This window comes from Salarias fasciatus, chromosome 13, assembly GCF_902148845.1.
Source record: "Salarias fasciatus chromosome 13, fSalaFa1.1, whole genome shotgun sequence".
Lineage (NCBI taxonomy): Eukaryota > Metazoa > Chordata > Actinopteri > Blenniiformes > Blenniidae > Salarias > Salarias fasciatus.
In genome coordinates, this window is record NC_043757.1 from 24119607 (window position 1) to 24190976 (window position 71370).

General features: G+C 47.0%; 3 protein-coding genes across 4 annotated transcripts in view; all 3 read right to left on the minus strand.

Annotated features, from left to right (window-relative positions):
- The window catches only part of sgpl1 (sphingosine-1-phosphate lyase 1), a 10046-nt gene extending 6537 nt beyond the window's left edge, over nt 1–3509 (minus strand). Inside the window, exons 1-4 of one of the 2 annotated variants that reach the window (XM_030107035.1) lie at nt 3498–3509; nt 884–1049; nt 393–460; nt 1–126 (exon numbers count right to left, since the gene is read on the minus strand). The exon at nt 1–126 is cut by the window's left edge and continues 22 nt beyond it. In XM_030107035.1, coding sequence (XP_029962895.1) covers nt 1–126; nt 393–460; nt 884–1049; nt 3498–3509 — 372 coding nt within the window. Of the gene's footprint in view, nt 127–392; nt 461–883; nt 1050–1521; nt 1682–3497 lie in introns of those variants that run through there. The other variant, XM_030107036.1, reaches the window with a different exon arrangement.
- Nucleotides 3510–9342: 5833 nt separating this feature from the next.
- On the minus strand, nt 9343–14493 carry pdlim1 (PDZ and LIM domain 1 (elfin)). The gene is made up of 7 exons (XM_030107355.1): nt 14282–14493; nt 13374–13525; nt 12910–12994; nt 11700–11878; nt 10546–10697; nt 10322–10439; nt 9343–9923 (listed from the first exon to the last, which is right to left on the minus strand). The coding sequence occupies exons 1-7, from the start codon at nt 14372–14374 to the stop codon at nt 9737–9739; spliced, it is 966 nt and encodes a 321-aa protein (XP_029963215.1). The 5' UTR covers nt 14375–14493; the 3' UTR covers nt 9343–9736.
- A 2248-nt stretch (nt 14494–16741) lies between these two features.
- sorbs1 (sorbin and SH3 domain containing 1) lies at nt 16742–47672 on the minus strand. The gene is made up of 27 exons (XM_030105968.1): nt 47633–47672; nt 47346–47423; nt 46602–46718; nt 45757–45866; nt 45474–45615; nt 45273–45302; nt 44013–44155; nt 43788–43848; nt 43560–43634; nt 41570–41605; nt 41350–41452; nt 38990–39104; nt 35899–35982; nt 31803–31852; nt 29917–30095; nt 26556–27983; nt 24931–24995; nt 24583–24753; nt 24351–24397; nt 23780–23894; nt 23515–23640; nt 23216–23410; nt 22522–23043; nt 21751–21846; nt 20264–20451; nt 20035–20141; nt 16742–19709 (listed from the first exon to the last, which is right to left on the minus strand). Exons 2-27 carry the CDS (start codon nt 47377–47379, stop codon nt 19642–19644), a joined length of 4407 nt encoding a protein of 1468 aa, XP_029961828.1. The 5' UTR covers nt 47380–47423; nt 47633–47672; the 3' UTR covers nt 16742–19641.
- Nucleotides 47673–71370: the final 23698 nt, after the last annotated feature.

The window sequence follows — 71370 nt, forward strand, 5'->3', positions numbered from 1 at the left end:
TTTTTCCATGACTTGGCTCTGGGAGAGACCTTTAGAGGGCAGCTCTCTGGTGTAGCTCATCCCCTCCTTCAAAGTGCACAGACTGACAGACATGTCGTCCAAAGCCTTGTTCAGCTGGCTCTGGATCTGACAGAGAGGACAGCGTTACCACACAGTTCACACTGAGAAAATAAGAAGATAAAGCACGTCTGGGCCTAAAATAAACAGAGGTGAAGTAACACCGCGACCGGCTGAACGGAAGTAACCGCGTTATCACGACTGCGTGATCTTAAGCATGCCAAAGGTCTAACACCATCTCAGTCATCTACGAGTGACTCATAAGAGCCTCAGACACGAGAGTCAGAACACACTCACTGGTAAAAAGAGGGAACAGATTCACCACCAACACTTACTGCTACGCCAATGAAGGGAATCTTCCTGATGAGTCGAAAGCACTTCTTCTTGATCCGAGACACGAGGCCTATCAGCCACAAAGAAAGAGCAGACACAGCAGCAGCCGCGGTGAGACGCCGATACACTCTCAGCTGCAAATATTAGGCAGCTGACGGTGAGCTGTAGTCACATGGCGAGACGAGAAGTGCTCAATGAATATTGGAACTCTGTGTTCAGCAGGCATTAAATTCTGCCCGTTGGAAGGAGCGGAGCGCCTGTTTCCTCTGTGCTTTCCCTCTCTGACAGCTAAATCTAGATAAGTGGCGACCCGGTTGCGGAGGAATTTGGTGAGTGGTTTACTGATGAGTTGTGCCGATTTTATGGATTCCTTGAGGTGTGTGTCATACATAAGCACATGAACTATGAAAAAGCTGCAGCCAAATTTGGTTAAACTGCACTGTTCAGCTATTAGGCACTGACTTAACACCCTGCATCGCGTGTGAAAGATTACTTTCTTGCTGGAAGAGGAAGCCTTTGATCCAAACGGCTCCCAGCGTGGTGAGGACCGATGCTCCGATGATCTGCCACGGCTCCAGGTCCGCGCAGTGAGAGTTGACCTGCCGCCGGCCCTCCTCCAGGTACAGCAGCAGCATCTCCTTATACACCTCCAAGGCACTCTGCACACGGACACGCACAATCAAACAAGCTGCATTCGGATGAAAACAGGTGCAGAAAGTCCTTTATTTTGACTCCAAGCACTAGAGATTTAACACAGAATCACATGCAGTTGCAGACACACCCATCTTTATAACTCACGAGATGTTATTAGAAACATGTGGTGGAGAAAAGGCTTTTTTTTTCTGAGTCTGAACATGAAGCAGTGACCACAGGATGTCACATGTGGATCGTTGTTTGACATGATCACGACTCAACTGCTTCACTTCTTTTTTTTTTTTTTGAAAATACGCACAGGATTAATGCCAACATGCACACTTTCACAGGAAATACTACACAGTGAATCATAAATCCTGGCATGCAGCACCTCATCTCTGTATACTGAAGATATACTGTGGACTCAAAAGCTCTTAGAGTTGGTGAATAGTCAGGTAAATTCAAACGAAGCCCGGCATCACAAACAGAAGTACTTACATCAGAAGACATGGTGCAAACTTTTCCCCGCTCACACTAAAACAAAAACTGTCGGCTCTTCGTTCACCAGCTGAGAGTGAGAAAAGGCTCCCGGCTAACTGGAAGACTACCACTGAGACTCCTCCCACCACCCAAACTGGCAACAACACATCCAGCCAGCTGAGCAGCAGGATGTTTTGCAATCAGCCACGATCGGACAAGATGGGGAACTCTGTCTGTCAACAGTTCCAGATATTGATGACACTCATACGCCTACTTTCAAGATTAAGTCTTCAGATGAAATATTCTGTGTCACATCAGACACAATCACACCAGTGCTGCAGTGAAGTCTTTGTGAATGTGATTACACAAGTGCAGCCAAATTATCTTTCCACTATCTCCTCTCGTGGTGTTTTTACGACACAATGGCAGGCAGTTCGATAGAGAGGACTCTCCACCTCAGCCACAATCAGCTGGAGAAAGCTTAAGGTTCAAAAGACAATATCGTAAGCGCACCATAATTGGACAGCGAGACAAGCCCCCATCACTCCCTTTGTGCAACAGTAACTGTTGATAATACAAGGCACCACCCATACTAATAAAGGCTTACTTTTTTGGGGGGGGTTTTAAGTGACACCACCTGGGCTCACACAGCTGCTGTCGTACCTGCCTGTTCAGGTAGCATGTTCACATACAGGTTTGTCAAGATCAGCCACAAAAAGCCGGCCGGGAAGCAACGGAAAACGTGTGTGTGGGGCGAGATCGTTGACTCGACTTTCCCTGACAGGTACAGAGTGTGAGCGCAGACTCGAAGCATGGCCCTGATCACTGCCACACATCTGCGATAAGGACAAGATTGCACGCTCCTATCTGATACGAACGCAAAAGTTGCCCATCGCTTCAAGATACAGCGCCCACTTTCTGTTATCCAAAACTTTTGCACAATGTGTGTCACCTTCAGATCCTAGCCAGTCTTTTCCAAACCATTATTTGCCCCAGGAAAACTTCCACCGAGTCCTCACAAAGGACCCTCGGACAAGCATTGTCCTCCACATTGTTGAGCAGAGGATGCCGGCTCCTCGGCTTCCACTCACGCCCAAAACACTGTTTGACTATTCTGTTATGAGAGCTTTTGTTGTCTCCGAGGGGAGGTCACGTTCTCATGGAAATATACTGGGCGTGAGGTGGCTGCTCCGGGATACATCAAGAGAAAACAAACCACTTGTACAACATCACTGCAGCTTTGAGTCAGAGAGATCAGAGGAGCGATAATTACAGAAGAGCCTGTGTCTGGAAAGCTTCTTGTAAAAGTGACTAATAAGCCTCAGAGGCATCATATCAGACAGAAGAGCCTCTTCTCCAGGTGACCCGCAGGTGTCCAGACACTGACAGAGACAGCTGGAGGGGGGTTTATTCACAGGCAGCACATCTGTCTCAGAACAGCTGCCCTCCAGTGCTGAGTCTATTGTGTCCCACCAGAAAAGTTTAATGTGCTATTTAAGGAGAAATAACTCAAATCTTAACAACTCTCTGGTGGCTCTGCTCAGTCCACATCTTTGTTGAAGCTTCCTGTAAGTTTAAGTTGAGCAGGATCTCTAATTTTAACCCAACAATAAACAATAGAAAGCCTTTAACAGAGGAAGTACTTCAACTAAACATAAAAACAGACTCTGATCTGAAGTCTCAGGGTGAGGAGAGCTGTACTATATGTATGTACATATTATTTAACTACATGTAACTGTGTCAGACTGAGGTGCTGAGTCTGAAGACAAAAGTATCGGGGGGTAGGGGATTACTTTAGCTGAAAACATGTGTACGGAGAGCCTGTCACAACATAACAGAGGTCAGAGCATCACTGAGAAGTAAACAGGTCGCTTCATTAGCTCACTTCACTCCACATAAACAAGTCTTCGCCCTGGAGCCGCACTGTCATCGTCCTCAGCCTCGCCGAGTCTAACTCCAGGGGTAAAAAGGAGTAAAGTGAGCCCACAACCTACCCAGTAATCCATGTTGTCGAGGCAAACTTTCACCGAGCCACCGCTTTTTTGTGTCCGCCTCACGGAAAGTTGCTTCCAGCAGGCTGCTCCGAGGCTTCGCCTCTCATCTACATGCTACTACCAAACACCGCAGAATGCTAGCCCCGATTCAGGAAGTGACCGACATTCGCGGACTGCGCATGTGTAGATCTACACAACACTACGTCGGTCTGAGTCTCTGCTGAACACTGCACCGCATTGTATATAGATCTGTGATCTCGTAACAGAAACGCCGCAACTTTTCACATATGGTTACCTCAGAGAAATATTGCGTTCAAACGTCGTGGTAAATATCGTCTCTGCAATCAAGGGTAGAGCTTGTCGAAGATGTATATTTTTACTTTTCAATTTGATCATTGTTAACCAATAATTACACTTAATCGTCAAAATTGTATTTTAATTTTTGACCCACAAATACTTAAATAGAATTCAGTGTTTTCATCATAATGTGCCATAATGATTCTCACATGCAGAAACTTGAGCAAACAAGAATAACTTTTTCTATATACTTCGATTTGTCATATTTCTAACCTCACTTAAAAGATTTATATCCAGAAGCTATTAACCAAACCACAGACCTACCAGTGGTGCAATATTGTTAATAATTATAACAGTGATGTGTCTTTCACCTTTCTTCTAGTTTCAGGTTCCACATTTTCGACGTCAGTGAACGCAACATCCCGTGATGCTTAGTAACGGGGTGAAAAGTTGCTGTTGTTGTGAGTCTAAACCACTCCCCCGTGCGGCCAAGCCCTGCAACTGCACCGTCAACAACCGCAAGGACATACGTAAACGAAATCGTGGAAAACATAAATCGTTTTATTTTTCCAGTCCAAGCTTCTGATATATAGACTTAAAACTTTTAAACATAATCAGAAAGTTTATTTTACTAATCAAAATCCTAATTTGGAAATACATATGATCTAATAATTAAATATCCTATGTGTTGAGGCGCAGTATTCTTTTTTCCATGCATGATAAATAATGAAGGTGAAAAGTCTTGAACTTCGTAAAAACATGTCTATCACATCCAAAAAATGAATTAAAGTCCCCCCTTTTTAAGTTAAATTAGACAACGTGGAGATGCCAGCTATTCATCACAGGGAAAACAGGCACTAATACCATACAGACTATTTAGAAACGATTAATGTAACACCCATTTGCTTGAATGTGACATGGTGCAGCTGTTTTTTTATGCTGTTGTTTTTTTGTTATTTGTTTTTTTTTTTTCTTGCATATGCACTTTTGTTGACGTTTGTTCTATTGATTGATCTTGGTTGAACGACCCCGGAATGTTTGAGCACTCTGATTTCATCACAAACACATCGTTGTGTATGCATACCTGTGCATAAATTATCACGTGTGTCCCTAAAATGTCCCTTTTATGTATTTAAACTTTCTTCCTTCAACCGTTTGACAAATTAAAACTGCCTGAAATGTTTTACTCAGTTTGACTTGTTTGCCTCAAACAATGAATGAACTAAGTTTAATCTGTGAATCTGCTGATCAGTGTGATTATTGTGTATCAAGATCATGACCAAAATGGAGGTGGGTTAATTGCAGTTAAAATTATTCTGTCACGGGATCAGAATAAATTTATAATGGAATGACTGAATAGTAAAATTAAGAAATAAAAACATTAGCATTTAAGAAAAGTTATTTATTTCATGGATAAAGCTCCTTTTTGGGTTAAAAAAAAACAAAAAGATGTGTACAAAGCTGCTATAAATTCAAGTGATTCACATAAGTCTTCACAAATACTATAGCTTAACAAGAACAAAGTCCTTGTACGCGACTTTATTCACGTTTTAAAGGTCTTGAACTTGAACATCTATTCTTTAAATGGATATGGTCTTTAGATGGTCATGATTAAAGATTTTTCAAAACTTCACATATGTTCCTTGAAAAGGTGCCCGCTAATGAGCACAATGTTTAACATGGTTAATCCGCAATCAGAAACAAAAGGGAGAAATTCAGCTGTAGTTTAGCGGGTGAAAGGGGGCGACTTGCAGCTTCAGCCCTATTTGTGCTTAAAATCTCCAACCCTTACAAAAAGACAAACTGTCTCCAAAGGACAGCTATTCCACTGTAATTGGTGTACACTGTCTTCAAAAGGTGGGGTGAGAGATACAATGCATTGCCTGTGAAAGGAAACTCCAAAGCACATTAAAAGTGAATTACTTCTTGTGTAAAGTGTGTTCGGGGTCATGCTGGTCACGACGCGCGCACCTCTCCAAAAGCGCACACGTCTCCAAAGGCGCACTCTATACTTTCTAAAAGGCAGTCACATTGTTGAGGGGTTTCACAAGAGGTGTACATATGGCATCCGGGTTGCAATTAAATGTTTTTAAGATGTTTTTCCTTTCTTGAGGAAGTTTCCTTTTTCCTTTTTTCTCTCCCAGCAGCTCTTTGCCAGAAAGCACAAGAGGAGGGGGGGCACATTGAATGGCTCCGCTGCTAGTTTGGGATGACAACAATCTGGTCAGCGAGTTGTTGGACTTTGATTGTCCCCCTCAAAACGTCCTTCAAACAAAAAGCTGAAGACGAAAATAAAGCCCCACCTGGTACCTCTGTTTGCTAAAATAATAATAAATAGATTTCGTTTAATAAATAAGCAAAAGAGACTGTAAAGTGAAGTAGTAGAGGAAGTATTAATCAGGAGCATCAGGCAGGTATCACCTGCTCTGGAGCTTGCTCAGTTTATTGTTAAATATTGTTAAATCACATTTCGTACCAAGTCTGCTCCCGATATCTGTTATTTCTACAGCAACTGGCCGCTTATGTTTGCCTACACTTTGCATAACAAGCAGGACACTACAGCGCACTGATAAAAAAATCAAGCAAAGACTCTGACAACTTCAAATCCACACCTGTTCACCATATTTCAATATGGATTTGGCATCAATGATTATTTGTAAAGTGGTAATATTGAGTTTACTTTAGACTTTTCGTGCCTTTTATAACAGCACGGCACCGTCTCCTATCTCATAGTGTATTTGTCTAGTTTATTGAAAGCATATGGTTATCAGATTGCTTCCCAAAACACATATTTAGACAGAAAGTTAAGGAGAGCTTTTTGTCATCGTGTGTTGATAATGGTAAATCATTTTTAAGTGCTCCCCCTCTCCCCCTCACTGAAGTTCAGACGTGTCCGCACAGTCCCGACACAATTTATCTTATCTTTTAATTCATAAAGTTAAAGTTATTTTCGAAAATGGCAACGCGTCACGGAGATTTGGCAACATTGGATAGATTTTGGAGATGTCATAGCGCACAGATATATACTCACATTACTGAAGAAATCAAGCTTTCATTGTTGTGACACACAAGAGGACCCTTTGTACTTTCAATCTGCACATCGGGTTTTATCCTTTCATTTACGCTTTGTTCGCTGGCCTCGTGCGTAATTGTATTCATCCAAATGCCGGAGCCTTGCGCTTTACGCAAAAAAGCAAATGTTTATAAAAACTTGTATGATGATAAAACTGATCTTTACTGAGTATTGGTTCCACTTTTTGGCGAAGAAAGAGGCAACGCATCCTCTCAAATAATCTGCTACAACAATGTTGAGGTAAAAATCAAACTGCAGCTTCTCAAAGTTTATCAGTGTCAGCGTTGCCAGATCAGGTACGATGCGTAAAAACAAAAATTACGCAAGCGTGTATCCAATTACAAGCAAACTGATTAAAATAGTAACGGTCATTTTCTGCATCCATTTTCAGCACCCTGGTGTACCTGGAGTTAATTTTAAAGCTCAGCAGCGAGTTATCAACACCATCACCTAGGCATGTCGCAATAGATTTGTGTGCGTAAAATGAGAATTACAAGCATTCTTAGGAGACAGAGATTTTCTTACATTTAAAAAAAATATAAATTGCGACATAAAAATCGTTCTGGAAGATTAAAGCAGTCTAAGATGTTTTAACATCTGAAGCGTTTACAAAATCCAGTCTCTTCGAAACAGTGATTGTAACATTTTATTTCCAAAGATAAACCATCACTGATGAGAGTAATGATTAGTTTTAGTGAGAACAATAAGAGTTCATACACACCTGAAAAGGTTGTTACGCAGGTCAAAGAATAATGTGCTTGTATGAGTTAGTCTATATCTTTTTATTTTATGCCAGAGACACTCAAGTAGATGGCGAATGACAGAAATATATCTGAAATCTAAGAACACCAGGGCATCCAGCAGCTGGTCTGTCAGACATGACAGGAACAATAACATCCTGATAACAGCCTCAGAGTTAGAGCAGAATTTTTTACTGTGCTCCCAAATCCTCCATCATACCAAATATTGCATTCTCAAGAAGTTTTCTTTCGTGAATGATGCGTAATTTTCATTTTTTTTTTAATTATATTTTTGTCAAGAAAAAGGGGATTTTATTGACCCTATAAATAATAAGATCTGTTATTCCTCAGTACACCTGTGGCACCACACACACGCGCGTGTCGCACGCTGTTTCAAAGAATACACAAAAGAAGTACAGAATTGTCAGGAATGAAGCAGAAAGGGAGAGAGGCTGAAGGACGCGCTCCCTGGAAGCTGATTGGCCACTTGACAGGCGCTGTTGATTCAGGCGTCCGTGGAGCAGGAAGATAAGATAAAGGCCATATAAAATGACAGAGATGCGCATCCATCCCTCACTGTCACCTGCACCGTCCGCCGCCTCCAGCCTCCACAGAGGACGACTGGCTGTCTCTTTATCCGAGCTTCACCTGCCATCATACTGAGGTAAGAGCAAATATATCCATCCAGCTCACGTGTTTTGTTTACGTTTAGAACAGTGACCAGAAACGTATATTTGATGTTTCCATTGAGATTTTAGTGCAGTTCCATTTCCATTTTAAAGTTATTCAAAGTCATCACGCAGTTTGGGAAATAACAAAAACTTTAAATCACTTTGTAAGCCATCACCATCTGGCATCCAGTAAATCTACGCGCTCCCCGCGTGTGTCCAGCGCAGCTTTGACCTTGCTCTCCATTTTTTCTCAGAGGATGTCTCCCAAAGCAAGATGCGCCTCCAGCGAGCTGCAGGACGCAGTGAGGCTGGGAAGGTTTTCGGCGCGTAACGCAGCATCAGAAGCGGAGGATGCTTCTGGGAACTGTGGACAACCTGCGGGCAGACACCACGTGACCGCCGTCGGAGGAGGAGAGGCACCCCGGGGCGATCAGCGCGCGGACCCGCGGGGCAGGCGCAGGATGAAGGCCAACGACCGAGAGCGCCACCGGATGCACAACCTGAACTCCGCGCTGGACGCGCTGCGCAGCATCCTGCCCGCGCTGCCCGAGGACGCCAAGCTGACCAAGATCGAGACCCTGCGCTTTGCGCGCAACTACATCTGGGCTCTGACGGAGACGCTGCGCATGCACGACCCGCTCGGGCACGCGGCGGCGGACCCGTCTCATCTGAGCAGTCCAGCCAGCGTCTCTTCCGGGGAGTGGGACTCGGTGTCGCCGTACGGATCATCCGCTGACTGCGGCCACACGAACTCCTGTAATGAAGCCAGCTGGAAAACGCTGAGAGGAGAGGACTCGGAGGCCTTCTGCTTCAGGTCCATCTGCAGCGGAAATGCTAGAAACTCCTGGTATTTATGACTGCCTATGAAGGCACAGACTTCCATCCTTTCCTTAGAAGTACTCGATGACAATCTGCTTTGTTTCTAGAGGATTTCACAGAAACAGACCAGCTTCTTTGTTCCGGTGAGCACTTAATGCACTATGACCTTCTGAAGGCTTACCATCAATCACACTGAAGCAAAAAGCACAATTACTGTCAACAAAAACACACCACACAAGACAAGATGTAAGCTAAAATATTTATTTGGCAATTACACAACTTTTTTTTTTCTCCATTTTGCTTTTTGAAACTGTTTTATATTTAATAAAAACTGTAGAAAATGTGAAGTTTATTTGAGTTGATGACAGTTTGGGCTTTCCTTTGAACATGAACACAGACAAACAAGAGCACAACAAAGTGACTTATATTCAGACATTTCTTTTCCCTCATAGAGAAGAAATTGTTTCATCTCAACCAATTTTCTTTCCTCGTATTGTGCAAATCGACATTTTTCAGGCAGGGTTCCTTTTCCTGCCCCGCCTGCACTGAAGTGGAATGCCAGAGACCATCTCATGGTCTCGGGGGTCGAGGGTGAGGTTTCGGGTCGACGTGGCGGCGTGCAGCCTCTCGGTCCCGGCTCTACTTGGGGAAGACGGTGACCACGTCGTAGCCCTCGGGTGGCGTCACCCGCTCGCGCGCGTGCTTCTCACAGTAAATCTGCTCCTCCACAAAGAAATGTCCCTTCTGTTTGAGGTTGACGTCGCAGTCCGTGCAGGTGTAGCACTCGGGGTGGCGGAACTTGTCCCTCAGCTTCACCACCATCCCCCTGAGGAGGAGACACGAGGAGACGCCACGGTCATGTGAACAGACAAGACATGATGACAGTTTGGTGTTTTCGCTTGGAACTGTTGCAGCTGAAACAGACGATGAGTGGTTGAATGATTTTACAAGCAAGTGTTGACTTTTCGCACGTTTTAGTGAATCTCAGAAGTTGTGCAAATAAAAGCAGAAGAATGGAGCTCATTCTGAATATTCAAGAGCAAAACCAGCAGTTGGAGCCACCTCGGTGGTTTTTACTTGATTCAGCCACAAGGGGGAGACAAACTCCAGACAAGTGCGTCTTTCTCAGCATTCCAAGTTTATGAATGAGCCGAGAGTCTCAGTCTCTCTGGTTTGGACTCACATGCAGACATAAAAGAGGCTGAAGAAGAGAGCCAGACTTACACGATCCCAGATCCACATTTATCACAGAGGGGCAGCCTGTCGGCGTTTCCCACCGACGAGCCGATCTTTGTTGTTGGTGGTTTCACACTCCTGAAGCCCGAAGGTTTATCAGAGTCGCCTACAAACAAACAAACACACACACGACATTGAGAGGTTTCCATGTCTCTGTGCCATCACCACGCAGACAGAAAGTCCGCCTGTCGGGGTGTTCAGCGGCGTCTCACCCGTCTCCAGAATCTCCTGCAGCACCTTGAAGGAGGCCGACTGCCGAGGCGGCTCGTCCGACTCCTGGTTCTCCTGCAGCATCTTGTAGACCTCCGAATCCGCTGCCACGGCCGGCGGCCGCTTCACGACCTTAGACGGGTCGGACGGGACTCTGCAGAGGGTTGAAGCACGTCAGCAGGACTCAGTGGAGGGTTAATCTAAGCTACGGACATCCTGCTTCTTTCAGTTTGGGCTCAGTAACTAGAAATAACTAGAAAGGTTTGAGTTCTCCTCGTACCGAGGAGGAATAAACACAGCCGAGGTAATCTGCGTCATGCAGCACAACGTTCATATTTTCCACAACAATTTGGTCATTGGATGATGGAAATGTTTCCACCAACATCTTTCAGGAGACGCAGCGGCCGGCGGTGAGGATCTGGCTGTGGGAGCGGCGGCGAGGTGTGCCGACAGACAGCGGGCTCTGGATGTGCTCCTCGCCCCGTGCAGCGGTTTCCATTACATCACGTCTGCTTTTTATGGAGTCCAGAAGAATGTGACCCTCCAGTGTTGTTTTAAGGACTTATCGCTGCTCTGCAGGCATTTTCCCAAGTTCTTCGAATAGTTTAGAGATAAATGCGGACTGCAGATGAAGGGAAAGAACTTGAGGTTAACTGCTGCACTGTCTGTAAAGGAACACCTCTTCAGATTCACTTTTGAATTCCAGGTTGATGACTTATACTGTGAATGTCTGTGAGTTTGCATGTTCTTCCTGGTTGCACTGACTGATTCATGACTCTGCACGAGCCCATTGGTCTGCTGTGTTCATGTTATCTCCCATCCTCCCCCCTGGAGTCAGATCCAGCCTCTGAGCAGGACGGATGAACAGACGCAGTAAAAACATGCAGGATGGATTCATTTGCATCAACGCCACCAGAGAAAAACGCTCCCAACAAGCAGACAGCTGCCGTGACGCCTGTCATGTGCTGCGTTTGCTCTATTTAAAGCTCTCTGCTCATACTTCAGTTGACATGTTTGAAAAAGAAAGTCTCTCAACCTACTTTTCAGGCAACCTCGCTGTGACTTTCTGATCCAGAAATCCTCACTTTAATCCCCCGACTCCCTTCAGCTGCTGAATTCACCGAGGTTATTTTGCACCGTGCCGCGCTGCTCTTACTTGCTGCTGGGGTCGCTGGCTATGGTTTTCACTTCATCCACGGCGGAGTTGAAGCTCTGGATGTTCTCGGAGGAGTACAGGCCGGACGGGTTGTTGTACGTGTTGGTGACGACCCTGGAGCCGAAGCCGGTGAAAGGCAAGGCGCTCCGGTTGTGGCTGGAGCCGATGTGCTTCACCTCCTGGGGAACAGTCAAAAAAATTGAACAATTAATACGGCGGCAGTCAGCTGATGACACTACAGCTCACTCTCTCTCTCTCTCATGCAGCAGTCACTGAGTAAACTTTATGCAACTCTCACACCTCAGATAATCTCTCCTTTAATGCCGTCGTGAACACACACGTGTACCTGCATGCAGTGTGTTTTATTAGTGTTACTCAACATCTGCAGTTTGCAGCGATGACAGTCAAAAAAACCAGACTTGCACAACTTGTAAACGACAGAAGACTCTTTTTTTTTTCTCTTAAGTGCTGCCATCAGTTTGATACATGAACCCACACACACACACACACACACACACACACACACACGGCATAATCGGATAATGTGCAACTGTGGATTCTGCCTTAATTATACCTAACAGATCTCAGAGGCGATCACGTCACGGCGCCGGCATGCCAGCGGAGCGGGCACATAAATACCACGGGATCTCGCTCATGCTTCACAGTGGGAACACACGGAAACTGCCTCCAGATTTAGCTCATGCTTCAAGCGTCTGACATCTAAATTGCTGAGAGTTCCTGAAAGCAAGTAAATCCTTCAAAAAAAAAAAAGAGACCTCACCATTCTAAAGAGGACTGATTACAAAACACAGAAGTTGAACAAAAGAAACAGCAAAGACGCTCCGGTGTGGCAATTATTCAGCGCAAGTGCTCGAGACGTGTGTGTGTGAGGAAACACGCACGACCCGTGGAACACACACACACACCGGCTACGGGACTCTGGCTTCCTGCATGAATTCATACTTTGGCCTCAGCGTTCCAGGCAGCAGGCAGGAACTGAGGCTTGCGTCACGGCTTGGCCGATAAACTACTGTCTCCTAGGCAACCGCCTGTTGGGAAGTAAACAATGACCTCATGGTTGGCAGAGAGCAAAGAGAGAAAAGAAAAGAAAAAAAAAAAATCCCAGAGAGACATTTACAGGCTTCCAGAAATCAATACCCTGCTGTCAACGGGACTTTATCAACACTGATGGAGTAAATTAAAAACACACCTGTGGCTCTGATGCGAGGTTCATCTTGTAGGGGTGGACCCTCCCCTCCTCGGAGGACAGCGGCGACCACATTTTGGACTCTGATCTGAGGAAGCAAAACAAACGATTTAATGACATTATAAATAAAAAGCGGTGGACACGCCTCGTGTGTCCTCCATGAACGCCACACGGCGCTCCTGAACGCCGCCACGCCCTCTCAGGTGTGTTTCTCCTGCCTGTCACGCCTCGCTCTCAGCACACCGGGCTGCAGTTTGTCTGCAGAATCAATTACGCCGCCCACGCCGCCTTCCGATCGCCGGCTACAGGAAAGTTTATGAGGTAATGTGGCGACGCGGCGCTGAGGTGCAGCCGACTGCAGTGAAAGCACAACCAACGTCACTCCCTGCACACCTGGACCGCGTCTCACGTTACTCAGGGTTCTGTCAGGCCCGTGGCACGCGCCGCCGCCGCAGCAGCCCTCCTACCTGTCTATGGAGAGCACCATTTCCTCCACGCAGCCCTTTATCTTGTTCTGCGCCTGCAAGTGAGTCATGGCTTCTGTCGACTCCCCGTCGATGGCCAGGATAATGTCTCCCATGCACAGGTTGGCTTGGGCTGCTTTGCTCCCAGGGTTGACCTACACACACACACACACACACACACACACACACACACACAGGAGACACACTTCATTTAAGAACAACAAGCCACTTTTATTCAAGAATGCCTCGTATAGACACAACTTCCAGCCTTCAAGTGTTCAACATTTTCAACCCCGACCTTCAAGAACATGTCTCTGTTTACACAGACACACACACACACACACAGGTCAGCGGCTCAGACCGGAGGCCAGATGCTTTCTCCAAGATAAAGGCTGAAAAGCAGAGAGAGAGAGAGAGAGAGACGGGAGGGAGAGAGAGGCACGGTCCAGGAATTCCTGATCACTTTTCCATGGGTGGAGCGGACTGACCGCAGCAACAACATCCACAATGAGGGCAGACAAAGCTCCCAGCAGAGGGTCACACACTCTGTCAGGGAGGAACACACACTCATGTTTGGCTTCACTTTCAACAGAGACATGATCACGGAATAAAGGGGCAGTTTCTGCCTTCTGATCCGAACATGATGGTGAAAAGAGAGAGGAATGAGAGGAAATGTTACTTTGAAGCAAGTCAGGACTTGTCTGGAAGCTTCAATAGAAACAGAATTTAGACTAGAAACATTGTATTAAATGAGAATAGAAAGTGATAGTTTCTCTTTCTGGTTGTAAAAGAGCCACTGAACTCTCCCTCTCGTGAGAAGCAGCCCTGAAGGGAGAACGGAGAGAGTTTCCCGTTAGCGGAGGAAGGGCTCAGGTGTGGCTGTTCGGGCTCCGCGACCCGCTGAAACTCACCCGGGAAATGGCCAGCGGCTGGTCGAAGTCCTTCCCCCCCACCAGCCTGAAGCCCCAGGGCCCGGGGCCCTGCATGACCACCCGGACCGGCATGCTGGACGTCTGCTGTTCCACAGGAGCGCGCGCGAGATAGAAAAGCCACTTAGTTCTGCTCCACTTCCTACCGCATCTGATCTGACATGTGCCGGGATCGACGGTGCGAGCCGAGCGGCCCGCAGCTGCGCAGAGGGCCGGGGGGAGGAGCGGGGGAGGACCGGGGGGAGGACCCTGCTCTCGGACCGGGACGAATCCGAACGCGAGAGACGGAGGATCGTCTATCGAGAGGATGGATCACTCTGTCAGGAGCGCCGCGGGCCAGGGGGCGGAGCCACAGAACTTCTAAAAAGTGTTATCATAAAAAAAAAAAAAAAAAAAAATGTATAAAAAGAAAGTGAATCAGTAAAGACAAAGCAAGAAACAAGAAACTAGCAAGTCAAAATGTGGTGAATTGAGTACAAGTGGTGAAAATGTTTAAGTTTTCACAAAAATTTAACAGTTACTTCTAAAAATGACCACATTATCAACATAAATCCAGTTTTATTGAACCCTTCTGATGGAAAATGCCATAAAATTTGAACAAAAAAAAAAAAAACCTTCTCCAATACAGGTTTTATGATGAATGCTTTTCCAGACTCGTCCTGGCTTCGAGCAGTGAGGTATCTGGCTTTCATGTGGATGTCTCCACTCCGGTCTCAGTGTTGTGTCCACTACTCTGAAGAATGTAGTTTAGAAATGTTTTCATTTTGTTTGGTGGCTTGGTGGGCCTTTTGGAGCCTTTTGCAGGCCGGCTTTAGCCAGCAGGCCTTATGTTGGACTCCTCTGTTAAAAAATGACAGTCACTTGACTGGATCTTTTCAGAGAGAATCCAGGGCTGATAAAAAAAAAAAAAATAAAATAAAAAGTGCTTTGGGAAGAGGTTCAAAAATGGAAGATTTGGGGGGGGGTTTCATATACAAAGGGATTTTGGGAGCTTACACTGGTAGACGTTCCTTCATCTTGCTTTTGTTTATCCAATATAGCTTCAATGATAGATACAATTCATGACGAGACTTAAAATGCTTAACATTTAGTGAATTGCTTAATTCTGAGTTGCGAGAAAGATTTTAGAGGGGACTGTTTGGAGTTGAATTCAGTGTTCGGAGTCTGAACAAGACTGTGACAAACCAAACCGCAGAGCTGTGAGGTCCTGGAGCTTATTGAGAGTTTTTGTTGGTGAGCCAGAAGAGACAGTGATGTCTTCATTTTGAAGAATAGTGTCGACATATCCCTGGTGTTACGTTATTCTCTTCAACGTCTGCATCAACAGGATCACAGAAACTGGAACAAACAAAAATCCACAGCTTTCATCATTTCCTCAGAAAACAAAGGTTTATGAATGATTTTTTAATTCACCTGTAACATTTGTTTGATTTAATAGCCACACTCTCACTTTCAACACAGTTACATTTTCAATCCACACAAAACATGACCATCTATGGAAATCATTGAGAGGGTATTTAAGAGAATTCAGTGCTGTGCTTTAAAATGCAGATTTAATCTGAAAGAAATGGTGACTGGATTTCACTTAAATTGCCTGTTCCACCAGTGTTTCACAGTCATCGAACAGTTTGTATTGACACGCCTCACACCAGAGCCAGCTGGGACTGGATGTGGCCCCTGAAATAAAATGTGTAAAAAGACTTTGAGATCCCGACAGAGTGGCCCCTCTCCTGTTCCCTCTCCTCTCAGATGAGCCCTGCTGCTGGTTCTAGGGACTCCGGCCTCAGCCTCAGCCTCAGCCCGGGCCTCGGTGACGTCTCCCTGTGATGTGCAGCCTTACCATTTATGGTAGAGCTAAATCCCAGGATGTGGAATGTGCCGCTCCCAAAAGCTGAACCCCTGCCAGCAGACCTCTGCTCAAAGTGGAGAGAAAAGGGCCGGCTGAGCCAGACGGACTCAACCAGGCCGCGCTTCTCTTCTTGTGAGGCCCCGTGCATCCGTAAAACCTCTTCAAGATGTGCCAGAGAGCCGGGTGTGTTTGTTTAAATGTGACACTGTCTGAGGTCCATTCAAGAGCAAAGTGAGTAATGTTACTGCTGACTGTGAAAACACCTCAACAGGGTCCAGGGCAGCTGAATGAAAGGAATGTTTCACTGAATAACTCAGAAGTTGTAAAATATATGCAAGTTTTGAATGTCATACAGTGATATAAACATCTGCAGAGGCAGGAAAGACAGGATCCATCCATCACACACAGTCATATTCACACCTGCGAACAATTCAAGGGTCACAAATTGGCCGAAATTCCCACATTTCAGATGAGTGTTGAAATGCCTGTGTCTGTGAGTTAAAACCTAAATAAAACACTGAACTGTCACTTTTTAACAAACACGAGGATCTCATCAAATGGAGAGATGACACACATAAAAATAAAGACACCACAAGTTTTAAATTGTTTATTAAATATTGCATAATACCGAAGTCACAGCAGTGTATATAGTATCTTTATTTTATTATTGTCAATGTAACAGCACTGCAAATTGAAGCAAACAAACCAAACCTGTTGCAGGTTGTGCGTCTCATCAAACTAGTCCATTCTCAGGATTATTGTGTCACACTTTTAGGTACTTGTACGGAAACAGACACGTCCTTAGTAGAAGTTCTCCCGTTGGCGGAGGCTAGGACTAACGGGAAAACCGTGGTTACATTAAACATGTCATGAATACATTTTGGTGATACTCCCAAAACAACAAAAACAAACAAAACAACAACAACAAAAAAAAAGACTGAAAATGAGGCACGGTTTTGCATCTAACATGAGGCATTATGACGGTCACAAATGGCAGCGTAAATGTTCGTATGCGTCAAACTGTGTGTGTGTGTGCTCAGTAACGCTCTGCTCTGTGCTTTTCCAAAAACCACCTGCAGGCAAACCAGAGACGGAGGGCGCCGTGCGACGCTCCCGCTGCTCGCGGTCTGTTTTCTTAATTTACATATTTACAGTCCTTCTTGTGCCGCTCGTGTTGATAGGAGGCGAAATTCCTGACGGTTTGCTGTGCACGCTGTCTGCACCACATTCAGATTTTCATACATTCATACATCCGGTGATGTTTCGCGGAGCACACGATGGCTGTTTTCCCCTCCGACATGGAGCAGAGCCCTCTCTCTCTCTCTCTCCATGGAAGAAAGAAAAACTATTTTAACAAGGCTAAAGGTCAACAGAGTCCCAACCAATCTACACATTCAAGAGAAGCTGTTTGTTACACAGGAACAGCAGCCGGGGGGAAAGAACATGCTTCTGCGGTGAAACCAGATACGACAACAGTATTATCAGTGCTGTACAGGCAAACCCACAATGCAGTGTATTGTGTTACGTGTTTTATCTTGTCGAGAGCATATTGTTTTGCTGACGTTGGCAAAATGGTCAGGGGCGATCCGCACGGCGAGGAAAACCTGAATTAATGCTCTTCATCAGTGATCACACTCCATGTAGGAGGTGTGTGACGGCCAGGCTGACATCCACGTTTGGGTCTGTATCCGCTTCGCTTTGCGTTTCCGATTGTGGGTCGTAAAGAGCTACACTCACAGGTAGGTCAAATGATAGTCTGGCACCTTTGGATTAGAACTGTATCAACAGGGAAATAATCAACTAAGTCTTTAAAAGACTCCTTGAGCCTACAGACTACAGACTACACGCTACTTGCTGATCTGAGCAGGTCATAACAAGCATTACTCGACAGCTGTGCAAAGGATTGATTGAGGACGGCGCGGAGAATGACGACAGCAGGGAATCTGAGGAGAAACGCGAGCGAAGGAAGGCAGCGGCGATCGTCGCAGAGGATCTGCGTGGACGAGGGAGCTTTGTGCAGGAAGACGGCCGCGATGCTTTGATAGCGCGGTTCAAAGGAAACCTTCCGTCGGGGAGCGATTAGAACTCGCAGAGCAGCATTAACCCCGTCAGCGCCCGCGTGTCCTTCAAGCTGAGGCTGATGGTGCATCATGCTCCGAGCCTACGCCGCATGCTGACACTACACCGGGAAGGCGGGGTGAAGTCGTCTGGAGGCATTCACATGTACATATACAATCGTATCAGAGTGGGGAAGGGTTAAAATCTCAGTACGCTCTGTAAAAATCACATGGTAAGACACCTCGTTGGCTTTTCATTTTAAATATTGAACAGCTTGTGGTCGTCACGGACTTGTCGTCTGTCGCGGTGTTAGGTGGGATCGTCCTTCAGCGGGGAGTTAAGTGCTACCACGTCTGTCCGGCGGTCGCTCAGAGAGCCAGGCGTCAGCCACCAGCTACCTTAAAGGCATCACTTTGTTTCCATTCAAAGAGGTATGAAAAAAAAAAACCAAATACATATCTGTTGAAAATATATATAATTTTCTATATACACACACCAGGGAAGCAACACAGCGTTCTGTATTTGCTGTGGTAAGAGAGAGAAAATGAGAAGCTTACAACACATGTTGCAGCTTGATTTTTAGTGTTTTCACACACACGCACACACACAAGCACACACACACGTGACTGTGGTCTTAATATCTGTGAGGCAACCTTTGGATGGGGAATGAAGGCAATACTGATCTGGCGTCTTTAAGGAAACTGTTTCAGAGGCACCCAATACTGGCTGAGTTATATGGAAGCTGAATGAATAAAAAGGTCTTTTTTTTTTTTTAAACTCAGGCTTAAAAAGATTTCGACTTTAGAGAGTTTATGCACCTTTCTTAACTCTTAACTGGTGAATTTTAAAAAAAACAAAATGAATCTTTTTCAAACTCAATTGTTTTGTTTTGCATGATGAAACTTTCCGGACCTTGTTAAACATGTCTGGTCCTGAAAGGTAGCTGACACACACACACACACACACACACACACACACACAAACAAAAAAACAAACGTTGTGACTCCTCCAAGATCCAGTTCAGGTACTAAAGGTCCACTCTGTGATCCGTCCGCGGCTCGGCTGCCAGGCCTCCGGGTCGAGGTGCTACGGAAACACTCGCGTACTGCAGAACCACGCGGACGCTAACGGGAGCCGCCGTTTGATCGACGGCGGCGGGGTGTGCGGGGAGGGTTGGCGGAGGACTTCCACGTGAGGAGAAGAAGCGCTTGAAAACGAGATGGAGGTGCAGATCGCCGTGGGGAGGCGCGGGCAGCGGGCCGTCCTCCTCCTCGCCTCGCCGCAGTTCCACGTGCCTCAGGCCCAGCTTTTTCACTTTCCCAGACCAGACGCCCGCCCGGCTCTAAACCGCTACTCTAACCGACAGCCACGCGCGATAGTAAGGACTTCCCAAGCAGGACAGACAACCGTGTGTTTCAGCCAGATCAGACGTCTTCTACAGTTTCACCTCCTTCACGTAATTCCCGGGGAAAGTCCCAAACTGTTTCGTCCTCTTTGATGTCCCTGCACAGAAACAGAAAGACAAACAATGATCGGTTAAAGGGAAACATCGGGGTTCGTTCCGACGACGAAGCCCGGGCGCAGATATATCCCCTTTGAGCTTTATTTAAAATTCAGAGCAAGGCCACGGCTGTCAATCTGCAGGAGCCCTACATGGAGCGATGTGACACAGTGGAGATGACTCTACTTCTGCAGGAGCCCTGAGCATGCACATTGCACGCGTGCAATCCCCGGCTGTCAGTCTGCAGAAACCCTATATGGATGGATGTGACACGGCGGGTGTGACTGCAGGTCTGAGGAATCCGTCCCGAGGCGCTGCGGCACATACCGACGAACCAGCCGTCGTCGCACTTCTCCATGACGTTGACGAGGTCCCCCTCCTGCAGCTCCAGCTCGTCGTCATTCTGCGGCACATAACTGTACAAAGCCTGGAAACTGGAGGAGAAGACGCCGCGCTCAGGAAAACCGTCCAGAACCGGGGGGGGAAGGGGGTTCATTCGACCCGGAAATACGTAAAACGACAAAGTGAAAGCGGGAGCGAAGCGGACGGGACTCACATTCCGCAGCTGAGACGGCTCGGCTCCGGGCTGCTGCTGTGGGACTGGGGTTGCTGGGAAATGATGAGAGATTGTTTACTGGGGTGGGGGTGCAGTCTATGGAGAGAGTCATTATGGAGGTGGGACAGCGTGCTGCAGTACCTCACCGAGGTCTCAGCTATATTCAAGATCTCATTGCACACTGCTTCCTAGTAGCAGGCCGTCAGAGAAAAACAGACCGGCGGGGTGAGGTTCACCCGCAGGAGGTGAGGTGTTAGGACGGGGCGGAGGAGGTGAATGGAGGAGGAGGGGGTCGGGGGTGGGGGGGGCGGGGGCGGGGCGAGACAGGAAGGTAGGTCCAGTAAGTAGCAAGGCAGAAAAAGGAAGTGGTCCATTAAAATGCCAGGAGGAAAAGCAGAAGGAGGTGTTGGTGGGACCCAGGAGAGGAGTCAAACACAGGCGGGACGCCAGAGTGGGAGCATGGAGACAGGAAACATGAGATATTAGTTCATTTTCACAGGGCATGAGCATGCAGTATTAACGTCTGACATCTCACATAATTATCTCATTTAGTTTCCTGCTGAGAGTTAGATGAGAAAATGAATATTACATTCCCTTCTGTGCACTGAGAGTCTGTTGGCTGAGTTCATCAGGAAGACCACAGAGGAGCCGTGAAGCGAGGAGCAGATTCAGATCACCCTGACACGGCGGCGAAGGCTGTTTGAGTCACTTAGCAAGCTTCTGCTTTTCTAGACTTTCTCTCACCGGCTGCCCCACAGTGGAGGAGTGGGTCGCACTTTCACCTCACAGCGAGAAAACCGCCGGTTTCTCCACTTCTGTGTGGAGTTTGCATGTTATCACTGTGGGTGTGTGGGCTTTCTTATTTAATTCCCTTTGGGGACAAAGCTTGGAGCTGAGATTGGTGCGAGCGCTTAGTTTAGATTTTTATTTCACAAAATGACATCAGCTGGCGACAAATATCTACACAGCAAGAATCTACAAGACAATAAAGTTGACGTCAAATTAGAAATGCTCCGTCCTGCATGGCAGGTGTTAATTTTGAAGCGGTGAGATGAAGAAATGTTGCTTTCATAGCAACTCAAAACATTTAGCACGAGGCTGCTTTTAGTTCCCAAAAGTCTTTTCAATATCTATGGTGTGCCATAAGGAATAATGGTGTAACATAGTTTCTATAATTGATATATTCCCTCCATGTGGGGATTAATTCTCGGTATTTGACCCATTTTATGAAGGATCAATAGAATAGGGACTGAAAAAGTAATTCAACAGTTGAACAGTGTTAGATTCCAGTCTTTAAAGAGATTTTATGTTTCCCAAAATGTCAGACTAATGAAATAATAGTTTCTTTTAACTTGTTAAACACTCAGAAGGTATGTTACAGAGGATGGGAGATTTAGAGGATGATAGCTTTAAAATGTCAGGCTAATGATGAAGCAACCAAACATAAATCTCTGGAGGAGCTCCGGGAAGACCGGCCGTGACCTTACCGCGAACGAGTTCACGTTGTTGTTATCCTGGATGTCGAAGAGCATCACAGGGCTCCTGGAGCTCCGTCCATGGTGGTCGGCGTCATTTTTCATGTTCTGAAACACAAAAACGGGGGCGTGTCAGCGCGCACACATTTCAAAATTACAGCTTTTCTCCGGAGACGCGTCACGCATCGACCTGCTGTAAATGTTTTCGCACTTCAGAGGCGGTCAGGCTGCGTTACCCTATAGGTGGACATTTCAACCCCGCAGCAGCTTTTGAAACACAAGCCAACACGTGAAACCCTATAAATACTCGCCAATAAATATGTCAGTGTCCTAAATAAACTTTCAACCTCCAGTGGCATCCGAGGTGTCACACCTCAACGTGGAACAACAACAACGTGCAACCGTACGCTGAATTTTATGAAGCCGGTAACTTTAGCTCTCCGATCAATCCTGGAAACACAGGAGAGAGAAAAAAACCTTCTGCTGCAGCTCGGAAACCTGAAACTCACCGCATAAACACACAAACACTGCAAAACACTTGCATGTTAGTAGCGCACACACACAACGCAGCATGCACCTTTAAAGCAACGTGACTGGCTGGATTATTCCTCTCTCTAGACTAGCAGGTGCAAACGTTCACCTTCGGCTCAGACCGACAGGTTAGTTCCACTCGTCGGAGTCGGGGGGGGGGGGGGGGGGGGGGGGGGGGTCTGCTTTAGGGGGTTCAAACTGTGGTTCCAGCGCGAGGCTGAGATGCAACACTGCACACCATGCAGAAGATACCTCTGCAGGGCTATTCTGCCTGCTGCCCGGGGCCGAGCGGCCCCTGTCCCCCTCCGCGCCTTCCCCCTCTGTCAGGTCCTTCTCCCCCCGCAGCCAGCCCTCCAGCACAGGCCCGCCGCAGGGGCTCACGCTGCGCGACAGCCGCGGCGAGGGCGGGGACAGCAGGAAGTCCTCCCCCTGCGGCGGGGTGAACGTGACGAAGGGCGTGGCGGAGCCGGGCCTGGGCGGGTAGGGCGGCGGCAGCGGGGAGGCGGCCGGCGAGGCCATGGGGGAGATGTAATAGGGGCTCCCGGTGATGGGGGGCACGGGGCTGGCGGAGTACGGCGGGGGCAGGTACTCGCCGCATCGGTAGGACACGGTGGGCAGCGGCGGCAGGGGAGGGGTGGGGGCGGCGGGGGGGCTCCCGCCTCCCACCGTCAGGGAGATCCACTCGGAGGAGATGGCGTGGACCTCCGGGGACACGGAGCGGCGGGGGGAGCGGGGGAGCGGCAGGGGCGAGGTGGTCAGACGGTTACGGTACAGCTTTTCAGAACAACAGGGCGGAGGAAGAACAGAAGGAGGGGATGAGGAAAAGGAAGAGGAAATGAAAGATGAGACAAATGCACTAAAAAAAAAAAAAATCTGAATAGATGGGTGTGTAAATAAATCAGTTCTGTGTTTAACATGACCTCCCACTGCCGGGCTGAGGTCTTACCAGGGGAGACGCGTTGCTGCTGCGCTGCGGCGACTGGCTGACCGGCGGGTCGGGGTACTCCACCCCGTTCTTCACCCGCGGCCTTTTGTTGACCTCTACGTAGGTGACGGGGAAGATGCCCTGGCGATTGGTGCCTGAGATTTTGCCTTCATACCAGTTCTCGTCCACTCTGCGGATCAGCGTGATTCTCTCTCCCTGCAGGGGCAAATACGCTTTATAAAAGCTTGTTTTATTATCACCATTTCAGAATGAATTGTCTCCTAATTGTTGTTGCAGATAAGAGCAGTTCCACTGCACACCTTTCTGAAGGACATTTCCACCACCGTGTCCCCGTTGAAGTTGAAGCGGGCGACGGCCTCTCCGTACTCCAGGACCTGCACCGGGGCGCTTTTCTTCGGCTGAGCCTTCTCTGTCGGGGGAAGAAGCTGCACAAATAAAACACAATCTCCATTAGCATCGAGAACACGGCTCACAATCTCACCTGCAGAATCACACTACCCTCTGTGCACTACTCCCTTGAATGTGTTTACATGTTTACTGTGAAAAGAGGCGGAGCCGACGTACCTCCACGTAGCTTCGGGGGAAAATACCAACGCGTCCATGATGTTCACCTTCATACCAGTTTTGATCCACTTGTCGAATGATATATACAATATCTCCCTTTTGAAATGGTAATTCCCTTCAAAAAAAACAACACAGCCACATTAGAAGCTCATTTTACAAAATAAAAATAAACATTTGTTCCTACAAAGTTTAAATACGCTTCACAGCAGTGTGTATTATATTACAGTCCCATTTCACATTTTCCACACACATCATTCCTCGTCTGCTCTTCTAAACAGTAATTTCCTGTAATTGTCTGAGTTTTTGGCACCACTTCATTACAAGCTGGTAACCCCGCCTTGCAGATGATTAAATGGGACAAAATGAATTTGCACACATCTTTCGGCAAAGTTCTTCCCGTCCTCAAATTCAACCCCTTTAAGAGTCAACTTTTATCTTCATGCAATCTGTGTCTGAAATGGCTGAACCTGGACGACATTGATTCTTTCATTTAAAAAATAATAAAGTATTAATCAGTTAAATCTTGAGGTGTATAAAGTATCAGTGACATATTGTGGTCATTTTCACTTACTTTAGAGTTTCTGCTCTGAAGTCAAAGCGAGCCATGGCAGGAGTTCTCTGTGTTCAGTGAGAAAACAGGTCAATCAGAAATCTGTTTCGTTTAGAATATATTTTAATATTCATCCATCCATCGTATCCTGGTCACGGCCGGATTCACCCCCCCCTCCAGACTCACTCACTCACACAGACAAAGAGCTGCAGTCAGTCTTCCTGCTGACAGACGGATAGAGCTGGTACGGTACCTCCACGCCTGACTTCCTCTTCTCCGTGTTATCGGTGACGTTGAGCAGGTCTCCGAAGCGCTCGTTGGTGATGAACTGGTGGTGCGTCGGCACGACGCTGGTGTGCCTCCTGGACGCCGTGTCGGCCTCTTCCTGTTCCCGCTTCAGCCGCCGCTGCTCCTCCAAGATTTTCTGCCGGGAAACCAGACCGAACGGTTTGTCCCCTGCAGATATGGGTCTCCTCTACTCCTCTTTTATTCATGTGACACATTTTCACACACTCAGCCAAAACACAGCTGAATTTTACTAAAGTAATGAGGAACAAATTGGAAATAAAAAACATCAAGCTTAACTTCAAAGAAAATTCACCTCTTTGTCTCCATGACGCCTCCGTAATACTTCGTCCTGGCTTTCTCCGGGAGCTGGAGAAGAATCTGAAGCAGAAATAGACGCCGTCAGGCTGTGCAGAAATTTCCGACAACCTCAAAGAAGAGCTATCTAGGCACGGGAAACAAAAAAAGACGATGATGATTTTGCAGTCGACTAGTCAATTCTACTGAAAAGAATCATGAAAATATCACTTGGCATGCTTTAAATGAACACCGTCATTTCTGCACCACAAAAACAAAACAGTCTACACACACACACACACACAAACACACACAGTCATGAAAAAAAGTCCAATGTAATCCTGCATGCACACAAGAATGAACACACAACAATCCACTAAGTGTTCATAAAAAAAAACAAAACAAAACAAAAAAAAAAAAACCCTCCACAAACAAATGGCAGACAGAAAACGTGAGCCCTACTGTACGTCGGCCAAAATAAACCAATGCATGAATAAAGATGAACATGGTTCTGCTGATGTTGATGGAGAGTTTCCCTCCACAGAGACATAACGTGATCCCCACACCGCCATGGACGTGTCCTTCTGTGTCCCAGTGAGGGCCACAAGAAACAGCTACTGACGTGACGTATGAATCATGTCCAGGAGCCGAGCGTCATGTCAAATAAAAGGTTAAAGCAGGAAACTTCCTGTTTGGCCCAGGAAGCAATGAAAGATGGAAGACGTGAGCAGTCCCGACAATCATGTAAGAATACAAAAATAAAACGATAAGACATCAATTTGAGGGGAAGTATGCAGTTTTGTAATAAAAACATCCTGCTTAAACATTACTGATGAGTTCCAGATGGAGGAAGGTCGCTCATGCTCCAGTAAGGTAAGGGTCCTGTCTCATGCCTGCTGTAAAGGTTTAATGTTTTAATCAACAGAGGTTGACTCTCAGTCAGTCAACAGTAGGACGGACTGGTGCTTCGAGGTGGGACAGTGTAAACTGCCAGAGAGTCCCAGGTTACCTGACACACTGTTCCTGATAAAGACTTTATTATAGCTGCGATTAGGATATTTTAAAGTGCTATTCCCAGACTTTTGGCAGTCACAGCTTATTAGCTGATATAGAATTAATAATACATCTATAATCTGCAACGTTTTAGTGGACTTGTCTCTCTCTGTCTAACTGAGTGCATCTTTAGCATTAATCTAAGCTGCCACCCTTAAATGAACATTTGTCATCTCATCTCACTCACATAGAAACAGGGGCTTCTATGTCGCTGTCTGGAGGAGAGAAAAGCTCCTATGTTTATGTAATGCTTATGCAGAGTTCAGCATACATGCATACGACTCAAATATGATGTCCGTTTGATTTATACCTTACCGAAAGCCTCCTGAACCTCCTACAGTCTCTGAGGTGTTTGGGTGCGTTTTGTGGGCTCGATGTGACTCACGGTGAAATGTAAGGGCGCCACACAAACACACTCAGAATGAAATGGAGGCGCTGTCGCGACACTGTCCACACACCACACAGACTAGAGATGGAAAGTGGCGGCGTTGCTTCGTGGAGTAAAAGAGACACGGGGTGACAACAGAGCCGAGGTAAATGAATGAGCACAGAGGGAGGAGGGTGACAGTGGTGAAGGGATGAGATAGCCACCTCTGCGGTGAGCTGCCAGCGGCTGCAGTAGGTTCCCGTTGGCGTCCAGGCCCGGCCCGTTACTCAGGCCGTCACTGTCGCCTCCCTCCCCGTTACTCAGCCTCTCCAGAACCTCCAGGGAGGACAGGCGCTGAGGGATCAGAGGTCTGGGCTCCGGGGACGGGCTGCCGGGCCTCTGGGTGCCCATCGGCACCCTGGTGGCTAGCAGCGTCCGCCGGGCCTGCTGGGACTGCGGGCTCTTCCGTAACCTGAAGGGGGCGGGGCCCATGAGGAAGAGGTTCCCGGGCAGCGTCTTCCTCTCCGAGGGGGGCGGCCTCTCCTGCTGGGTGGTGGCCTGCTGCCTCTCGTGCCTGAGGATGGTGGTGAAGCGGGTGTAGGAGGCCGGGCAGGAGCCTTTACATTTACTGGGTTTGAGGAGCAGCTGATGGTTCAGGTGGTGCAGCAGGTGGTGGTGGTGGTGGTGGTGGAGGTGGCCGTGTTGAGGAGGAGACTGCGTCAGCTGAGTGGAGGGACTCCTGGAGCCGGTGGCGTGACGGGGGCTCAGTTCTGGGGACATTCTGCTGAAGATCTGCTCCACCTCGGCCTCCGTGTTACAGGGGGAACCAGTCCGGGTGTTCTGTCCGTCCGCCGAGGAGCAGGCGGCCTCCTCCACATCCGCCCCGCCCGGCGACGGGGCCTCCTCCGCTGTGCTTTTGCCCTCCGGCTCCACTTGGGAGCGGAATTCTGTCTGCGTGGCGCCGGCCATCAACAGGGACTCTGCTGACACGGCGGATGGCATGTAGAGGTGGGCGGGGCTGAGGTTCGGGCTGTGGCCGTGGCCCGAGTGCAAGGTGGGCAGCGAGGAGGAGCGGCTGGGGGCCGAGCTGGACCGCTGGATGATGATTTCGAACTCGTTGACCCGCGACGACACGGCGTCCCGAGGGATGCCGCCCCCGCCGTCCGCCTCCGACCGATCGCCCGCCTCGGACTTTGCCTTCTCGAAGAGCGAGGCCAGGCTGCGGACGCTGCCGTGCGGGCTGCAGCCGGCCGAGCTGGGGCGCTGGATGAGGTGCATGGTCCTGTACAGGCTGGAGAACTCGGACGCGCTCCTCCTGACGGCGGGGGAGGCACTCGTCAGGCCGTCGACGCCCTGCTCGCCCCCCTCCGCCCCGGCGCCGTCTCCATCGCACGGCCCCGTGTACAGGTCCTCGCAGCTGTGGGCCTTGGGCTGCCGGGCAGCGTGAGTCCTGCTGTCCTCGTTGTCGCCACCGGGTGGCAGCAGCTTGGGCTTGAACTTAGAGGGCAGGATTTGGGGAATGCAGGCTTTGGCAGCAGACAGAGGCTTCTTACTCTTACACTGGTTACCTATTGCATTACTGGCAAGAACCGATCGACTATTTACAGAGGAGCAGGGTGAAATCATATAGCCATTCCCACCTTTATAATCCACTGGCAAGCATGCAGGACAACAGAATAAACAACATATTAGATTACAATGATCACAGGATTACACACACTAAAACAGGCACATTTCTAAAGTAAAGACCAAATTCCAAAAGGTAGATGACAAGAGGAAGCAGACTTGATGCACTGTGCATCAAGTAACAGATGAGTGTTATTTCAACAGCATGGCACTGCAGTGACGAGTTATGCTTTGGAACAATGGAACCGGGGGGGGGGCAACAGATTCCTGTCTTACCACTCTCACCGTAAACAATAACGTCACAAGTGAGACACGAACTACTGAAACAGCAATATACCATGAGATGTCATGTGATGTCGGAGGTTATCTTAACACGCAATATGGTCGTGATTAATTCAAAAGTGAATGAGAACCCTCCCTCCCACCAGAAAAAAACAAAACAGGACAGTTTTGCGACGTCTATCTTTCATCCGTGTTCGGAGTAAAGTGTGTCTCTGGCAGCATGAACCTCACACACCAACCTTTTCCACTAATAGCATTTAAACGGCTGCAGTGATAAACGGCTGCTGGCACCGCCGTTAATACACCGCTCCCCTACACGGCTGTAAATAAAAAAATGTATCCTGAGTCAACCTGCCCGGTAAAATACGACTGAGGATGGAAAAAAAAAAAAAAAAAAAAAAAAGCCTTGTTGAAATCTACATGGCTGCTCCCGGGCTGCTGATTGCTCGAGGAGGGGAAATGACACAACGCTTTCACACGCTGTGAGACACGACTGCAAGGCACGAGTGACCGATCTGTCGCAGCTATATCTGCCAGAAAAAACACACAGACTGAGGAAGTCGAAGCGATACAGTATCTCTCGCATACGGCGAGTAAAGAGTTACCCTTCTGGCCGCTGAAGAAGCCCCGGAGGAGGCTGGCTTCAGAGTAACACAGACACTTTTTGAGATTTCGTGAGCACAAGACAGGAACACATGATGAAGTGTTTGATTTTGTCGCTCTTGGCAGAAGACTAATGGAGGAGCGTGCTAGTCAGTTGACCTGAGAGATAAATTTATTTACTGCATGTTAAAATGACTACAAACAATCTTTGGTCTTCTGTGTTTCTGCTGTAAAGAAACGATCTAGTCATTGGGAAATACTCCAATCCTGAGCTTGCAATTTTTTTAAAAAATCTTTGTGTGTCTCCCCAAAACGTCCTGGGTCACACTGTCCCTTCCTTTCTCTTCTTCACGTCCCCCTCCCCGGGGTTTCTCTGGCCGGCCATGTGCGGCGGCATTCCAGCCCCTGACCCCACACTGACAGCTGACTTCCTCATGCCTGCCCTCCCTCTGTGTCCCTCCTGTTTATCTCAGCCCCGTCTGGTCGGCCCGGTGAGGAGCTGAGCTCTGTTTATCTGCAGCTCCTGCCTCCCGCTCTATACCCTCTCTCTCTCTCTCTCCCTCTCTCTGGCGCTCTGACAGTCTGGAGTCTTGCCCCAAGCCTGCCTAGTGACTGGCGACTCACAACTGGAGCAAGAGGAGGGGGCGCGGAAAAAAAAAACAAAAAACACCTCAAGGTTAGCTTCCGTCGCCTTAACAAGACCACCTCACTCGCACCGTGAGTTTTCCGAAGCAGATGGCCAGCAAACGTTTGATGGAAACACCCATGGCATCAATAATAAATCAAAAGCTGCTGAGGTGTGTGTGTGTGTGTGGTGGTGGGGGGGAGTGAATGCTGAGAGGTGACTGGCCGATGTTATGAGGTCTGGGAGCAAAGAAAACGAGTGAATTCCAAAGGAAAGGTAAACGAAACCACATGTATCCCCTGTCAGACAACTCCGACGGGCCAACGCCGACTTCTAACACTCACTGGTTCTGTCTCAGCAGGGCGGAGCTCTAACGGCCGGCACTAACTGCAGAAGCATTCACACACCTGTCCTCACTGACCACATGTGCAGAGTGGCCCCTGTCCTACCTTTAGAGGAGGAGGAGCTGCCTTGGCGCTTGTTTAGGGCCCGTAGACCTTGTAAGGGAATGTCACCGCCCTCCAGGACGCTCTTGTAAACATGGCGGTCGCATTCTGGAGCCGCGGGCTCGCTGGGGGACGATCCTCTGTCCTTCTCCACCTCGCTGTGCCCAGACTTGCTCGAGGAGCTAGACAGAAAACGGGGAGAAACGGAGGCAGCTAATTAAGCGCAGTCGGATTCGCTCGCAGAGAGTTTTGTTACATGTTTTTATGATAAACAGAGGCACACAAACCGGGTAATGAGCCGTCATATGGTTCCTATTTAGAATTTCTTGAGGTAATTCCTGTCTATGCAGACTTGTGGGAGACGGAATAATCAGAGGCAGAAAAAAGCCAAACACAGAAAGAGAGAAGAGAATTTGGATGTTGGGAGAAGACATTAGCTACAACAGATATCCTGGCATTCCAGGGAGGCCATCGGGACAGATATCTATAAATATTACTGCGTGATGCATCGGCCGTCACCCTGCACCTGCACAACTCTCAGGTTTACGCTCTTCCACATGCGCTCATACATTACTGCTGGTCTATACGTTACAAACACGGTCGTTAAATAGACAGACTCCTGTCACATGTTCGGAAAATGGGAGTAGAAAAAAAAACCTTTTTTTTATAGGTGTTGCTGGATGGAGAAAAATGCAAACTGGGCTTCACGTCCACACTGTTGCACAAATGCATGGACACATTACTCTCCCTGTTCAGCACCACAACAAGCAGCTCTTTCATCGCAGTTGGAAAAAAAAATTAGGTGCACTGGTGATGGTGGAGATCCATTAAAACGCTGATAGCTCCAAGCTGTTGACGAGAAATCACAAAAATCCACATATTGGCTGTGGAAGGATTAAAACAACTTCTCTGGAAGGCATCTTGATAGCCGATGTCTATCGTTTCATCTGTAGCGAGAGGCAGTGACATTACAGACTGCCAAGAATGTATTATCACATCATGATGACAGCTCTTATTCTGGAGTCATGTAAATTATTATTTTAATCTGAAACATGCTTCAACAATGGCTAAATTTTGCGATCTGTGAGTGGAAAACACCCCTGAATGTGTAGCGCTGCCACAGATGTGCTTTGATTTTAGATAATGAACGGCGTTCGATTTTGACAGAGAGAGAGAGAGAGAGAGAGAGAAAAAAACATCCTTCCTGAAACATATGTGTGTTTATTGGGAGTCAGTTTATGAGCGGAGTTTTCCTTTGAAAACTTCAGAGTTTAAATTAACACCAAACCAATGGATTAAAGAACTTGGATTAGGAAGCCCTCTTGGCCCAGATGACAGTAATGACTGCAGCAGATGGAAAGTTCTGGGGTAGAAAAAAAAAAATGGAGGGAGAAGTTGAGTCTCACTTAAACTATGTCCTTATTTCCTTACGTTACACAAACAGAAGTGGAATCATGGGCTTTGTAAGCTCTGAGCTGCCTTTATCGTTGTTAATCCAGTAGCTGATCGTCGTCCTGTACTCACACGCTCGAGGGGAGATAACGGTTTTTTAAGTTATGCAGCAGCTGGGCGAGTTCCCTCTCTCCCAGTGACATCCAGGCTGCTCCCTCCCGATAAATCACCACATGTCTCCACACCGCAAACACCCACCCCCCTAAAATAAAAAATATGGACAAAGGACACGCTGTTCTGGCAGCTTTCTGTCTTATTAACGGGCTCTCCCCAGGAAGCCGGAGTCCCCGCGGATGACGGCGGGCGGGCGAGCTTTACGGGGTGGAGAGAGAGCGCTCATTGTTATCTGTCCCCAGAACAAGCCTTCAATAATCATCTGCATCCTGGAAGGGCGAAGCGAAAGGTGCAAAGCATTGGAATGGGAAGGAGAGACTTACTACTGCTGTAGGTCGGAAGCTGTTTCCAGGGGGCTGAAAGAGGGGGCACTCTGCAACAAACCAAACAAAGAAGTCATTGATAGATCCACAGGAAGGTCTCCTCCAGTCAGAACTGAGGCAGGCGCATTAGCAATGGCCAGATTCTCTCTCGGTCCTGCTCTCTGCCGCTCGCTGGCCGCTCTGGGTTTGAGTCTCTGAGCCGCTCTGGACTGGGCTTGGCATAGAGGGGGCAAGCGTGTGTTTTGGCCTGCATGCAAGTTGGAGAAAACAAGCGGCAGTAAAGAGAGTGGGAAGAGAGGGGAGGAGAGGCTGGGTGGGCGTGCATCGGTCAGGGGGCGCCCATGCGGGGAGGAGGCTGTCACCGGCTCAGCCAATGGGCTGCTGTCTCCCAGTGAAGCCGTCTCTTTTGTCTGGTATTGAGTCACTCTCATTACCACTGGACCAGACCGGGGGACAATTAACCAGCTGGTGGGGGAAGGAGGCCGAATTACACACACACTCATACACACATTCAATGCCGCGGGTCACATACTTGTCAAAATAGATGTGCTTCCTGACAAAGTAAATACAGAGGAACATATTCATCGCAGACACAAACAATAATAATAATAATGTTATGAAGACAAAGCAAAAGGATAAAAGGATGAATGAAGACACTGTGAGCACAAAGTGAGTGACTAAATGTGAGGAGGAGGATGAGAGTTACGTGTTATTTGGGAGCAGATATCCTGAAAACACAGGGGGGGGGGAGGTGGTCATTGATTCAGCGCGGCAGCACCGGCACCGGCACCAGCCTCCTGAATGCTTTAGAGCCAACTAATTTTAGCCCACTGTTTCTGTTGCTTTCCTCTTTTCGGACGTCACAGCAGGTAAAAATAACAGACGTGACACGGGGGCTCTATGAATAAGAGCACAAGTGTTGTTTGCAAATACGATTGCACAATCCCCGACCCAGCCAGCCCGGCCCTGCTGCTAATACCGCGTCCGCTTCCCCGCGGCACGGCCAAGCGGCCGCGTCCCCACGCCGGCGAGCAGACAAGGAACATTCTGGACAGCTCGTTTGCCACAACATGCCTTTGCACTTAGTTGCCAGGGCAGAAGGATCATTAATAACCTCTCAGAATAAGAGCCTATCTTTATAAGAGCAGAACATCAGGCCTGGCAGGTCTATAGTCTGATCTATTTATACAGTCAAATGTTCCATGTCGACTCAGGAGAACACTGCAGTGTCACTGAATAATCTGCGGCACTTCCTCGCTCCTTCAGCGTCTCGTAACCCCCACCCCCCCCACCCCCCCTCTCAAATCTGATATCAGTGGGAGAAGACAGTATCCTCTGACACCCCTGGGTAATTGGGCTTATACACACACAGCATCAGTGGAAAGTAAACAGGAAACAAGCATGGACGGCTTATCTGGAGTGAATGAATGGAATCTTAATCTGGTTATTTGCAAGATGCCTGATTTGTGTAACTTTATGTGAACCTTTCTTTATGAGTGAAAGGCTGCAAATCAAGCTACTTGCACATGGTAAATGGATTTCACTTATTTTGTGCGTTTCCGCTGATTTAACAGTACTCGGAGCGTTTTACGCACACACCCATCCACACACACACCGGCGACGGCGGCTGCCACGCAAGGCGCTCCATCCGTCCACTTGGAGCAATCTGATATCAAGTGATTGGCATGATATCGCCTCACATCACATCATTCTGTGGAAGCTGATATGGCTTCAAAAAGGAGAGCTCAGAGGTGTGTATCCGGTGGGACATCGCCATACAGGAACTCAGGAAGCCGTTAGGAAGGTGGAGGCCTGTATATGGACACCGGCGAGGACACCCGTCACACCCATGACAACGTTTCTGCGGAATTTCATGTGCATGTTTCCTAACAGGTGTCCTCGGAGCTCGGACCCCCGTGTGCCGCTTTCATATTCAACATAGCGACCACGAGTGGGTCATGGTAACATGGATCTCATTCTTTCCAGGACCTTATTTGTGTTGATATGTTCTCATGAAAACAAAACAGCTCCCCCAGTGTGAAGGGCCTGTTATAGCCACCCCCCCCCCCCCCCCCCCCGCCGCCGCCGCCTCACCCTCCGCTAAATGCTTAAAGGTAAAGGTTAAGTGTATAACGGAGGTTAAATATGAAAGCACAATGAGCTGGCGGACTTACGGAGTTGCCTCCTTTAGAATATGTCAGGTGGCAAAGTGGGCGGAGGGGGTGGGGGCGACGTGGTGTAACTCGGCCCCTCACGTCAGCATATGCTCGACAGATGGAGCCACTCTGTCGGTCGTCGGTGGGGGGGGGGGGGGGGGGGGGGGGCAAAACGAGCTTCCTGACCGGAGATATGTGTGGAATTCAGGTTCCAGCTCGCCGCGCGCATCGATGAGTCGGTGTCTGATCGTAACTGTCGCCGGATGGGTTTTCACACCTGTCTTAAACCCAGAGCTGGTAAATATTAATCATGAGGCCCATTAGTGTGATTACAGGCGTCACGCTTCCTGAGGGGCTTTCAGGTGAATGGAAGTGGCCTCCAGTAGTCAGGGAGGTAGGATAACGACAAAGAGCAGGATTATTAAGGTTTAACATAGGATGTTTCTGCAGTATGAAAACAGATCCTAAATGCCAGAAAGATAAGCATCAAAGGAAAGAGTTGACTTTAGGTAACAGATATTAACCCTTATAACCAAACTACTTAATCTAAAGAACAAGATCGAACTGGAACTGAGCCAAGAAGACCTGGGTTCGACCATTCTTTGCAGACTTCCATCCGTATCTCTCCTCCGGTAAGACCAAGTGAGCGCTGATATGTCAATCAAGCTCCAATGAGCCAGAGTGTCTGGCTGAGCCTTAAGGTCAAATGCTGCACATACCAGGTGCAGCTTTAGAAGTGACTTTGACATTAAACAGGAGCCAGTCATCAAGCCCGGCTCAGCTGGCAAACATCCAGGCTGCCATGAGACGAGCGTCGCCCGCCTCCACCGCTAAACCTCCTCCGCATATACACCGGCCGCCGCCGGAGCGGGAGGCGCTGCCCCCCCGCGTGCGGTGGATGCTGGGACATGACCTCATGGCCAGCGGCACAGCCGGCGGTGCCACCTCATATGATCCGGGATGTGGCGGCGTGACGCTGAGTGACAGGCCAGCGAGGAGAATCAACATCTGTTTTGTGGGCGGCGGGCGAAACGCTCGCCTGGTGCCAACCCGGCCTCGGGGCTCGGCTCTGCCATGACACCGTACACTGCTCTGACGTTCCCGCGCCACTCTGGATATTTTGGTGAATGCACCAAACAGACAGACGGCAATTATTATTTCAAGCGGGATTATCCTGGAGCCTGATGTCCGCGTGGACCGCAGCCTCTCCAGGCCAAGAGTGCCTCCTGGGTGATTCATCCAGCCCACTCCTCCAGGCTGTGGCGTCTTTTAGCTTTGGCAGGATGATGCAAGTCGAAGTGACCAAAAGGAAGTCTAAAAGCCACTATTCTTCAAATGGCACTTCATCACACACACCTGTGCTTCTAGCGGAGTGTCATGAATCCTCACCCACAATCAGCCTCATTAAGTATCGATTATCTGAGCTGCACAGGCCACGGCGAAGTGACGAGGCTCTTTCTGTAGCGTCACTGTGCTCACTCACTCCCACAGACGCAAAAAAGGGCCGACAAACTCAAAAATCTGAATGTTTTTATACCCAATCAAATATGATGTCTTTCTATACTGGATGAGGCGATGACGATGAATGACAAAAAAACTCCATTGAGCGCTTCAAACAATCTGCTCAAGGATCAATTTGCTTTAAAATGTTAAAGAAACTTAAAGAAATGAGCGGTTGTGAGGATCGTACAGAGACAGGTGGTTTCATTAAACCACAATATTTGTTCACATGGCTGAAAATGTTCCTCTTAAACATGCTCTCACATAATGCTCCTTAAATTAAGAATTATTTGTTATGGTGCTGCAGGTGGGAGGGGGGAGGAGACACCGTAGTAGTCCTTGTAGACAGACACAGTACGTTTAGACATTACTGGAACATCAATGTTATCGCATGCAGTAAAGTACAATAAGCCGTCCGTCGGCAGACAGCGACCACTTACCGCTTTGTCAAAGTCCATCTCTGAAAAGAATTTATACCAAGGCTCATTCTCTAAATCTACATCTTCTGGACTTACATCCTGAGTCTACGGGGCATGGCGACGGGAAGAGGAGAAGAGAGACAAGAGAAGACAGTTCAGACAGCACAGAATATCACACACCACGTTCATGAGGCATTGCAGGCTCAGCTCTCTCACAGATGAAGATACCAGCGAATCGTACGGCCGTGCTTTGAAATAAAAACAAGCCTGAATGTGATTCTGTTTCTTTTTTTTCCTTGCAGAAAGCAGGATGAGAAGACGGATGTGAAACAACATGGAGCTGACAGCTAATTTAGCTCAGCGTCGAGGCTGAAAACAGGAGGGAACAGCGAGCAGTAACAAAATCCACTTCCCAGCATGTCTTTACTTCACTAATTAATACCTAATATCTCATTTGTCTTGGTGACACAGCGAGGCTGCTACGGGACTGAGTGAGACTGGAGACGACAACAAACGCAAGCTAGCCCAGGGGTGTTTGACGACGTGCTGCCTGAACACAGCTTGAACCACGCCGGGTATTTCACCGACTAATGGGATCCTAATGTTCATACATCATGATATATGATTGATAATGGCCGTTGGGGTCTATAAGCAGAACTCTTCTCAAGTCTTCATATCGTCTGCATCCTCTGAAACCGCCACACTGACTCTAAATTCAGTTTGAAATGTGTTTCAAGATTATTTCTCTCTTAAAACTTAAAATACACAAAATCAGACCCTGAATTTTTCACTTTGAAAACCACCAACCTCGCCTGTCGGCGTTGCTTTCATGCCACAGTTTTTGTATATATCAGACAGCATTACTTAAACACGCTAATGATCAGGCGTTCATGCGGGTCGGTTTTGTTGCCAGGTTCGCTGTGGCCCCCTGGGTTCAGATCAACAGCTAATATAAGTAAAGATAAGGACAGGTATTCGAATCCTTATCTAACACAAAACGTCATTTGTTTTGTCATGTTTAGCACCGATGGTGAAACTTCATGTCGAACTTCTCTTTCTGTATTTTATTTCAGTCAAAACAAAAAAGACTGAATCCAGTAAAAATGATTTCAGCGTACAGATAGGACCGTGTGTTGCATCAAAAACACCTAAAGAGGACCTATTTTGCGGGACTGCATTTTTTTGATTGAACACTTAAAGACTGATGTTCATGTTTGTTTTGTTTTGTCTGTTTCGTGCAAGAGGATGCGACTTAAAATTAGAAAAACTCCACACTGCATGTAGCAGATTCACGCTGCTTTAAAGTTGCCTCAAACCTCAGAAATATGAGCAGTTTTCATTGTTTCCAAGCAAAACGCCTACATCGAGAGCAGGGGGTTCAAAAACACGGCCCACAAGCTTGGCAGAGTCCGACGGAGCGTCTGCTGGGAAACAATGGGATGACACTGCAGGAAAGTGTAAAATTAAAGACGACACAAACCATTCAGCTTCAAAAACGGCAACTGTTATTTCTACATAAGACGACACTGAAAAAGGAGCCAAGAGATCAGTGAAGCCCTGAAAAGTTGCCTTATTGCTAGCAAATTAGCAAGAACTTATACTTAAATTTGATTTAGAGAGTTAATTTATTTCAGTTTTTATTGAAAAATAGCTGTGCACAATGTGAATTTTGATGCTGAAGTTCACCGACTCTCACATACGACTCTGTTACAGAGAATTTAACTAGAGGAGGAATCAGATTGTCCCGTTTACATGAACAACGAATCAAATGATGTGCAGGTTTCTATGCATCGAGTAGCATCCAGTTCAGACTGGATCAGTTCAGTATTTTCATGAAGCATCTTCATTCTGTGTTCATATAAAAGAAAAACAACATTGTTTCCTGTGCATATGAATCTGTTCTTGTAAATGAAACCCGATCTTTCGTTTTATCAATTCTCGGATAGAGCTAGCAGAAAGAACAAGCTTACTGGAAGCTTTCACCCTGTTCTCTGATCTGTGATAAAACGGAAAGCTACAAATGAGCTTCTTTCAGTAGAATCATGTCATTCAAGTCAGGAATTGAATGGTCTGAGGCAGCTGGACGGCAGCGTTATTGCTGGTGAGTCAGACTTCTTGGGAGATGACCAGTCAGAAAAAAATGCTTCAGTTAAAACCCAGAATCAGAAAACTCTGTCTGAGATGAAGCATCATAGGCCCCCTTTAAAAATAAAACTAACGTACGCTCACATGTAGACACTGTCCTATTTGTTTCACTCCATGAAATCGACATACACAGATCACGACAGAGAGCCAGCGACACATGCACACTATTTTGTGAAAAAACGAAAAATTAGAAATAATCACGAAAATGATCAAACCAAGTATTTTTGATACTTGATACATTTAAAACTGAAGGTTTGACAGGAAAACCACTGAGTTCAGCATTCTGTTCATCAAAGTCCCAGGATGAAGGAGAACGATCTCAACTGCAGGCGTCGGACTGGGTTTAAGGCAGCATCCCTCACTATCCTGATCGAATCAGATAATCAGTAAAAATACAGTCAACTTATCAGTATATTCAACATACTGATATCCGTGTAATGGGTTTTCATATTGTGCACAAACAGTAACTCCAATTCTAAAACATCTACAGCAAAAAAAAAAAGGAAAAAAAGAAAAAATCCTGCCCTCAAGGACAAAAGTTGACGTTGCCTCATTGATTTCTTCACTCACAGCAGGGCTGCAAATGAAAGTGGGATAGAGAGCGCGACACGCCGCTGCACTGAGGTCCCCGCACAGCCCAATAACCTTAAATTGAAGACGGGAAGACAATGGCTATCCTTGAAAGTGATACTCCGCCGCTCGCTTCAAAGCGGATTCGTCTGTCACCGCAACAGGACACCCTTCGGGAATGTGGCGGCTCACACACGCGTCGCCTTCCGAGCTGCCGCCGGGGAGCTTAGAGACGGCGGCGGCGATGGTGGCGGCGGTGGAGGGGGTGGATGATGGCTGGAGAGTGGTGGTGGTGATGGTGGTGGGTGGGTGGGGGGGGGGGCAGTTCACACAGCACAAACACAGAGGGGAGGAAGAGGAGGAGAGCGAGGAGAGCGAGGCGGGCGGGTTAGCATACCGTTCTCTCCAGCTTCAGCACCGACGATTTCCCCGGCTCGTACTCGAAGATGCTCCTGGGCTCGGCGCGGTACTTCCTGGTGTCTACCTTTTTATCCGGGGGCTCCCACTCGTTCCTGCGGAGAGGCGGGAGTCGGGGCGGGGAGGGAAGCGGGATGCAAGACAGCCAATCCTTATCAAGTAGTCTCCATGGCAACCGGCTTAGGCTAGGGTTTTTTTTCTCCTAATTTGAATATGACGTCCGCTCTCATTATCCTGCCCCGTCTCTCTGCTTCCTCTCCTCCTCCTCCTCCTCCTCTAACGATGATATGACAGAAAATCTAATTGACAGAGCAGCCAAATCACTAATAAGATCAAGTAAACCAGATTGGACCCGCTAACGGAAAACAGAGCACGCCATTTCCTGGGCGAACCGCTCCGAAGACAGGTGAACGGTCAGAGGCTCCTCATTAAGAAAGAAACTCTCCCCGTGCTCTGCACGGCGAAGAATCTCAGGGCTGCAGTGAAATTCTCCTCACATGTCTCAGCAGCAACGATAAGGATGTGTTGGGGAATGCGGCGCCGCATCCGTGAGCGCAGAGGAAGGTCGGCCCGCCACATGTCAGCTGCTGCTTTAGCGGGGAGCAGTTTTCCCTCCGTCACCTGTCCTCCTTCATCACTCCATCACTCATTTCCCTGGGAGCAGACCATTCATGTCTGCGCTGAAGTGTGTGTGTGTGTGTGTGTCTAATCGCAGCCCGAGTAAACACTGGAGGACGCAGAGGTGAAAGAAAAAAATAGCCCCGGATTCACATACTTGACAGGAAGGGATACATTCCTGCATCTTTTGTAACAATACCAGCGAAACTGTTCGGATAAATAAAAACTCTTCATCATTTTTCTTTTTCCCAGAGCGACGGGTGAAAATATAGACGCTGCTGACAGAGACGGTTACAGCCACGGCTAAATATGCGGAGACTGCTTGTTAAATCCAACTGGGTCAAAACCTGGAAAACACCGTGACCGTAAATTAAAATGGCTGCTTGGGCGTTTAGTTTTCGACCTGGAAGCCGACCAGCAGCGTCTCACGTGTTCCTTAAACTGCAGGCATCCTCTCCCTTTGGTGTATTTAGGGCAGACTGGATGCTTTAGGTGTGCTCTGTTAATGCAATCAGAGTTTATGAAGTAAAGGCTGACAGCTCTTTGACTGGATGTTTTCATCTTTACATTCCCTCCTTTAACTGGCCTGGTCCACTTGATAACATAACCACATCTTTCTGTGAGAATATGTGAGTACGCTACAACAACTCAGAATCAAACTATCACAATATAATGTTAACATCAACTTAGATTGTCAAGAAGTTTTGTGCTATTTAAAACATATCTATTTTATGTTTGGTCTTATACATTATTAACATGTGAAACTGCATTAGAGTAATAAATAAATTAGAATATAACACTATATATATTAATGTCCTGAGGTTTTATAATATGATGAAACACTATAACATGAGGATCGCTCACATTGCAGTAATAATGTAACAGAGGATATAATGTCTGAGAGAACAGGAGCGATGGATCCCTCTTACGTTTTATGACTCTCTCCTTCTGCTGATTTACTTTTACTGCAGGGAAGTATAACATTTATTTTCCCTGTATTGTGATTAAAGCTACTTCACCAGCAGACTCGGCCAAAAAACACTGACCTGTAACTCTCCTTATCGTCTTTCGTTTATCTAAGTTTGTCTCCATTACGTTACATTTAATACATCAAGTGTTGGCAAAAAAATGTAAGTTATGAATCTTTGTGTCCTTTTAAAAGGATTAAACTTTACCCTTTATATACAGCAGGACTGCTTTATCTGATTTCCTCAGATGATCCATTGAAAATGTTCCCTCTTCTGCTTTCATTACGATCACTCTCAATGTAATAAAACATAAAAACATTAAATCATGCTACAGACCAGCTTTTCTGCTGAAGGTTTTTAGTGGACCAGAGTAATACTTCTGGAAACTGTTACTAACATAAACCAGGAATGATTGGAACTGTGATATTCTGAGAGGATTTCTGAGACTTTTTGTTTGAAATAATAAAAAAAAAGTGGTGAAACATCTGGTTTAGAGTCAGTTTAGTGAATTTCAGCTGATGCCTGCAAAGAATTACGATCGACAGCGATCAGCTACACTGTTAATTTGCATTATATCACATTTAACATGTTCAAAATTCAATGTCTAATGCATCCAAACCTCAGCAGACCTATCAGCAGGAGCCAAAAATACAGAGAACCTCTAGTTTCTAGCCGCTCCTGTCCGGCAGACATGATTAGCGAGTGCGCTGTGAAAGTAAATGCCGCACTCAGCGGGCAGACGGAGGCCGCTGACCTTTTGGCAGCAGGTCTGAGGGAGGACGACCGCGTCGGCACCGGCATCGACCGGCCTCGAGAATCCACCTCGTCGTCGCTTTTGGAGCGTGGGACCGCTTTCACTGCAACACACACACATACACAAACACACACAGACATTTACAGCTTTGTTGAGAGGGGAGGAAATGGACCAACTATTTTCAATGGATCCAGTATTTTAATTAAACTTCCAAACTCACCATCTTCCAAGTAGCTGTAGGGCGTGGGACCATCGCCTGAAAGGAGGGAAACAATGAAACAATAAGATGTCATTCATGACTGTTTTTAAACATCTCTGGTTCTTGCAAAGCCGTGAATTCAATATGAGCCTAAATAATTCAGGCGGCATTAAAAACTCTGTTCCCGAGCTTTCCCCGCCGGCTCACACCTTCCATTAGGCCGGGCATTACATCTTCACCAAACACAGCGACGGGGTGCCAAATCAAAGCACTTTCCAGGAAGCATTACTGAGCTAAAAAAAGGGATCCCAGCATCGATGAGCACCGAGTCTCCGGCTGAGAGGAGCTCGGGGAGGCAGGAGGCCCAGAGCTGCCGCCTGCACACCCAACCTCAGTACATCTCACTGCTGTACTGTGAGACGGCGGCTGAAGAGCCGGAGCTGCAGACGCAGAAGCTGCTTATTTCACACAGTGATGAGGTGAGACTGAAAAGTCAAGAAAAATAAATTTGACCTTTTTATTCTACTATAATGAAAAATAAAATGAATAAAATAAAAACTACCGATCAAGCCAAACATCCAGTGCGAAAGCCCAATTACTAATACTTAAATCTACCGGCAGTGAGCAGCCTTATGTTCAGTGTGTGTGGGTGTGTGTGTGTGCGTGCGTGCGTGTGTGTGTGTGTGTGTGTGTGCGTGCGTGTGCTGCCTCAGCTCTGTGCATGACTGCAGCACCACCTAGTGGCTGGAACTGTGAACTACAGCCCAGAGACTGGGAGAGATTTGAGAGGCAGGAGAAAGAAAAACGGTTCTACAAGTCAGATAAATGAAAATGTCAAGATTTTCATTAGTTTTGAAAAGGAAAAATGAAGCATTCGACTGAAGAGTTACTTGGTGGGAGAACAGAAGAGAACACAAACAGCTGACTTCAGTCATCTTGTTTGGAGTCAGTCATGTTTAAGGGTGTGACAGAAAATCAGTCAGAAAGTATATTATTGTCACAAACTTTAGAAACAGCAGTGACTTTAAACATTAAAGGGCAACTCCGCCATTTAAATTCTACTTTAAAACATTTAAAAATTTCAACATGTATTTTTTTTTTTTTTTAAAAGAGTTTATTCTCTCAATTTCACTCGACTTCTCCACGTTGACTGTTTGGGTAGAAGTGGTGGAGCATCCCTTTAATACTCACATCCAGTGTTTGTTGTGGTATAGTTCATTAGAGAGTCTGCACACCGCTGAGCCACAACATCTCCTCCGTTCTCACGTCAGCCTCGCTTTAAACGTTTCCCCCTAGGTTTAGTGAGGTTGTTTATCTGTTCCTCCCATCCTTCACCTTTGGGTCCCTGAAGGAGGATTTTGAGCATTTTACAGGTGAATGCCTGCTTGCTATGAGGGAAAAGCTGTTTTCAATATGAATAAGGTGGGCCATCAAGTAACTGGTAAACAATAGCAAATGGTGTTTTTCCAGATTTAATGAGCAGACTGCTGGAGGAATTTCCATGGTCAAACCTGAGGATTATTTCTGAAATACAAATGGAATATAACTGTGCAGTTAGAACTGAGGTAATGTTGTGGCTCATCAGTGCACATCATTGCGTTTCAGCCGTGGATTTAGCTCCCTCTTTAAATCACAGGCGGCGCCGCCGGCGCTACTCGCCCCGGTCGGGGCAAAGGTCTTTTTCATCAGACATTCTGACCGATGATCAAATGTGTGATTCATGTCAGGGTGACATGGAGCCATTTATCATTCAGGCCAGACAGGCCAAAATGTCCGCAGTGAAAAAGAATCTCTTTACTTCGTGATGACCCGAGAATATCTAAATGTAAATTTGGTTTGGTGGTACGGTAAAGTTAATGCCTCTCAAATACTTCGAGCCTCTTAGTCCTGGTAGCGTGGAGGTGTGTGTGCCGGCGTTACAGATTCGACTGGGCTGAAGCATTTGAGAGGACTTGACACGACTGCGGATTAGTAAGACTCTACCGAGAGCGGCGTCGCTGCCATCAGATACCTTTTGATCTCATGTGAATGTCATAGTTCTCAGGGAAAATGTAGGTGGGGCGGTATGGGTTTTCCTCAATGGCCTCTGAGCACGGCGAGGAAGAGACAGAGGACAGTGTGACAAAACACAGAGACACACACACACACACACGCAAACACACACAGGTGGTGGACAGTCACAGAGAAACACAACAATCCAAACCGTTGGCAGGGCTGAGGTAATGAAGGAGACGCTTACCAGGTATCCTATGGATCTGCTTGAACATTGTCTTATACCAGTCTTTGGATTTTTCAGTGTTCTGAAATAAAACAGAACCGAGAACAAAACATTTGTTGATGACAGCAATATAAACACACGAGCTTCACCTTGTTCTCACTGCTAACACATTAAATCAAAAAGCTCTGTGAATGTTTTGAAAATGAGCCCATAGAGGTGGGAGTGGCGGTGTGTGTCGTGGCTCACCCGAACAGGCACAATGGGCTTGTTGAGAGGACCGAGGACGGGCGAGTGCAGAGACAGCCTCAGCCTCTTCCCGTCCATGTCAGGGACCGGACTGGCCGAGTCCCTCCCGGGGCCGGGGCTTTTGTCCCTCTCTGGGGCCGGCTCTGCAAGGCACCGCCATAAAAAATGAATGGACAGAACGTAAAAAAAGCCAAACGGGAGTCAAATATCGCGGCACGTTTACGGGGACGTGACACACAACCTGTGAGGTTAAGCTGAGGCCAGGGCGAGGCTGTTTAATGGAGAGCGCGCACACGACGCGGCTGCAGCAGTAACTCAGGAGCGGAAAATAAACAGACTTTTCACTTATCATAGCACAGAGGCGAGAGGTTCGGAGGAGCTACTTGTGTCGGCATGCTGAGAAACTGCCTCAGTTTACTGAGATACTTCAGTCACTGAAGTGTCTCCATAAATTTTTAAAACCATCGGAGTTAGTAGAACTTCGACTACATAAAGTTTAAGTGACGAAACACCGACTGAGCTCAACTGAAGCTGAATTTTACTGCTAAGACCAATCCATTCAAAAGGGGAGACAGTCCACGCCATCTACCTACACCAGGGATCACTGCTGCATTTATCTAAATTATATTTTCATTTTTATTTTCAAAATGTTCTTTTTCCTTCAACTTCCTGCCATGTGTTCATTTTAGTCATTTGAAAGGTTCCAGTGCAGGAAAAAGTTCTAAATCAACCATACAAAGAAAATATTTTGCACCTTCAGGTATTTTAGCCCAAACTGCTGAAATTGTTCAGAGAGCTTGGAAAGCTGGTCCTGCAGAGCATTTCCTCCTGTGGAACATCAAACTATCTGCAGTGGTAAGGCACCTCATTATAGAAATGCACTCATGATGCAGCTTAAAGGTGCACTTTGAATCACATTGTTAAAAAGGTCATCAGGCGTGTAGAAAATAAAAGAAAATATTTGAAAAACAAGAAATCCTAAACATGTTAGGCATGGAAACTGTGACATAACACTAAAAATATGTCCTTGCCCAGACTTTTGTTCAAAGAAAAGATTGTTTGGAAGGCTGCTTCGGGGGCTGACGCAGAAAGCCTGACTCACTCCTGGAGGAGGCCTGAATCAAACTCATTCTCACGGCTGCAGCAGCGCGAGGCGGACAGACGCTGCAGTCAAGGACCCGCAAATATCGCCGGTAATAAAAGTGGAGCCGCTGCGAGCGCAGAGATGAAAAATAAAAGACAGACAACCTCGGTGCGTACCTTCCAAATGAGACAGGTGCTTTTGCTGCTCTGCTGTGAGAGAGAGACACACACACAGAGGACAGGACGGTGAAATGTGAGGAAGCAATGGAGCGAGAGCGTGAAACGCAGACAAGGACGAGGCCGGCGGAGACGGTGAAGACTGTCTGACACGGAGTCCCCCGCTGGGAGCGCCTCTCTCCGCCTGTCATCTGCCCTCACCTCTGCTGTGCTGCAGCAGGACGATGGTGGGGTTCACCGCGCTGGTGGACGGGTAAACGCAGCTCGGCGCTGCTGCCACACAGTTGCGGACGTCAGCGGAAGCTGGAGCCTGATTTTCTTTTATGCTTTCGGGCAAAATTGCCTGAAAAGAGCCGAGAAAACACAACGGGAGGGTTAAAAAGTCACAGGCACAGACGTATAAACATGCACCTGCAACACAAAATGTTGTTCTCTTTGCAGAAAAAGCCAAGGAGCTGGGAGTTAAACGAGGAAGTGGACAGACCTGGCACTGGGTGTTGTTTACAGGAGGTAAATCAGCTGAGTGGTTGTTGTTGCCTCCTTCAGCCAGCCCCGCTTTAGAGCCGTCTCCATTAATCTGGCTCGTCCAGCCTCCTAGAAAGAGTCCAGAACTCCCTCAGCCGAGCAGCCAGGACCGCACTCAAAAGCTCAATAATTCAGCGAAAAGCAAACCATAACAGATAATTGCGGCTCAAATAAATCTCCATTTCATCCTCCTGCGGCGTGTTGATGCTTTCCTCGCTGGCTTTCATGCACTGAGCTGTTAATATCCCCAGGACAAGGAAAAAAAAGAGAAGAAAAAAGATTCTCCCACAATCTCTGAACTTTGTCAGGAGAACAAAGCGTCTATTCACCGAGCTGCAAGGACCGTTTGTTCCGATGGCCTTTATGTTCAGGCTCTACAACAATTAAAGCATCTCCCCCAAAAGCCCTGGCCGGCCTCCAGCCGGGCTCCGATGCAACAAACAAGCCCACAGTCAAGGCATCGCGCTCCACAGCGCAGTGTGGGCCCACCGCGACAAAAGGCCTCTTTGACACTTTGCACGGGGGAAAAAAAAAAAAAGTGCGATCGCTGGCCTGACAGCGACCGGCCACCGAGCACAGCCTGCAAAACGTGAGCCGTTATATAATCCTTACATCTGAGGCACGAGTGGAATCTTTACAACTCCAGAACATGATGAAACGCCCTTTAAATGACAGCAGCACTCTCGTCCTCCGTCAACATTTTACGCACAAGTGGCTATTTTTACACGCACATGGAAACATCTCAGTATTTTTATTTTTTTCTAATGGTGCAGAGGCTTGTTATGAAGCAGCGCCGGGACTTACTTGGCATGGAGATGACATTTGGCTCATCGCTGATGCAGCCTTCGTCGTCGATGTGGACGAGGGTGGCCCTCAGGGTGACGACTCCTTTTCCTTTGGACACTCTGCTCGGATCCACATCTGCAAAACACTGCAGGTTACACTCTCACGCCCACCGTCAGCTCACATCCTGGAGGTGCTCCACTCTGGCGAAGGCCACCCCGTGGCCCAGATGACCGAATTAGAACTGCAGCGTCAAAACCGGGACGTCTAATTACTATCTGGAAAACTCATTATCAGGATCCCCGAGAGCACAACGTCTTCTCATTCATGCAAAAACTAAATCTGCAGGCCTTAAAGACATCAGGAAGTGGGCAGAATGACCAGTCTGGCTTGACTTTAGGCCTGGAGGTCTTTCTCTATGTTGTTTTCATGTTCTACCTGGGCTCCACAGCCCATGATCCCGATTTGGATGAATCTCAATAGCAGATGGTAAAACATCCAGATGATAAGTCATGATGAGTATGTCAGCTTCTTCTGCTTCCTTTTGGAAGTCTAAATTGTAACGACGAAGCGATCTGTCCAAACCAGACTGATCCCGCTCAGCGGGATCAAACTGCCAGCAGTGAAAGGACCGCATGTCCGCGGCACTTTTCACATTGTCAACAAGTGACTCGGGACACGTCCTCCTAAGCTTTTTATTGTGGGTGTTCGGTGTCGCTCGGTTGTCGGTCGTGAAACATTGATGAGGCGGCGGCCAAATATCACCTGCAGAGGGAATCAGGTCAGGCGAGCCCTTCATGGCTTTCAGAGGAGTGATCCTGACAGCGCAGGCTGCTCGAGGGCCTGAGGGAATGTCACACACACACCACACACACACACACACACACACACACACACACACACACACACACACACACACACACACGGTGCAAGAAGCACCGTTTAAGTGATGCACTGGAGAGAAGCTGCTGCTGAGATGAAGTGAAATAAAGAGATGTGGCCTCATTTTGAAATATTAGATGAACTCAGAGGAACTCACTGGGATGACTTACTGGGAGAAGCGCTGCGCCCGATGCTGCCCTCTGCTGGGGAGCCCTGGAAGTACAACACAGTGAAGTCAGTGAGAGGGGATGTGTCGACCAGGGGGGTCTGCAGGCACAAAAACAAGAGAAAACCTAACGAAATGTTTATCAAATGAAATGTTTTACAAGCTGTGTTTGCTTCATTTTAAAGGTTAAACGTGCTTAGTGGCTCCAGATAAATTTGATTTGGTCATAAAAATGTCGTTTTGTTAATAAAGGTTGCAGAGCCCTGGTCTGGAGAGCCTTGCTGTGGATTACTGTGTTGGATCATTAGCAGACCAGCCTGCAGCTACACACAGAAGACGGCGGCCTGCGAAATAAACAACAACACGTCACAATCCAATAATTATTGACGTGTCTTCCTTACTCTGCAGGGATGAAGGCAACAACCAGTAGATGGAGTGCAGAGCTTTATAATGACATGTTTACTTCTCGTTTGGAGAAATAGATATTTAAATAAAAATCTGTAACCCAACAACATCTAACAATTCACTTGTATCTGAAGTCACAGGCGAGCCGAAGCCTGTCCCAGCTGGATAAAGCATAAAGATCACACGAAACTTAAAAATGAAGGACAGAACTAAAACAGTCCACCTGATCACATTGGACACTACCAGCAGGGCTTTGGGGTCTCTTTAATTCACCAAATTGACTATACAGACACACACACACACTCTCTTCCAGGCCCCCTGAGGCCTTGGACTTAACCCAGTAATCCCTCTGTTTACAACTCCTGCAACAGCACAGGCAATTTAGAGTTATCAGCTGACATAACCTGCATGTGTTTGATCTGCTGGGAAGAAAGTGCAGCGCACCACAGGTACAAACACACACACACACACTGCTGCTCCGAGCAGGTGACTCTAAACCTCCACGCGCCTCCTGTGATGAAGCTGGCGGGAGCACAGTGGCTCCACATGCAGACCCTCTGCTGCAGCATAACATTATTGTAAATGTGTTTTCCTGACAGACCTTCCGTTCAGACCTTAAATGCACTACAAGGGAGTGTGAGTTTGATCACCGGGCCAGAGCTTCGCTGCAGTCTCATTTTATGAAGGAGGACTGTGAGCACTTAAGCGTTATTACACACGGCGAAAACTGCTGGGAGGCCGGCCGCGGCAGCGCCCGAAGAAAATGCAATGAATAGCTGTGATCAGCGACCACATCCAGCTAATGAAATTGTTTGGAGTGGCTCTATGGTTGGGTTACACACTGAAACCAGATACAACTCAGTCAGGCAGGAAGATGAGCGACTTCCACTCAGTCGTCCTGTTCAGAGCGTTGGAGTGATGAGAGGTAACGATGCTCTATCAGGAAACTGAGCGGTATTTTCCTGAATTTCTAACAACAATCAATCATGTATCAAATGAGGAAAAAACAATGCATGGCTTTCTACAGAACTTCAGATAGAATTTTCTTTCCATTTAAATATATTTTCAAGTATTAAAGCAGAATAAGCACGATCTTAGTCAATTGTGTTCATTTAATACAAAAAAGCTCATAAATATGTTTAGATTTCTTGACTTACAATTCCATAAATTCAGAAAATAGATTTCTTAAATTTCAATTTTTGTCATTTCCAACCGCAATAATCTAAAGTATTTCAAACATAAAGACAGACTGCAGGAAAAGAAGCAAGCTGACAGATGTGCTGCTAGTAACGTTACAGTAACGAATCACTGCTGCTTCAACTCTATCAACCTGACACATCGACAGAAATAAAGTCAACACGCTAATCTCAGATGTCAACTGCTGCTGCACGTGAAATCAATTTGAAGACGTGCATTTTGTCGATAATGCTCAATTTCAACCATCTGAAAGTAAACAGAGACGCTGGTATCAGCCGAAGCAGTGAGATAAAAATGTTAATGCCTTCTTTTAATAGAGCACTTGCCCTGAGACTGACACTCTTCCTCTGATAAGCGATACGCTTTTAATGCTTCAGATTCTGCGGGAAGGTTCAGCTAATCTGGACTGATATGCGGTTCAAACGGTGTCTGCGTTCCTCTTTCAGGAGCAGCAGGAAGGGCGCGAGAAGAGGGAGCTTCGCTAATCTGAGCTGCATCAGTGGAGAAACAACAGCAGGGCCACCAGAAGAGTCGCTGTGAAACGCTCCCCGGCGCTCCGCCGGGCCTCCCATTGTGCTCTGCCAGTCCCTCTGATTTAAGGGATGTCCCCGTCCTGAATGCCAAGAAACACACGGATGGAGTCAGGACGCAAACACACACAGCAGTCACTGGAGGACTCAGTCAGACGCTCTCAAAAGACGTTTTAACAGTGGAAAAAAAGAGGAAAAATGAGAATTCACAGTAGAATTGAAACAGTTGTGCATGTTGAGTTTGTGTACAGCCTCCACAAGCACGCCCTAAAAGAATGATGGGTGACGGGAGCGATTCCAAACGATCCCCTTGGGAACAGCCTGCAGAAACCTTTTAAGAGTCGTCCAGCCTCTGCAGCCCAGCAGTCCCTGAGCCTCGGATTCTCTGTGTATTTATCTCCCTTTAATAAAATCAGCTCGCTTCCTGACCCCCTGCGTCCCGGGGAGGCAATGCGTCCATGATCTCATTTCCAAAACCATTAACAGACATTCCTTTGAGGAGTGCTTACTCCGATCTCCACTCCGCTTCCTCCGTATCCCCGCCTGAACCCAAAGATGGAGAACATCCAGCAGGAAGAGCGCGGCGGCGCGCTGGCATATGATAGATAAAGGTGAGATGACAGCTTGCAGCGTCCAGCCCCGCTGTGTAAACACACGAAGGCACGGCATCACCGCCGGCCTTTTTAGGAAGAGAGACTTCAGAGCGCAGCCGGGCAAAGAGCGCCATCCATCCACCAGCTCCGTGAGGGCCGGGCCGAGCCGAGCCGAGCCAAGGCAAACATGGCCGCCAGAGGGGACAACATCAGCCCAACCACTGCAAAACTGCAACTTACACAAATGCACCGTCATCCTAATGATCTGGGAGGAGATAAAGAGACTCGCCACTGCGGTTTGGGGACAGTGTAACTGCTAAAATGGGAATGACATGTCCTCGGTATTTGTTGAACGCGTCCAAAGTTCAAGAGACAGTGAGGAAGATAAAGAGGCTCAAAAAGGTTCAAAGAGACCATGTTTAATATCGTTGGCTTTTAACTCGTGTTTCCCACGAGGATTATTCAGCAAGCTAATCCAAGAGATTATTTTCCCTGGGCAAAATTAGATCAGGCTTAGAGAAATTAATCCAATATTTTACAGTAAAAATATAAACTTAATATGCTGCAGGAGTCCTGTGAAGGCTCCAGACAAAGGCTGGCGATTCAGCTCATCTGCATCCATCAGCACCACAAATGAATGACACACACAAACACACACACACAAACACACACACACACACGGATCCATAAACCTCCCACTGAAAGCTCCTGGCTGTAACTAAAATACCGTTCCAAAACAAACAACTCCCAAAAGGCACCGCCTGTCCCGACAGCGTTCGGCGCAGACCGAGGCTGAAACGTTACCGGCTGGATGATGTGCTCGGACGGTCCTCGGGAAGCGCGGGACAAGCCCCCTCTGAAGCCCCCCGGGCCGTCTGGCCGGGCTTTGAGGTCTCCCGGGTCTGGGTGGGACGGTCCCAGCGCTGACCTTGACCCCCGCTAAGCGGGGGGTCTGTTTGTTTTTGACAACAGCCGTGTTCAGATTGACCTGTCGCCACATGCCACCTGGGAATGTGGCACCCACTCCAGACAGAAAACACTCCGCCCTCCACCACGGTCCTCCTGCAGGGCCAGCGGGTGTGAATTCTGGAGGATGTCTGTGACTCTTTTCTTTTTTTTAAATTAATTGTCAGACATTTGGAAACCACTTGAGTAATGTTATGTGAACTCTTAAAAATGTGCTATTTGAGTACTGACTGAAAACATGCTGTAATGACACTCAGACAACACTGAGTGCTGGACCAACAGATTGAATTTACTGTCTGAGTGGTCCGTTTATGAATATTGTGCATCGAACTAAAGCCGTCCGGAGGTAAGCGCTGACAAAAAGCACCTCAGAGCGGTCTACATGACAGTAATCAGTTCATATTTGAAATGTTTTCCATCTGTAAAGTCAATTTATCAGTTCACTACTTCTATACATACATAAAAAACATATATACTATATGTGATGAAAATGTCAACATTTTCACAAAACCAACCAAATAACTACAATCTCAACATTAAGCCAGTTTAGTTGATACCTGCTGCTGAAGCCCTGTTACAGGCATCATAATGTAAAAGCTATAATTAACACTGTGAGTTTTGCTAGCCAATAACAGGAGCCAATAACAGGCTGAACAGCTGTTTGATGCCATCTGAAAGACGTCGGGATGAGAGATGTTTCGTTCAGCAGCCTCTAAATGAGTAACAGGGGTAAGCAGGTGGCGGGAGATGGAAACCTGGCTTGGATTTTGAGTAATTGTTGCATTTTTCCTGTCAAATCTTCTTATTTCTACTGGTAACGCGCTGCAATATTTGCAGGGTAACGCTGCCAGCTTCACACTGTGGTGTTCGGTAGCCAGTCCCAAGTTTACATGCAGTCTCTTCTGGACAGTCGCTGTAAACACAAACTCACACTCTGGGAAACATTTGTTCAGACGCTCCAAGTCACACAAAACCCTGGTGCAGCACCGACGTGCTACAACTGGAGGGAAACCCTGGGTTATATCATGATAATAACACATGTAGAGAATGTGAAATGCATCTGAACTGCATTTAAGGTCCTATATTACACAGTTTTCTAACAATTTCACATCAGTGTCACATGTCCAACTGTATTGTATTCTAACTAGCTATCGTGATAAGTCTTATGGTGTTTCACATTATACTGAATTTTTTTTTAAATATATTTTAACATCTTTGTGAGACATTACATTCAGCAGCACAAAGGGTTCAATCCAAGAAAAGACAGAGTACTTTAACCACAACTTTCCCTCTTCAGTGAAACCCAGATTGAAGCCATGTGACAAAACCTCAAACATTTGACTGAACACAAGGCAAATGTGACTAAGAACTGCTATTTCCAGGAAATACGTTTGCATCCCAAACAGCTGCTTTATGTAGTCGTGACCTGGAAGGAGTCCTGGACTTCTCAGAGAGGCACATGGCAGATAAGCCTCATAAAGCTGTGTATTCACCGTGTTTCTTCCTTCAGCTGAGTTATAAGTTTGATATCTGTGGACTCACATATTCAGTACTGACAGGAAGAGTCACTGCTTCCGAATCAGCCTCAGCCCCCCCTCCTCCACGCCCGCCCCCGTTCTGGGTGGTACCAGGTTGAGCCGTGATGTTTTTGTCGCTGGGGGTCTCTGAAACAGAGGCCGCTCAAACAGTGAGCGACGCCGACACAAAAGAGCTCTCATCACACGCTCAGCTGTGCCACGGACGGAGAGAAAGGGCCGTTATGTAACGCCGTTTGACTTCTGCTTTGCCAACAAATGACAGAAAGGGCAGAAGCCGCCCGGTGCTGCGTGCGTAGATCCCACCAAACAGCTCCAAACATGGCTCGAAAGGGCCGCCTCGGAGCAGCAGCTTATCCCCCTAATTGAGAGGAGACCCCCGCCTCCCCTGCAACCCTCCCAACTCTCTTCCATAAACAGCTTCCACCCTGGACAGCAGCCTGGGATTCTACACATTCCTCAAGCCAAGCTATTTGAAGTTCATTTCAAACAACTGCAGCATAAAAGGAAATGTATGCAACTGACACACTGCAGTCATTACGGGCCCCAGAGCGGGATTACACGTCCATGTCGATAATGGACGCAGCTTAAACTCCGTCTGAATGAAACATCGCAGTCATGTATGAGTTCTGCTCCAACGTCACGACACACCGCACGTAAAACAGTAAAGCAATCTGTCCAAATTCCAGCATCAAGATGCGAATCGTGGATGTGGACCAGGCATCATCAGCATGAGATCTGGAAACAGGGACTCTATTCTGGACTTTGTAGCAATGTTAATTAAAAACAAACACTCAAATGTAATTTATTTAAAAGGCAGAACATCCAAAAACAAACCACGTGTGCTGCTGTGCTTGTTTAAGGGTGGAGATATTTGTTTGTGTTCTCAGAGATCCTGAAGAATTCAGGCTTTTCTTCAACTAGCTAGTTAAGTCGCTAAGTTAAATGACGCTTTTAATGTCAACTTTGTTTCCCAGACAGTTTAATCTGTCAATGGATATTCAGATTAGCCAACCAGATTATGGAATTGCTGAGTCCTACTGTTGTGATTTGAGGCAAAGGTTAAAAATCTTTTCTTCTTATTATTATTATTATTTTAGTAAAATCCTAATCCTGATCCAGAAAGGAAAGCATCCCGGAGCGAGGGGAGACGTTCAGCCTGTGAGTGTGTCCATGCGGTGAAACCAGGGCAGCCACCGGCTGTGAGCACGGCCAGATGTCCTTGGGCCAGGCAGCACTTGGCCGGGACATGTGACGGTCCGGGGCAGAGCTGGACCGAGGCGCCTCTTCCTGACGCTGTGAGAGAGGGCCAGCCCGCCGGCAGCGGGCCTGCTAGGCTTCTGCAGCCGGCGTAATAAGAATGTCAGCGAGCTGACAGTTTACTTTGGGCGATACGTCTTCACAGCAAGACCTCCAGGCTGCACTCCAGAAGGCTTGGATCACAGCAGGCCCTGCAGTCCGGATAAACACACAACCCAGCGTTTCAGTAGCCCCGTGCTGTGTCTTCAGAGAGTTGACTTTGTAGGTGCTGAATTTAAATATAAAAAATAAATCTTTGGGATTTAATTTGGAAAAATGAGCAAGGTGCTCGTGGTGTGTGTTGGATGTCATAACTCCATGATGAGCTCAGCTGCGCACGGCAGATTCCAGCCGGCTGAGATAACAGGGCGCGCTGCACATTAGGTGAGCTGCGTTGACAATTCAAATCATTGTGTGAGAGAGTGCTGAAAGTGTTTCCTCATCTCCGCTGGATGTTTTGACTCCGACGGGGGGATTGGAGGCTCTGAGTGTGTTCCCTAATATAACTTTCCCGAGCGCCTGTGTGACAGGACTACTTGATAATTGAGTCATAGGATATGGCGGCTAAACATGAATATAAACAGCGATGTGATAATCCAGCAATTTTAAGTGCTATGGAGGTATCCTCGTGCGAAATGAGCGTGCGGAGGGACTCCAACTGGCCCCCATCATCCGTCTATTTCAGGAATGCCGCCGCGGTCCGACCCGTCCCGTCACACCCAGAGACAAACACACCAGGCAGCTCCATCAATAACCGCCCGGCTTCACAGGTGGCGGTGCGGTTATTAGATTTTCGAGCCTGTTTATCACATTTTGCAGTTACTCGTCGGAACACAGGCGATGCCTCGATACTCCTCGTTCGGTCTGGGCTGCTCACAGCTGAAGACACGTGCAGATTTTTCTCAAAATGTCAACGCCGCTGTTTTCCATCCGCCGCCGTCACATCACGGCGGGGGTGTGGCGCTGCTGACAGCGGCGGAGGAGGATGACGCCTGAATTCATCACCGGAGCGTAAATTGTCTTTTCACCGCCTTGTTTACATGCATCCATGATCCTGGGGGGAGGCCGGGTGGCGGGGGGGGGGGGGGGGGGGGGGGGGGGGGGGGGGGGCTTTCTTTGTGCCACAGACCTTCAAAAGCAGAACACTTCACTTCACCGTCAGTTTCAGCCAATGGCAGGAGGCGGTGAAAGCGGACGAGGGGGTGAAGAGGAGGGGGTTGCTAGGCAACCTGTTGTAACATTAACAAGGAGTGAAAACAGAAACCCGGAGTCTGGCTGAAACATCCGGCCTGACCCAAAGCCTCAGCGAGGACGCTGTCACACCACAGAGGGTTTTGTTGACGTACGTCATGTGAATACTGCAGATGTAACACATCAACTCAGTAAAATGACGTTAAAAAAGGCCTCTTTTGTAAAATATAGCTGCTCAAACACTGTGTTGTAACAATGCAGCACAGAATGTATAACTACACTGACCAATGCAGTGCAGCAGAAATGAGGACACGCAATACTTGGCAAGGCCAGCAAATACTAATGAGCCTTGTCATCACAACCAGTGTTGTGCTTCCACTTGAGCAGAAACACACTGTGAGGAGCTCCGACGCTCTGATACCGTCTGTCAGATTTCCAAACAGCGAGGAGATCGAGTTGCAGAAGCACAAACGTGTGATCCCGTGGCCAGCTGGCGGTGGCAAATCTTTGAAATTCAGTTTGGAGATTCATGTTTCTGAGCGCTGCGCCGCTCACATCGACGGGGAGCCGTGTAACAGGATTCTGAACAAGCTTCGTTAAATATTAACAACGGTGGTGTGCTCATACCAACAGGTCCCATCCTGACTCGACACCGTCTGAAATCCCTGTGAGAGGCTGGGTCATTTTAAAAATCGGGTCAGAGAAAGAAAGTTTCGGAAAATTTTACTTTTTCCAGGAAAAACTTCTTTCTTTGAAATACACTTGCATATGCAAAAGCCTGAAGCGAAGCTCGTTACTGCAGAGTAAACATGTGTCATGGCTGCAAAAAACTACACTCCGTTCTGCTCAGTTCACACGGAAACATGACTTTACATAACTCGTGTTTGACTTGCACCGTATTTCTGAGTGACAGAGCAAACAGCTCTGGGCCGAGCTGCCGGGTCCCAAACGTGCGACAGATGTATCCGTGCGCACGCAAAACCTGTCAAAATCTCTGGGCAAACACGCACGACTCCTCCTCTGCCACGCTGTAAACCAGAAGCCTGCTTCATACTCCACTGAACGACTGTTTAGTCAATATACCTACAAACCCCGGGGAACAGGAGGGCGGCTAATGGGCGAGCGGCTCTTTCTGTGTAAACACTGTCCCAGGCACACGCTGCATATCTGCCAGTGCATCCAGCAGGTCAGGACCAGGACCACGTGATGGGAGCAGCAGAGGGACACAGGGATTCTCTGGAATGTGTCAGCTCTGTGACAAAACAGGTGTTTGTAGAAAATCCAGTCAGGCTGCTTCCCATCCACCCTCCAAGCACTTTAATGAATTATTTGCAGTATGGTGAATATTTTATCGAGCATGTTTAGAGTCACGTTACACAGAGGCCTTAAAGCAAAATCATGAATGAAAACATGATTCCATAGACGTTGAAGCTTGATTCTTTGGTTCCACTAAGATCCAGGTCTCTTTGCTGAGTTAAATTTAAGTTTGAAAAGTTTGTGGGCCGTTCGGCTCTGAGCTGTGTGTCTGTCGATGGAAGCATGCGTCTCAGTAAAGCCCGCACTTGTGCTGTGAAGCAGTTGTTCGTGTCACATGCTCTTCATTAGGACTCGAAAAGGCAGCTCAGCCTGTCAGACTCCAACACGCAGCTTCACGTTCACGCCTTCACACAACGCTGATCTTCATTTTGTCCTGTGAATTTAAATAACGAATAGAAAAACTGAGCTAAAAAGAAATCCTGCACACTCCTGATCTGATCTGACATGACCGGGGAGTCAGTCCAGTCAGATGGCAGAGCTGTCATTAGGACATGAACCTGAACCACAACAACAGGAGGTATTGAAACACCTCCATGCCGCAGAATATATGCACTGCATTAAGTGTGTGGTCCTGGTGTCGGGCCTGGGGTGTGTGTGTGTGTGTGTGTGTGTGTGTGTGTGTGTGTGTGTGTGTGTGTGTGCATGTGGACCAGGGCTGGATCTGCTCCCCATGACTCACAATGACAGCAATGAGCTGCACCGCTGCCTGCAGCTTAAAGAGCCAACACCACTGGAACAAACACAAAGAGGGATGGAGTGTCTTTAGAATAAAGCCAGGTGATGCTGGGGAGGTGAAGGCTTAATAATTCCTGATGTAAGACTGTGGGTCTTTCTCCTGGGATTCAGCCTCAGAGCGTCGCATTTCCTCAGTATGGATCAGTCTGTACTGCAGCAAATGTCCCAAACCCAGAGCGCACATCTGCTGACATGCAAACACCGGAAAACTCACACAAATGCCGAAAATTACCTAAAATAAGCTTCACTGGCTCCAAACTGTGGCTGATTAGTAAGTAATACATGATGTGGAGACAGCTTTTCTTTTTTTTTTTCTTTACACCGCACTGTAAAAAGTGTGCTGTTAAACGGTTAAAGTGCCCACTTGAAAGAGAGATAAAATCTATTAGGAAGAAGAAGAAAGAAGAAGAAACCCCGCATGGAGCCGCAGCATCCCCGGACGGCCGGAGCGGAGCACTGACCTGTGTGTGGAGGAGATCCAGCGCTGAGCCGCTGCTGCTGCTGCTGCTGCTGCTGCAGAAACACTCGAGTGAGCGGAGCGCGCGGCGGCAGCGTGCTGTCCGCGCGTCACGCTCACCGGCCGCAGCTGCGTCAGCGCCGCGGCGACGCGCACCGCGCCGGGGCCCGGGGGCGCGCGCCGGAGCCGCGCCTCCTCAGCCCGCTGCTGCCGCTGCACAGCTGAACTGGAAGACAAGGACAGATGAGCCAAGAGGAACATGGATGTGAATACAGAGAGAGAACAGAAACACAAAACCATGTGTTGAACGGTTTGATTTCTACTGGACGGATGGATAAAATGTAAAATCTTACTATTTGAGTCAAAACGTAAAATTAATAAATAAATAAATAAATTGACAGACTTTATTTAATGTGTCTTACCTTGAAAGAATCAGCGACAGGAAGTTCTTCCAGTGCAGTATATTATTTTAATCCGTCCATCCGGTTGAGGGCAGGATGCACCCTGGACAAGTCACCAGTCCATCAATGACAGACAACCACACACAGTCACTCCAGGGGACAAGTCAGGGTCGTTAACTGGCCTCTCATGCATGCTTTGGACTGTGGGAGGAAACTATAGAACAGAGAGGAAACCCAGGGAAGCATGCAAACTGCACACAGGAAGACAGTCATTATTTGAACCCATGACCTTCTCACTGGGGGGGCCACTCCTGCTCCACCGTGCACCCGTGTTTTATCTGTCTAAAATATATAATCATGATCAACAATTTCAAATAAAGATGGAAAGCTTTGTATTTGATGAAGTTAATGTTCCTTTTATAACCGTTGACAGTATTTCTTCTCTGTTTTTTTAATGTTTCCCATCGCTTCACATTCGGCTGAAGGTCTGGGTTGGATGAAGCCAAGGGGACAACATCGACTGCAAAAAGCAGAGATGAGATCCTGTAGCTAACCTGACCCTCTCCAGCCCACGGCTGCAGCTAGAAATTCCATTTGTAAAAATTACAAACAGATCCGGTGACAAAGGCCCCGGAACAGGTCCGACTTACTGCCGGCAACATATTGATTATAGAGCATCTTCCTCTAACTACATCTGATGTGCCCTAAAGGCTGAATGAGTGTTACGTTTTACCCTTAACAGCAGAGGTGTAAATAAACTTTGGGACAATAAAAAAACACACAGACACGAAACAAGTAAAGTCAGACACACTTTCCTTTAACTTGAACAAAGTTTAACCACAAAGAGATTAATGGTTACCACGGAGTTGGAGACAAAAGATTAACATGAAGCCATTGGCTTTGTGTCTCTAACAGTGAGATGGTTTTGATTTTTAAGAAAACATTGAGACTTTCAGTTCATGTGTCATGTGTACTTCACCCAGGGTCATGTAATTACTGAAGGGTCAGACTTACGACTTTAGAAACTACCTGTGCAGATGAAAAACAGCAACAAAGCACCGACACAGCACTGTCAAACATTCCTATCAGACGTGTGTCGTAAATCTGTTTCTAATATGCTATACCATTGGTATTTCAACTTAAAATGACACAGATGGGGATGATGATGTTAGTTATGATTTTGTCCATAGATTCCTGTTACAATCTCTTAAGATATTTTGCAATTGTAGGTTTTGGTTGTTTTTGAATCCTGTATTCTATTTACAGCCTTTCTCCTTGTTGTTTTCTTGCTTGTCTCACTGGTAACTTAGCAGCTTTAAGGCCAGATTCAGATGCTTTACAAAGTAGGTATGAAAGAAAACAACACAACATAATCTGTGACAGAATAAAAGAAACTAGAATATAAATATACAACAATGATAGTTGTCTTTCATTTAGCTTGGCATCTCAATCATTTATTCAATTCAAATCCCCATCATCAGTCTCCATGTTGTATTTGTCTTCCTGGAATTCAGATGAATCTTTATTTAGACTGCACTGTGATCAGATACATCAGTTGTTCCTTTGTAGCAGTTTTGTACGTTCTCTCAATTTTCTTTTTGCATTAAAGATTAACCAGTCCTGGCGTAGACTGAGTGGATCTTTAAGGCTGTAATTCCCTCCACACCTCAAAAAGACTCATTTCTGCCCACGTTTCTGGCTCGTTTCTCTCCTTCCTGAGTGATGACTTTGTTTCACCTCTCATTGTTCTGTAGTTTCAATCACTGTTGAACTTTTCTTCAAAAGTTTTGAGCAGATATTGAATTCAGCTCCACAACACACAGTCCGGGTCCGGGCTCCTCATGTGCCTCCATGACAGCTTCCTGTTGTGTGGAGAGACGCTCCTCTGGTCGTCGTGGTGAATCTGTGATCGATCGTGAGGTTGTGTTTAAGAAATCGTGTGTGAGCACTGATTCAGGATCAGTTTCACCTGGCTTGATGAATCCACATGTTCTCATCCTCGCTTTCTGAAACTGGAATGGAACCTGAAGTTGATCTCCACACTATTCAGAAACAAGGCCACAGCTCACACTGATATGGTAAGCTTGCTGGTTTGAAGAACTATGAACATAAAACATGTCAGTATAGTAATGTTCCTTTTATTGGCAACATATTTCTTGAACAATCATGTCAGACAAGTTGAGACTGCAGCGTGTCATCTGCTGCTTCCTCCTACCTGCAGGAAGTGCTCACCTCTACTCACTCACACTGTTCCTGCAACTGCAACCTTCTCCACCCCTCCATGGTGATGGCGGTGTTTTCCAAAATCATGAGTGCTATGCTATGTCTCCCCAAAGTAAGTGACAAAAGTGTGTGTGTGTGTGTGTGTGTGTGTGTGTGTGTGTGTGTGTGTGTGTGTGTGTGTGTGTGTGTGTGTGTGTGTGTGTGTGTGTGTGTGTGTGTCACACATCCATTTTCACTGTGAGCTCTGAGCTGAGATCAGTCAAGACAGTGAATCAGCAGTTTTCATCCAGTTTGTATGGTTTGAGAAATGTCATGTCTCGATAACCGAGAGGTGAAATTGAAAAAGATTTTTTCACTGTGAGGGTCAGAAGCCTTTCATAGAATTAAACTGAAATTTTCATGCCTGTAGGATCATCCATGTTTTTATTTTTTATTTATTTAAGTGATTAAGAGTGATTAAGGGAGAGACGTGGACAGCCGACTCGCATCGATGACCACCATCATCCTCAGCTTTGCCTCAGAAAGATTTGGGCAGGTGGAGAAAGGAAAATCAAAACCTAATTCCTACACAATGAGCTGCAGGGCCACCCGGATACACCATCTGCGCCAGGAGCTTCGCACCCTCAAGAAGCAGTACAAGACTGCAACTGAGGAAGAGAAGCAACCCTTAGCGGAACTGAAAAACATCCTGCGCAAGAAGCTGATGACCCTTCGCAGAGCAGAGTGGCACCAGAGATGGGGAAGAGAGAGGGCAAGGAAGCGAGCAGCTTTCATCGCCAATCCCTTTGGTTTCACAAAGCAACTGCTTGGGGACAAGCGCAGCGGCCGGCTTGAGTGTTCCATAGAGCAAGTAAATCGCTTCCTCCGGGAAACCGTGAACGATCCTCTGAGAGACCTGGAACTGGAACCCAACAAAGCTCTCATCAGTCCAGACCCCCCAACAACGGAATTCAACTTGAAGGAGCCAAGCCTGAAGGAGGTTGAGGAGGTCGTCAAGGCGGCCCGATCAGCATCGGCACCAGGCCCCAGTGGAATCCCTTACCTGGTCTACAAGTGCTGCCCGGAGTTTCTACGGCACCTGTGGAGAATCCTGAAGGTGATTTGGAGAAGGGGGAAAGTGGCCGGCCAGTGGAGGTGTGCTGAGGGAGTGTGGATTCCCAAAGAGGAGAACTCAACTGACATCAGTCAGTTCCGTTCCATCTCATTGCTGAGTGTGGAAGGAAAGTGTTTCTTAGCATTGTCTCAAAAAGACTGACCGAGTTTCTCCTTAAAAACAGCTATATTGATCCATCAGTTCAGAAGGGAGGGATCTCTGTACCTGGCTGTTTGGAACACACTGGCGTCGTCACGCAACTAATCAGAGAGGCCCATGAGAACAAAGGCGACCTTGCTGTTTTGTGGTTGGACCTGGCCAATGCCTATGGGTCCATACCACACAAGCTGGCTGAGCTTGCCCTCCACCGCCACCATATTCCCAGTAAGATCAAGGACCTCATCCTGGATTACTACAATGATTTCAGGATGAGGGTCACTTCTGGGTCGGAAACATCAGACTGGCACCGCATAGGGAAAGGAATTATCACAGGCTGCACCATCTCCGTTGTCCTCTTCTCCCTAGCCATGAACATGGTGGTCAAGTCAGCTGAGGTGGAGTGCAGAGGGCCCCTGACCAAGTCAGGTGTACGACAGCCCCCCATCAGAGCCTATATGGATGACCTCACCGTAACAACAACGTCGGTCCCAGGGTGCAGGTGGATCCTAAAAGGGCTCGAAAGACTCATCACCTGGGCAAGGATGAGTTTTAAGCCCTCCAAATCAAGATCCATGGTGCTGAAGAAAGGGAAGGTGATTGACAAGTTCCGTTTTTCCATCTCAGGAACTGTCATCCCAACCATCACGGAGCAACCTGTCAAGAGCTTGGGGAAACTCTTTGACTCCACCCTGAAGGACTCAGCAGCCATCCAGAAGACCAGTGCAGAGCTTGGAACCTGGCTTACCAAGGTAGACAAGTCTGGCCTGCCTGGTAGGTTTTAAAGCCTGGATCTACCAGCATTCAATCCTGCCCCGCATCCTGTGGCCCCTGTTAATTTATGCAGTCCCAATGACAGCAGTGGAGGCCCTAGAGAGGAAGATCAGCGGCTTTCTTCGAAAGTGGCTGGGCCTTCCCCGCAGTCTTACCAGCGCTGCCCTGTATGGAACAAGTAACATCCTGCAGCTTCCTCTCAGTGGCCTCACAGAAGAGTTCAAGGTGGCACGCACTAGAGAAGCCTTACAATACAGGGACTGAAAGGACTGCAAGGTTTCAGCAGCCGGGATCGAGGTGAGGACAGAAAGGAAGTAGAAGGCATGGGAAGCAGTGGAGCTGGCGGAGTCACGTCTAAGACAGAAGGCGTTGGTGGGCACTGTGGCAACAGGCAGAGCAGGCTTGGGTTTCTTCCCAAAGATCCCCGTTAGCCAGACCTACGAGAAGGAAAGGCCCCACCTGATCCAGGAGGAAGTCAGAGCAGGGGTGGAGGAAGAACGAGTGAGCAGGGCAGTAGGACTACGGCAAAAGGGAGCGTGGACAAGGTGGGAGAGCGCACTACAGCGCAGGATCACCTGGACAAACATCTTGCAGCCAGATTTCCAGCGGGTCCACTTCCTGGTGCAAGTGGTCTATGATGCCCTGCCAAGCCCAGCGAACCTCCATGTGTGGGGGAAAAGTGAGACACCCTCCTGCCCGCTGTGTTCTGGTAGAGGCTCTTTAGAACACCTCCTCAGCGACTGCCTGAAGGCCCTGGCTGATGGTCGCTATCACTGGCGCCATGACCAGGTGCTTAAGGCAGTTGCTGAGAGTGTAGCCTCAGCCATCAGCTCCAGCAAGAACCATCAAGCTCCAAAGAAGGCAATCTCCTTTGTCAAAGCTTGAGAAAAACCCAAATCAAACCACCAGAAGACAACTGGCCTACTCCACACAGCATCCGACTGGCAGCTGCAGGTCGACCTGGGGAAGCAGCTGAGGTTCCCCCAGCACATTGCAACAACTACCCTCCGCCCAGATATGATCATGACCTCTCAGTCTACAAAACAGCTGATCGTACTGGAGTTGACAGTGCCCTGGGAAGAAAACATGGAGGAAGCAAATGAGAGGAAGAGGGCCAAGTACCAGGAAGCGGTGGAGGAGTGCAGGGGTGGAGGCTGGAGGACCTTCTATGGGCCCATAGAGGTAGGCTGCAGGGGATTGCAGGACGGTCCTTGTGCAAGGTCCTGAGCCGCCTGGGCATCGCAGGAATGGCAAAGAAGAGGGCCATCAAGTCCGCAAGTGAAGCCGCCGAAAAGGCCACCCGGTGGCTTTGGATGAAGAGGGCAGATCCGTGGGCTGCTACTGGGACGCAAGTCGGGGCTTGATCACCCCCGGCTGGGTCGCCTGGGTGAGGGTGTACGATGTTGAGAGACCCGAAACACCCAATGACCCCAGGAAACATCACTGATGATGTGTCCCAGTGCATCCATGAGGTGTTTCTTCGAATAACCTTTATTTAGCCAGGAAAGTCCCATTGAGATTAAAAACCTCTTTGTCAAGGGAGTGCTGGGAGTTACAGAGTTACAAATTATAATAAATTACAATGCACAGTATAATAAATTACAATTGAAATTAAGAAAAACAGTGACACATAAAAGATGCTGTCTCAAGTTCTCTCAACCTTGTTTTAAAAGAGCTCAAGGGAAAGTGTCAATTTAAAGTTCTTTGCAACTTGTTCCAAGTGTAGGGAGCAGAGTATGCAAAAGCTCTGTTTCCGAGTTCTGTGTGGGCAAATGGAACAGAAAGCAACAAATAATCATTTGAGCGCAGACAAGGAGAGTCAACACTTCTCTGAGTGATTAAGTTGCAGATGTAGGAGGGCAACAGACCAAGCATGGCCTTGTAGATGAAAGTGGACCAATGTCCAAGTCTCCTGGTGGACAAAGAAGGCCATCCCACACAAGAATACAAGTCACAGTGATGGGTCTCGGCTTTACAATTTGATATGAATCTTAGAGAAGCATGATAAAGACCGTCTATCCTGCGAAGGCATTGAGCGGTAGAATCCATATAAAACAAATCTCCATAATCTAAAACTGATAAAAAAAAAGTTGCAGTGACAAGCCTTGTTTTCACGTTAAAAGAAAAGCAGAACTTATTCCTAAAGAAAAAAAATCCAGTTTCAGTTTAAGTTTCTTTGCCATGTTCTCTATATGGGATTTAAAAGTGAGAGAGTCATCAAACCAGATACCAAGATATCTGTACATATGAACCACCTGTATAACATTTCCCTCAAGAGTGGACACTGTTGGAACAGTGCAAGAGGCCTCCGTCTTCTTAGCTTGTGAGATTATTGGTTGTTCCATAGTTGAGTTTCACCCCTAATATCATTGAATTTGTCATCTGTCCATTGGAATGTCATTGACCCTAGCATATTGTTCTCTAATTGTATGTGTGTGTGTGTGTGTGTGTGTGTGTGTGTGTGTGTGTGTGTGTGTGTGTGTGTGTGTGTGTGTGTGTGTGTGTGTGTGTGTGTGTGTGTGTGTGTGTGTGTGTGTGTGTGTGTGTGTATTTTCAGTGCCATCTGGTGACTTGGCACATTAACAATTTTAGTGTTTCTAAATTGGCCGCGTTAACGCGTTTCTGAAACTAAAACACAAAAACAATGTGCTGTCACGTGAAACATCCTGTAAATGGGGCCTGCACATGTACTCTGGAACGATTTCGTTGATAATTTTTGTGTTTTTGTGCCGAAATACCTCATTTGGGAAAGCTTTAGACTGAAGATCTGAATGTCCCTGGTTCGATCCTGGGTTTTGGCAGATCGGAGTAACTTTTCAACCTAATCCATTGCTAACGCTCAGCTCTGTTCAGGATCAAAGGGCAAATCCCACTGAAGTGAAATTGAGGGTTGTGCCATTGGTTTACAGCTCATCAGACTGACGCAGGTCAAACACAGAGAGGCTCACACATATATGGCAGCATTCTTCTTGAAATAGGTACTAATGTTGGATATATTGATCATGTTCTCATGAAATGTGACAGAATCGTGATCATGTAATAGAAATTCATCATCCTGCATTAGGCTTCAGCGATTTCATTAGCTCCAATAAGGCCTCATTTCTACTTAGCAGTACAGTATGGCAAAGCATAACCAGGCACAAATCTGTTGCCTGTCTACTGTAAAGGGTACGGTTAAAATGGAGGCAGAGTTGTGAACAGCCGCGTCACGACGCAAGTATGTAACATTATTATGTGCCGGTAAACTTGGAGCTCCCCTTCGGCTGTTGTGATCCTTCACTCTCTGCTAGAGGCTCCTCAGCGGCACTGCTCAGGCGTGAAACCGTGAACCTCCGTTCTCTGTGAAACATTTTGGAAACCGTTTTCGTTCCGAACAGCACTGTCTCCTCCTGTCCTGTTCAGGCTCCTTGAAGACATCGGAAATGTTGCTGCTGCATGCACCACTGCCGTAGCACAGTGGCTCTCCCTTCTTGAGTCGCGACCCCAAATTTAACATGTATTGGTCCCCATGTTATTCGTGGGCGTCGCTGGTGATCTACTGAGAATGTATGTGCAAAAATGGTGAGAAAGCCCCCCCTTAAGGGAAGATTTAGCATAATTATGAAAAATGAAGGTTGAATCCATGGAGTCAGGCAAATGAGCACACTTACAGTAATTTATTTTTTTTGTCTGTCATTTTGATAGAGAAGGTCGTGACTTTTAATTTTCCTTTTCTGATTACAATGAAATATAATCTAAAATGACATAGTTCTATTCATTCATAGTGTCAGAAAGTCTCCAGATCGCTCCATCATCCTTCTAAAAATTCAGTCAGTGATGAAAAATATTCAGTTAATGCGACCCCTATTTCTGTCCACATCCACAGCCCTCTGCGTAACACTGCGTCTGTCGTACACCTGCCTGTAGACGTTTTACATTTCAATGCATAAACACTGCACAATAGTTGCGGGTTTGATGAATGAGATTGCAGGTGCTAAATGATTAAATTACACACTGGACCAGTTTGCATGAGTGTTTTTTTTTTCAATACGATTGAAAACAATCATATTAAGTGAATCTAGTGTATACATGGACACCATATGAAGCGGATGACTCAGTCTGTGACATGAGCTGAAGGCCTCTCTTCCACGTTCCAGGTTCTGATGTTGAGCTTTGCAGTCAGCAGTCTTCAGCCCCTAGCAGATTGTTTTAGAAAATAATTCTAAAAGTTAAAACTTCAAAAATTACAAATGCCACTTTTCAATTATGAATCCGGTTTCTTCATTGTGAGTTCACCAGCGTTCAGTCGTGTAACAGCTGTCAGAAATACGTCATGCAGTCGCACGTCACAGATATTATGTATGGAGAGGAAGATGAATTGATTCCACAAACTGCAAATGCGTTTAACGTAGGTTCAACTGAGAGGCGCCAACATGGAGCGTAATCAGTGAGGCTGAAGTTAACTTCCCAATCACAGCTTCCTATTCGGAATTTACGGGGAAAGATAAGGGAAAAATGTTTTCACATTTGTAGAAGCTATGTTTTCGTTCTCTGCCGACATTCTAACTGTACTCTCTACAGTGGACACAGGCCACAGATTTGTGCCTGGAGACGCTTTTCCATACCGCAGTGCTAAGTAGAAATGAGGCATTACTGGAGCTAATGAAATCACTGAAGCCTAATACAGAACGGTAAATTTCTTTACAATGGTCAGTATATACAAAATTATACCTTTTTCAATAAGCATGCATTTAAAGCTAGGGTTGGCGATTTGAATGAGATACATTTTTTTTAAATACTGGTTAAAATGATCTTTATGACCTGATGGGAAGCAATTCATAGCGTGTTTTTAAAGTAGTTTGGAAAATATCCGCTATCTACAGCAGGAGTAAAACGGGAAAAAAAGCAACCAACAGTCTTGAGGGGACACCTTTTTTTAAACCAATCAAATCCCTTCACCGTTTGACCTGCCCCCCTGCGCGTACATGTCAATGGCGTGCACTGACCCTGGTTCAGTGCGCGCGTAGAAGGACGGAGCGTCATTCCAGAATGGCGGAGATGAATGTTTGGGGGTTTACTGACCGCTGAGTGCGCCATAACTTGGCATAGTGCAAATAAAGAAAAACGAAGAAACGAAGCGCTGAGGAAAGGTTACGCCAGGATTGCACTGGACGCGGAAGCGCCGCGCGCGCCGTTAACGTCTCCGCTCCCAACGGGAGCTCCTCCAATGGGGTGGGAGCTGGGCGGAGCTAGCTAGGCAGAGCCTTGGGGAGATGCTACATGCTAACGCTAGTTTTCCCAAGATCGCCAACCCTAGCTTTAACTGATGCTACAGCTGTATAACAGTGGTGGGCCGTCAGGGCCTGCAAAGCTTTCTCTGCTGGCCTAAAAATTATCTGAATTACAGACTGATGTAAATTATATTTTGTCCATAAATAATTAATAAATGATTCCAAACGGTATGTTCCAGTTCCTTTCATAGTTTTCCCGTGGTTGCGCTGCTTCCAGACATGTTTTTTTTCATATTAAATCATTTAACCAATCAGATTTCAGGCATTATCTGTTGCTAGGGTCAAAGAAATCTGCCCGAGGCCTTCGCTATCCGTTCCCGATGGCGCAGTGAAGTAAAGTGAAGCGTCAAACAGACAGTTGCTTTAACCAATCAGACAGTTGCTTCAACCAATCAGACAGTTGCTTCAACCAATCAGATTTCGAGTTGGCGACTCAGCGCCTTCTAGCTTCTAGCAACAGCGTATCCAGGCCCTCTGATTTACATTCACCAAGAGATACAGTAGGGGGCGGTATGCACCTAAGTTGTTGGTCGCCTACCGCAATTATTCCAAAGAAGAAGAAGAAGAAGACCTGGAGAGAAATAAAACTTCGCCAGAAATACCACAGGGCAAGCTGGACTTTCAGCCCTGGCTTTATGGAACTGAAACGCACGGATAATCTATATGACAGAGCAGTTGAACTCTTTTTGAGGAAGGAAAGGAGGATGTATTTTGTTTTCAAATAATCGGGATTTTGGTGAGTAAAATGTTCCTCTTTTCCTAAATAATATTGCTGTTTTATTAAGTTGTTGATGCTCATTGTATGTGCATAGATGTAGTAGGAGACTAGTGCACTTCAGCAAAGGCATTTATTCTGGCTGCACAAGTATCTATCTGCTGTGCAACAACTCTTTATGTGCATATCTGCATAATAAGATTTTTTTTTGTAGACAAAATAGTTATTGAGAGGTGGATTGGTTCAGGCGGATCTGTTCTGAAGGCCTTAGTGTGAAATGCACGGTCCGCCACTGCTGTATAATATGTCTGCATAGATATGCTTCAGCCCATCCACTCTTTTCATGATATATTTCTACTGAGGCTCTCGTTAAATAAATGTCTGGAGGGAACAAGCCTGTGCAGAATGAGCAGAATAAAGTCATGTCTAATTTACATATGAGACATATTAAAGCCGCTCATTAATTACAATAAACTGGCAGGTTTATTCCAAATAAAGATTTCAGGTGCTTTCATGGTCATTTTAAAGCATAAATAACTTTTTTTTTTTTCTTAGAATTAAAAGTCCCATAGTCATAGCCACCCCACCCTCCCCACCCCTCAAAGCAGCTCGGGCTGCTCCAGCCAGGGGCGCTTAACCAGCTCGGACCGCCACTGCTCTCAGCTCCTCCGCTTGAAGAACGAGGACCAGAGTCCACAGCCTCCATCTCCGGCTGCAGCCTCCGGTTCCTCACCTCGTCTGCTGGAGGCTCTCTCACGGCCGTCACCGGGGCAGCAGGCGGGGAGGGCGTGTGGCGCGGGGTTCCTCGGCTCGGCCTGACCCCGGAACGTGAGCTCGGAACCGGACCTGTCCGCTCTGCGACCCGCCCCGCCGTCTCTCCGCGGGCCCGCCGGGTTCACAACCCAGCCGTAGCCCGGGTCGGGCGGTGGGTTTAATGCTCAATCAATGACAAGTACATGCTGGACTTAATAAAACACTTTATTGCAGACTTCCAGTACATTAATCGTATCGCGCATGCACGCACACACACACACACACACACACACACACACACACACACACACACACACACACACACACACACACGTTCACATAGTTTTCTTTTTCAATCTGTGTTTGGGTGAAAGCAGTCTCCAGCCTTTGCAGGTCAAGTCCAAGTCAAAGTTGTAAGTTTAAAAAAAATCATCATAATAGCAATAATCGAGCCAAATGGAGAATCATCAAATTCATGATTCATGAATTGTGACTCGGTTCAAGAATCATGAACCAAGTCTGACTCGATTCCCAGTCATGTGACCAGAGTCTGACTCCGTTTCTATAGTTACTCTTTGATGCTTTGATCATCAGAGCTCTGCATGCAGCCAGTCTGAACTGGATTTCATTTTAAATTTTTGCGACGTCCGGTGCAGACGGAGCCTTTTGCTGACGAGAACTGCCCTTGTGGTTGTTTAGCTAGCTGTTGTTTTCAAATTCTTGCTGTTCGACGCAGTGCGTTCGACGGAGGACGACCCCTCAGGACCAACAGCTCACTGAGAAATGTAAGAACCTTGTGTTTTAAGTCAATGTTTCACATTATTACTGGAAATATAAAACAAATGTGTTTTACACCAAGGCTTTCTGAATTGGTAACACTCCACAACAACTTTACTGGCTTTTACTGTTTCATTTTGCTCATATTGTTAGATTTAGCAGATGTGTGTGTGTGAGACAGGTGTATATTGGACATTTGTTAAAACAATATGTTCTGAACCGATGTATTTAAATGGAAATTGTATCGAAAGAGTGTCTGAATTTAAGTTTGTAGGAGTATTCATCGATGAAAAGTTGAAATGGAAGTCACATATTGGACACGTAAAGAAGAAAATATGTAGAAATATAGGTGTGATGACTAAATTTAAGGATTTGTTAAATTAGAATGCACTGAGAATATTATACTGTTCTTTAATTTTACCGTATTTGATAGATTGTTTGAAGGTTTGGGGTAATTCATATCCTACTCATCTGTTACCCTTAGTTATTTTAAAAAAGAGGGCTCTTAGAATAACTAATAAAGCGGCTTCAAAAGAGCATACAACAAAACTATTTCTGAAGCCAGGACTATTAAAATTGAAGGATTTAATTGTTTTACAAACATTAATAGTCATGTACAAAGCAAAAAGATGCCCGCTACCTTGTGGTTTGCAAACACTTTTTACTCTGAATAGTGAAACAAGTAGAAGAAATCTTGAATTAAAAAATAATTCTGCAAGAAGGACTCTTAAAGGGGCTGTATCATGCTTTTATAGCTAGTACAAACCCCAGAAATGGCATTAACATGGTATTAGTTTATTTTTGCCGCTAAGGAAAAGTCATTTTGTGTGAAATAAGATTTTCTGGGGCTAATTCTAAAACCCGGAAGAGAAAACGCTCTGTTTCACTGAAAATCCCGCCTCTCCCCCTGTGGACTTTGACTGACAGCTACTTCAACCAATCAGCGCTTCAAAACAAATACGCTGGTTAGCTTTAGCTCTTAGCTTTAGCTTCTCTACACACAAAGACACGTGAAAACGCCTTTTCCTGTTAGAAACTCACCAAGCGCAGACCCTTCAGATCCTTCAGACTCTTGCTTTGGCTTGACTGTTGCTTTCAGACGATGGTCAAAGTTTATTTCTGTAATCGGAGTTAGAAAAAGCAGCAACGCTGATTGCTGACGGCCTGCGGGAGGGGGGCTCAGGGGAGCCATCTTCACCGTGTGACGTCAACGTGGGAAACAGAGCGTTTTCACTGGTGCGGGAGGGGCTGCCTCTCCGAGCAGCACAACAACAAGGAAAGGTCAAACATGCAGGCACGAAGGAAAAAAAAAACGTTTTGGGGGTGTTTTTGGTGAGTACAGAACTATATAACAA

Excerpts from the sequence above, each read along its gene's own strand:
- pdlim1 (XM_030107355.1), bottom strand. The coding sequence starts at position 14,374 with ATGCCGGTCCGGGTGGTCATGCAGGGCCCCGGGCCCTGGGGCTTCAGG. Across the intron at positions 10,698-11,699 it reads GCCAGCGACCCCAGCAGCAA|AGTCCCGTCCGACCCGTCTA; the intron begins GTAAGAGCAGCG and ends AACCCTCTGCAG. Across the intron at positions 10,440-10,545 it reads GCAGGAGATTCTGGAGACGG|GCGACTCTGATAAACCTTCG; the intron begins GTGAGACGCCGC and ends GTTTGTTTGTAG.
- sorbs1 (XM_030105968.1), bottom strand. The coding sequence starts at position 47,379 with ATGAAGGGCTCGCCTGACCTGATTCCCTCTGCAG. Across the intron at positions 23,044-23,215 it reads GCAGCAACGCGTCTCCCCTG|CTGTACCGTAACCGTCTGAC; the intron begins GTAAGACCTCAG and ends TGTTCTGAAAAG. Across the intron at positions 21,847-22,521 it reads GGCAGAATAGCCCTGCAGAG|AACATGAAAAATGACGCCGA; the intron begins GTATCTTCTGCA and ends TTTGTGTTTCAG.